General features: G+C 35.7%; 3 protein-coding genes and 1 pseudogene across 3 annotated transcripts; 1 reads left to right on the top strand and 3 right to left on the bottom strand.

The window, feature by feature from the left end:
* Positions 1–5,332: 5,332 nt before the first annotated feature.
* Positions 5,333–8,100, top strand: LOC131636573 (uncharacterized). Its single transcript, XM_058907181.1, has 3 exons — positions 5,333–6,521; positions 6,609–7,553; positions 7,636–8,100. The coding sequence occupies exons 1-3, from the start codon at positions 6,468–6,470 to the stop codon at positions 8,098–8,100; spliced, it is 1,464 nt and encodes a 487-aa protein (XP_058763164.1). The 5' UTR covers positions 5,333–6,467.
* Positions 8,101–8,567: 467 nt separating this feature from the next.
* On the bottom strand, positions 8,568–9,060 carry LOC131636572 (uncharacterized). The gene is made up of 2 exons (XM_058907180.1): positions 8,914–9,060; positions 8,568–8,816 (listed from the first exon to the last, which is right to left on the bottom strand). Exons 1-2 carry the CDS (start codon positions 9,058–9,060, stop codon positions 8,568–8,570), a joined length of 396 nt encoding a protein of 131 aa, XP_058763163.1.
* Positions 9,061–16,307: 7,247 nt separating this feature from the next.
* On the bottom strand, positions 16,308–18,002 carry LOC131636569 (uncharacterized). Its single transcript, XM_058907176.1, has 2 exons — positions 17,718–18,002; positions 16,308–16,786 (listed from the first exon to the last, which is right to left on the bottom strand). Exons 1-2 carry the CDS (start codon positions 17,901–17,903, stop codon positions 16,391–16,393), a joined length of 582 nt encoding a protein of 193 aa, XP_058763159.1. The 5' UTR covers positions 17,904–18,002; the 3' UTR covers positions 16,308–16,390.
* A 3,464-nt stretch (positions 18,003–21,466) lies between these two features.
* Positions 21,467–24,883, bottom strand: LOC131636579 (uncharacterized; annotated as a pseudogene).
* Positions 24,884–64,572: the final 39,689 nt, after the last annotated feature.

Raw genomic sequence — 64,572 nt, 5'->3', positions numbered from 1 at the left:
AAATTATATTATCTTGTAAATTAATGATTCTAGGTCAATTACAATCTTGCACTCCCTAAATTACTAACCACGCAGTACATAATAATATAAAGCAATAAAGGGGAAGGGGGAAAATGAAACCAGCGGAGGAGAGGGGATTTGTAACCAGCGGATATAAAATAATAGGTCTGAACAAGTAATAATTAAATAGGGTCGAGGTTTTAGGGTTACCGACTATTCGAGCTTTGGCAATCGGCGAACCCTGGAAAGAAAGAAACATGGCAAACAACAATAAAAAAGGGGTGAGTGCATTGTCAAGTTCGACGGCAAAGGGATTAACCCTAAAACCATAAAGGATAAATAAATATAAAAAATAATAGTTAAAAAGTGAGGGTACTTAGCTCTGATTTGATCTGATATGGTTAATAGGGCGCCTTTAAGGTTGATCCTGAAAAAGGCAAGGCAGAAGGGATGAAATGCAGGGCAAACCCTAGATTTAACGGAAACCAAATAGACTTTAAGAAAAAGAATAAATAAGGTACTTAGCTTCGAGTCTTGATCGGGCGCGTTGTCGGAGTGAACCATGTTGGTAACCCTGAAAAGACATAGAAAACAGAAGTATCTAGTGTATGGCATGACCTTCGTAAACCCTAATTAGGGTACGAAAAATGAGAAAATAATTTAATTAATTATTGGTCTGACGACCTAATTAATTAAATCGAGTTGAAAAAAAAGAATAAAATTGAATGTGAAATATATTTTTTAGGAATTTTGTGGAGCTTAAATAAAATAAATATGAATTTAAAAAGTATTTTAATAATTAAATTAAATTAAATAACTATTATTATAAATAATATATATATAAATATCTATTAAATGTTATCAAATATAAATATACTTATAAATTTTTTATATAATTTACATATATGTATGTATAGAATAAAACAAATTATTTATATATATTAAAAAGAAAATAAGAAAAGGGGCTATATAATTAAAAGTAAAAAAAATTATGAAAATCTTAACTTTTGATTCGGTGCTGCTCATCCATGATGGTTCATGATGCACCCTCGTTTTAGTACGCGTTGGATTGGAAAGGAGGACGATCGGACGGCTGCGATGATGAGGGCATACGACAATACGTGGATAGAGGCGCATAGGATTCATCATCTCCACTTACACGCGCGCGCGCCAAAACCTGTTTGAAACCGGCCAATGGAGTGCTGCCACGGTATCATCTTCTTCGCTGAAAAATCTGAAACACGTAGCTACGAATTTGCTACGACTCGGTTTCGTAGCGAATCAAATCTGCAAAACGAAAATCTTGTACACACAATATAAACTTGGCGCGACCTCATGGGCGTGATCGTCCAGGTCTCAGGAGTTCAGTAGTGCTAATTATTAGCCCTAATTTTACCTAATAGGGGAAACCCCAATTTCGAGCTTGAAGAACCCTACAATGGCGTTAGGCTCAGATCGACACATAAACACAATTCAGTTTCCAGAATTCATCAGAACATCATTCTAAACACAGATATGCAATTAAAAACTATGAATGATGCATATATTTGGTGAATCGAGTTAAAAGAAAACTGAACAAACCGAGGGCCTTGGGGGTTGATTCTGGAGGTGTTTCTTGCGTGCACCTTTTGGAAAAGCTTCAGTGAGCTTCAAGGAATGTATTGAGGACAATAGAAAACCTTGAATCGGCCTCCAACCCCGAATTGGTATTTGAAACTTTCTTGAGTTTTTGTGCTCGGATTTTGTTCTCTTGAGGCTGCAAAACGTGAACCCTTGTGCTATGGCCTTGTTCAGAATATATAGAGGAGGATTAGGTTAACAAAATATGATCAAATCCTTATTGAATCTTTGATTGAATGTGGAGAAAATTGGATTGGAAATATGCCATGAAATCTTTCTAATTTTGCCTTAATTGAATCAATCTCTTCCCAATTTTAATATGCACGAAATTATATTGGTTTTGGGATATTATTGACAATTGAATTGACCCAAATTGATTCTATAAACCAAATCTTTGATTTTCTATTGAATTACTTAATTTTAATCATTTTTTAAATGAATAAAAATTAATAATAAATCAAATAGATCACACAATTTCGTGGCCATAGGTTTATGGGCTCTCAATGTCATGAGGAACAAGTTTGGATCTTAACAATATAGGCCCATTAGCAAGAAATTCAAAATTCCTCCACACTTTTCCCTCCAAAATAGTCCAACTTCGACAAGATGTATCTCCCTCAATTTTTGAGGTATGGAGGTGTTCTAGGACTTTTTAGAAACCTCAGAGAGTCCTCTAACCAGTGTCTTTGGTCTCATATCAAAATCATTTTCCATGTTCATTTTATGTTCTTTTGAAAAAAGTGTCTTTTTGTTGACTTTTGAGAAGGACCTATAATGTATGAAGCCATATCTCTTAGATTATTGACCTATGAGCTTTGATTCTTGGACCATTGGATAGAGGAATGAATTCCCTTCACAATGAGCTTTGGTGGGAATTTTTCTGATGAAGTATGAATATTTGGTGAATTTTCAAAGTTTGGTTGACTTTTTCAGTTCATGCCCAAAATAGTAACTTTTGACTTTTGACTTTTCTGATCTTTCTTTGCATCATCATGATCAACCCCTGATCAAATGATGATTTTAGGGTTATGAGAATGTTGTTGACCAAATATCTTGAGTTTTGACTGTATAATGACTGTTTTGCCCTTGGGAGTCGACTGTTGACCTAATCAGGATTTGAGGGACTAAATTTGCTCTATTTGACTTGAAACTTTATATGGAGATACTTTGGGATGTTAGTGACCCTATGGAACCACCTTGAGCCATTGATTCAATGATTTTCCTCTGAATTATTCAAACCCTAGTTTAGAACTTCTGTGTGGGAGACTGTGTTTTGGAGCTTTGTCTTTTGATTTGGTTTTGTGTATGAAAAATAGCATGGGCAAATTTTGGGTATGACAAAAACCAATGTTGTGAACAGGGACGAACATGTAGAAGAAGAAGTTATTGAAGATGGCAAGGTACGAATTTTAGGGTTTGTCATTATTTTAGGGTTTAACAAATTTTAGGTTTTGTCATCATTTTAGGGTTTAACAAATTTTTCATTTCCTTAAAATTTTTCAAAATATGCATTTAATCAGTGTTGTTTTCAATCATGGAGGGGAATTTGTGAGCATGGGTGACGGGGATATGATATACAGGGGTGGGGTAACGACACATGTATCTGACATTCACATTGACAACTTTACCATGATTTGCGTTAACAAGTTGTTGAATGAGTGGGGTTACAGTGAAGGCACATTTAGGGTATGGACAAAGGTTGTTGAAATTGATCCCAACTTTTTCCAAATTAGGAAAGATGATGACTGCTATGATGTGTAACACCCTTCTAAACCCCCGCGGAAATATAATATAATCAGAGTAATAACACATCAAGGATGCTACAATTATTAAAATAAATAAAAATATCAAGTCGATTGTCATGCTTTATTAGGAATTAACCAATATCAAACATGTGTTTAGCACAGCGGAACTTAATTCAACAGTATTAGGAAACATCTCCACACAAATACTCAATACATAAATCCATAGCCAAAATGGCAACAATGTATAACAAAAAACGCTAAGACTAATCGATCCCAGTGTTACAATCAGAGCATGACTCGACACGAACTACGGGCTAGCCTACAAGCTATCTTCACCCAATCAAGACGCCGCTACATCCTTAATCTGAAATCATCAAAGTAAGGGTGAGTTTCATTCGAATTAATAACCATTATACAATTATAAGCAATAAAATCTCATAGCAATTATCATCCATCCAACATACATACAGTCGGAAATTGTTACAATAAGCAAGCATCAATTCAACAATATTTGGCCATCGGCCCACAACTCTTCATTCCATCAAATAATCAAGTTATATTAACAATAACTCCTTAATACATCAATCATGTAAACACACCAAGGCATAACACTGGATCTCATCCAATCATGTTATAACCAATGCATATGATTCAACTGACACTATGCATGTGGTACCAAAATTCGTGAATCACATTCACAGGACTTCTCTCTTTGATACTGCCCTCTAGTCGCTCACACCCCACATGGGCACACGACTACTGCCTCATCGCTCACACCCCACATGGGCACACGATGACTTCCCGCTAATCTCCGCACAATGGGAATTAGCCTTCCAATGCAAATGATTTATGAATAATGCACACATGACACATACTTACATCATCATACATCATCATCATCATTCCGGTGCTTAACATCGCTTATCACCTCGTACCAATAACGTCACAACAAGTATGTACATGTATAGGCATCATTCAATCATTCACATACGTTCATCAACAATTAAACCGAGTTTTAAAAATAAAGTCGGCTACTGCCCATTTTATCACTTTATCAAATAAAGCACCTAATTAGCTTCTCAACGCCCAAAACGGCACATAAATCGGATACTCGGATCAAAAGTTATGGTTTGGTAAAAATAAAACATTTTTAGAAAATATGCTGCAGAACCCGGGTTGTCCCTACGTGGGAACCGGTTCCTGGCAGCTTCCCAAACCTCGTTTCTGATTTTTACTATGGGGAACCGGGTTGTCCCTACATGGGAACCGGTTCCCAGCTACCCAGAATCCACACGCTCTGTTTTTTATAAGGGGGAACCGGTTCGTCCCACATGGGAACCGGTTCCTACGTACTTGCACAGCAAAATTCACCATTTTGACAGCATTTACCCTATCCCATTTCCCCAATTTCAGGTACATACGAACATACACACAATTATCATTGATTTTCACACAATTACACATTTCAAACAAGTTATTGACATGTATTAACATCATATATCACAAGTATCAACAGAATCATGTCAATTCATACTAGATTATCAAAACCTAACAAAATTCCCAACCCGACACGTACGATTGAATTACACGATAATCCTAATCAATCTTACCGCCTACAATCGCATAAGGATCACTAACCCGAAGAATCCCCCCTTACCTCAGAGTCGAATCTTCGAAGGTCTTCTTCTCCTTTGGCCCTTCTCTCTTTCACGTGTTCTTCCTTTCTCAGAGTCTGTCTCCTTTTCTTCTCCTCCTCTTTTCCCAATTCCTTTTATTTTATGAAAAATAAAATAAAATATTATAATGGGCTTGCTTAGTTAACACCCCCTCTTCTGCTAACCACCACTCAAGCCCAAACCAATATTTCACCATTTTCCACAAAATTCCCAAAATTATTAATTCTAATAATTTAATTAAAAATAATAATTAAACTAATAAACAAGAATTAACGGGGTGTTACATGATGTAGCTGCATTTTCTTATGTCAATGAAGTAGAGGGTGTCATGTATGTAGAGCACGATGTAGTAGATGTCTCATTTTCAGTTGTTAGTCCTAGATGTGTTAATGAAATAGATGTTCAGGATCATAGTGATGAAGAAGGAGTGGAAGGATTAGGAGATAGTGAGGATGAACGTGCAACTGGGTTGGATGATGGGTTTGAAGGTGTAGATGTGTCTGTACCTAGGAAGGAAGCTCCTTCCCTATCAGATGTTATGAGGGGTTCATAAAAGAAAGAAATGGAAGATGGAGATGAATATGTTACTGATGAGTTGGACAGCTCAGACCCTGATTTATCAGATGAGGACAAAGGTCACAAGTTTGAAAAGTTTAAAAAGGAGCATTTCAATAAGAATTTTAAATTTGAGTGGGGTATGGAATTTAATTCCCTTGATGAGTTTAGAGAAGCTATACGTGAGTGGTCAGTATTAAATGGTAGGGAAATAAAGTTTGTGAAAAACGAGAGCTACAGGGTTAGGGTGGAATGTAGGGCCAAGTGTGGGTTTTTAATACTTTGTTCAAAGGTGGGCCACAAACATACTTTTGCTATAAAAACAATAGTTGATAAGCACACATGTGCTAGGGTTCTAGACAATAGATCTGCAAGCTCAAGGTGGGTGGCCAAAGCTGTTGTAAAAAAGATGCAAACATCACAAAGTGTTAGGATTACTGACATTATTCAAGACTTGAGGCAGAATTTTTCTGTGGGCATCACTGTTGCAAGGGCATGGAAGGCAAAGCTCATAGCCAAGAGGATACTTGAGGGAGATGCAGATAGGCAATATGCTGATTTGAGGAGGTATGCATCTGTGCTACATAGAGTTAACCCTGGAAATACTGTGAGTATCACTGTCAACAGACCTAGTCCATCCATACAACCAAGATTTGGATCCTTTTACTTTTGTTTTGATGGTTGAAAAAAGGGGTTCACTAATGGCTGCAGACCCTTCATTGGGGTAGATGGGTGTCACTTGAAAACAAAATATGGTGGTCAGTTGCTAATTGCTGTGGGTAGGGACCCCAATGACCAGTATTTCCCTCTAGCATTTGGAGTTGTTGAAATAGAGAACAAGGAAACTTGGAAATGGTTTATTGATTTGCTGATGGGTGACATTGGGCAGGACAACAGATATGTGTTTATATCTGACCAACAAAAGGTTAGTGCTATAGTTATGTGTCTTTATGTTTTTTGTGTTTTTTGTTGATTGTGAAAAATAATATGTCTTTGAGTTTGTTGATTTTAGGGACTGGTTTCAGTTTTTGAAGACATGGGTGAAAGGGTGGAACACAGACTGTGTTTGAGACATCTATATGCTAACTTCAAAAAGAAATTTGGTGGAGGAGCATTGATAAGGGACTTGATGATGGGGGCAGCAAAAGCAACATACTACCAAGGATGGCTGACCAAGATGAATGAGTTAAAAGAACTTGATCCAAAGGCATGGAGTTGGCTTATGGGAGTTCAACCAAAAAGCTGGTGTAAGCATGCTTTTAATTTTTTCCCAAAATGTGATGTTCTAATGAACAACATTTCTGAATCTTTCAATGCAACAATATTAGATGCTAGGGATAAGCCAATTCTGACCATGTGTGAATGGATCAGAAAGTATTTAATGAATAGGTGCTCAACATCTGCTTTGAAGTTAGAAAAATGGCCACATAAGGTCATGCCCATACCTAGGAAAAGATTAGACAAGGAGGTTGCATTGAGTGCTCATTGGCTGCCTACTTGGGCAATGAATGAACAGTTTCAGGTCACACATTCTTTCAATACCCAAGAGTTTATAGTGGATATTTCAAAAAAGTCATGCAGTTGTAACTTTTGGGAGCTGGTGGGCATTCCCTGTAGGCATGATGTAGCAGCATTAGGATTTAGACAACAAAATCCTGAGGATTTTGTGGATGAGTGTTACTCTAGAGAGAGGTATAAGTTGTGTTATAATTATGCTATTAGTCCCACTAATGGCCAGGATATGTGGTCTGAAGTAGAATCGGATGAATTGTTGCCACCAATCTTTAAAAAGGGTCCAGGGAGGCCTAGAAAGCTCAGGATTAGAGAGACTGGTGAAGATGGGGCTAGAAGAAGGTTGCCAGGAGTCTCTTACAGATGTACAACATGTGATAAGTTTGGGCATAATGCACAGACTTGTAAAAGCTCAGTTCAGGATAAAAATGCTCTCAAGAGAAAGGTATGATGTAGAAACCAAATTTGTTGTTAATGTCTGAATATTGATACTAGTAATTCTAACTGATAACTTTGCTTTTTGATAGAAAAAAGTGAAGACAACTGAATCAACTGAAACAACTCAGCATGCAGATGGTGAAGGTTCTACTCAAAATGCTGTAAACCATGATGAAACGCAGGCAAGTGTAGTTTTCCCTACTGATGCAACACAGGCAAGTGAAGTTGTCCCTACTGATGCAACACAGGCAAGTGAAGTTATCCCAACTGATCCAGCTCAGACTGACTATTTTGATGTAATTTCTGATGATATCATAACAAGCCTACCAGACATCACCACTGCACAGAATTACAAAGAGGCCACCAAGAAAAAGAAAGCAGTGAAAGAGCTCAAGCCAATGAGAAAGAGGTCAAGTGAAAGAATCAAGATAAATTGGTTTAAAAAACCAAAACCATTTACAGGGCCAGGTTCCAATAGTGACCAACCAATGTCATTGACAGATGAAGAGGAGGGTAGTGGATCAAAGAAATCAAACAAGAAAGCAAAGAAATAGAATCTTGTCTCTTTATGTTTTGTCTCATGTTTTATGTTAACTGTAAGACAATGTTATGTTTTGTGTAAGTTTATGGTGTTTTGAACAAGTGAATCTTGACTGATCTTTGAGTGTTGTAAGTTTTGGGCATGTTTTGAACAAGTTAATGGTGTTTTATGTAAGTTAATGTACTGACAGTTTAAGACTTAATGTCTTGATTAATATGAAGAACATTTTGTGCTCATAACCTGTTTACAATTTATTTTCTGGTGCACATTTAATTCATTACACCTTATAAACAAAACAATGAGATAGTTTAATACATCTAAAGCCATCAATTGTAAACAATTTTCCATTAATTCATTTGAAGTTTACATAATTTTCCCATCACAAGACTACAACAAATTAAATAAAGCATACTATAACAACTTAACACAAGCATACTACAAGCATACTACAACAATCTTGTTATTATAGAACTCTAATGCCTAAATCTTGATCTTCAAAATCACTGCAAACATGATCAAGCAAAACATGAGGCCCATTTTCATCTGAAACATCTTCTTCTGCATTATGTTAACTTTCAACTTTGTTTTTTCAAGCTTTTTCATTGTTATTTCCAACTTCACCAACGCAACATTACATTTCTTGCATTCACGATTTTCACTCTTTGAACTTTCACCCATAGCCGTGGCAAATTCATCATCCCATAAAAACAAGTCACAAGAATTAAGACCCTGCAAACATCAACAAAAATTGGCCACATAAAACACATATGTAGATATGTTCAGTCAAATTAACCCAGCCAAATATATAAATCATACGACATATTACCCCGGCCAAACGACACTTCCAAAACTTCCGGTTTCTATTTTGCATTGTATTTGCTACCCACATCTTCATTGGCAAACGACAACCACACTGGGGAACACTCGTAATCTCATGCGAGTTGCTGCTTCCATTGCTGTAGCTTTGTTCCATGCCTATTAGTGATGATGACGACGAAGAAGATGATGAAGAACAACACTGCGCAGCCGTTGATGATGGACACGGTTTGCCAAACCCTAGTGCTCACAGTTTTTGATTTGGGGATTTTCTGATTCGTGAGGAAGAAAGAGTGAAAAAGATGATGATGTGCCAACGTGGCAATTGGTAAAAATAAAAAAAGCATTGGTAACAGACACGTAGGATGGAAACCTGATACTCTAGGTAAAAACATGGTAGAAGGTTTAAATGGTTGGAAATTCAATTTGGTGAGGTCTGCGCAACAAATTTTTTTTTTAAGGGGGCAAAACCAAATCTCGCTTGTTTGGTAGGGGGTAAAAGGTATTTAACCCTTTTGACTAATTAAATAATATTCCATTTGTGGCCCAAAATTCAACATAGAATACAAGATAAACAAGACTAGTAAAAAAAAATACAAGATAAACAAGACTAAGTTGAAGTTTTTTTTTTTTTGAATAAAAGACTAAGTTGAAGTTAATCTTCTTCAAAAGAGAGAGGTTATTAATTAGCCTTTCAGATAAATAATTTCTTTCTCATTTTATCAATAATAAAAGTATAAGAGTCTGTTAGATAGAAATGAACTCGATTTACATAAGCAAAAATATAGTTATCGTTGCATAAGCTCTGCTAGGGTTCTTTGGAATATGAGTGACTCGTTTCCGGTGACGCCTCCGGCGTTGCCTCCGGATCCATCTAAAGATGGTGATGGAGGATCAAATGATAATGGAGGTTTGGGTACACATACGCAACAGAAAACTACAAATATCTCTTACAGAAATATAGTAACCGGAGGAGATGCTGCTTCATTGGTGGATATGAATGAAGATGAGGAAGAGATCCATGTTGATGAAGAATGGGATGCTGATATAGAAGATATGCTGAATGGTATCAAAGTGAAGAAGGTCAAAATTGGAGGGTATGATTGTCCTCAAATAACTCTGTCTAAGTTTGAGGAGAACCGGATTCAAAGGCCATGGAGAAGGGGAGTTATTGTGAAGCTGCTAGGAAGAAGAATAGGTTATAAGGCATTGGAAAATCGTCTGAAGCAGATGTGGGTAAGGAAAGGCATCATCAATATCATCGATCTTGGTCATGAATACTATTTGGTTGCATTCACCCATGAAGATGATAAAAATGCAGCCTTATCGGATGGGCCGTGGTTCATTTATGATCACTACCTTACAGTCAAGGAGTGGACACCAGATTTTCATCCTGAAAGTGAAGCCATTGTTAATGTAGCAGTGTGGATACGAATTGCAAATCTACCAATCGAGTACTATGACCCAAAGCTACTGCACGTGATTGGTAATTTAGCAGGACGAACTATTAAAGTAGATAAGAATACGCATCAACGGGAGAGGGGGAAATATGCCAGAATCTGTGTGGAAGTGAATATCTCTAAACCATTACTGGCTATGTTCTCCATTCGAAATAGCAAATATAAGATTGAGTACGAGGGATTGCATATGTTATGTTTACGATGTGGGAAATTTGGACATTATAAAGAAGGATGTCCGATTCAAGATGATAAGAGAGGCAGTATGGCACCAGGAGATAAAGGGAAGGGACCTGCTATAGATATGAGTAACGAGAATAGCTATGTTGGAGTTACTGAAGAAGGTGTTAAAAATGATGGTCCTTGGCAGGTTGTCCAGAAGAAGAAGTTGGGGAGGAAACCACCGGAGTTGAAGAAAAAACAAACGCCGGTCAACAATTGGAGTGGCAAAACCGGTTCAAGGTTTGTTTCGTTGATAGGTGACGTGGCGGAATCCAGTGGAACTAAAAAGGATAGTGCTGATTCTCAGGCGGTACATTTGGAAACAAATGATGAGGCCTTGATTGGATGTAATTTAATAGGGGACAAAAGGAATGATGCGCCTTTATTAGGAGTGGGGGACAAAGGTAATAATGAGGATTTGATTTTGTCGCTGAATAGAATGGAAGTTAAGGATGATGCAATCAATGTGGTAAGTGAACATAAAGGTGGTAATACAGATGGAAAAAAAAAGACGTTTAATAAAAAGCTGGAAAAAATAGAAAAAAAGAAACAAATTGAAAATAGTGGAAGAGGTAAAAAAGATAATACATTAGCTACACGTGGCAACAAGGGTTTCACATGGAAGCACACGGAGGCAATGAAAAAGACAATTGAAGGGATATTTGGAAGAGACAAAAACTTGCAGTTTATTGAGAATAATAGTGTCACCATGCAACGTGAATACCCAACCCAGGAATATGACAAAGATGGCAACTCTGATGACAAGAGAGAGAAAGGACCAGATGATAAAACCCAAAGTTCACAAGGGGGTGGACGGAAGGATGAAGTAAATACCACTAAGATAATGCACTTAGTTCGACCACCAGACAAGCAATTTGTGTATGGAGAGTGCACACTTGAAGCTATACAAGATCCAGAGATGAGTGCTGGTATGGATACGTCTATGCACACTATGCACACCATGGAGGTCTTGGAAAAGGAAGAGAATAGCCAAGGAATAGAAGAAGAAATGGTGGCTGAAACACTAGAAGGGTGTTGAGACTTAGAAAGGGATGTCGTCCATACCATCATAACTTGTTAATAATGATTGACAACTTAAACATTATAGGTTGGAATTGCAGGGGAGCAGCGGGCAAGGACTTCTTTAGGTTTTGTAAATATTATACTGATATATACAAACCAGAGGTCATTGTTCTTATGGAAACGCGTAGTGAGCCGGTAAAGTTGCAAACTCCTTTAAAGAAATTGGGGTTTCAACAATTCATATCGGTTAATAACAATGGTTATGCAGGAGGGATTCTAGTAGCCAGTAAAGAAGACAACATGCAGCTGGTTCTGATAAATAAGAGTGATCAGTTTATTCATATGCAAGGCACTGACAAGCATGGGAATGACTGGCAATTTACTGTGGTTTATGCGAGCCCTAATCCTAGTATCAGAAAAGACTTGTGGGAGAATATGAGGAGTATAGCTGCTGATATGGATAGACCTTGGCTTGTCGCTGGTGATTTTAATGATATAGCCTTTGCGAATGAGAAAAAAGGTGGAGGTCAAGTGTCAGCTCGAAAGTGTCAGATTTTTAGAGACAATATGGAGGTTTGTAAACTGGTGGATCTTGGTGCCCACGGGCCGAAATTCACTTGGCGGGGTCCTATTTATCATGGTGGTCAAAGAATCTATGAAAGACTGGATCATGCCATATGCAATGAGGAATGGAGACTTTTATTTGAGGAAGCGCAGATTAGAGTTTTAACGAGGGTGGAGTTTTCGGATCACCATCCAATCATGATATCTCTTAGAAGCTGTAATCACGAGAGAGCTGCTAAGCCGTTTAGATTTGAGAGCGCATGGATGATTGAAAATAAATATATTGATAGACTCAAAGGACATTGGAACAATAAGGAGGATTTGGTGGCTAACCTTAAAAGAATTGAACAAGATGCAACTGATTGGAAGAAGCATTCTATTCAGCATGTGCAACGGGCCAAGAAAAGTTTGATGACACGTTTGAATGGTATTCAAAGGAACATACACCATAGGCAGAACAATAGAGGTCTGCTTAAGTTAGAAAAGAAGCTGCAAGAAGAACTCAAAATGATACTGCGACAAGAGGAACTCATGTGGTTTCAAAGGTCAAGAACTAAATGGTTGGTTGACGGTGATCGAAACACAAAATACTACCATCTGCAAACAGTAAAGAGAAGGAGGAAAAATAAAATCCTCATGTTGAAAGATGAGAGTGGCAATTGGATTGAAGATAATGCCCAGATCAAAGCCTTAGTCAATAACTTTTATGAGGAACTCTTTGCTTCAGGGTCAACATGGAACAGATGGAGACAGACGAGCATTACGTATCCGGGAATTGAAGACGAGGATCTTAGACAGCTGGATGCAAATATTAGCAATGATGAAATTAGAAGAGCTATGTTCGAGATGCAACCTTGGAAAGCCCCGGGTCCTGACGGTTTCCCTGCTGGCTTTTATCAAAAATCCTGGGGAATTGTTGGTGCGGCTGTTTGTGAATGTGTGACCAGAATGTGGGAGAAACCAAGTGAAATTATGCATGTGAATAAAACTGACATATGCTTAATCCCCAAAGTTGATAATCCTAGTCTGGTTTCACAATTTAGACCAATCTCACTTTGCAATACTATCTATAAGACTCTTAGCAAGATTGTGGTTGGGAGATTACGACAACACATGAACACTTGGATTTCTCCTTACCAAACAGGTTTTGTGCCAGGGAGAGTCATTCACGAAAACATAATTGTAGCTAGAGAAGTTATGCATACTATGGAGAAAATGAAAGGTAGGAAAGGTGCCTTTGCAGTTAAGGTAGATCTATCAAAAGCGTATGATCGAATAAGCTGGGAATTCATATGGAGAACATTACAAGAGATTAGAATCCCTGAAAAACTGATGGCGGTCATTATGCATTCGGTTACTAGCGTTGAGACGAATGTTAATTGGAATGGAGCCAGAAATAGGTACTTTCGCCCTCAAAGAGGCATTCGCCAAGGGGATCCTATTTCCCCATATCTGTTTGTGTTATGTATGGATAAATTATCCCACCTTATTGAAGAGGAGGTTCGGAGCCGAAAGTGGAAAGGTGTTAAACTTGGAAAGAATGGTGTGACAATTTCTCATCTAATGTTCGGCGATGATCTACTAATCTTCGGGGAAGCTACTGAAAGTCAGATGAATTGTGTCATGCAAACTTTGGAGGAATTTTGTTGCATGACTGGGCAAGAAATAAGTATGGAAAAAACCAGTATTATGTTTTCAAAGAATGTCAGTAGGCATATGCAAAAGAAGCTCCAACAGTTGTCTAAGTTGAAAGAAACTAAGAACTTCGGACGCTATCTTGGAGTCCCTCTTAGTGGGAAGAAACTAAGAAAACAAGACTTCCAATACATTGTGGACCAAGTAGCAGCAAAGTTGAATGGTTGGAAGAAAAATACCTTGGCTCTTGCTGGACGGATAACTCTTGCCAAGAGTGTTATAGAAGCTATACCATTGTATCCCATGATGACAAACAAACTCCCTAAGTCTGTTATTGATGCTATTCATGGCTTGCAAAGAAGTTTTGTGTGGGGTGATACGGAGGACAAGCGGCGTATTCATGCTATTGGCTGGGATAAGGTCACGATGCCAAAGCAACTGGGTGGTGTGGGTTTGCGTGACCTTAACACTCTTAATGAAGTTTGCCTAATGAAACTAGGTTGGAAGATGTATAACAATTCAGAGGAACTCTGGTGCTCTATCTTAAAAAACAAATACCGGATTTTGGATCGAGAAGATTGTGTGAAGATTAGGGCGAGTGATTCCAGTATGTGGAAGGATGTTGCGAGAACTGTTCCCACTCTGAAAACTACAGGAAAATGGATTATAGGAGATGGCAAAAGTATCAAGGCCTGGGAGGATAATTGGCTTGGCCACGAATTCGTCTTGAGCAATTACGACGTCACAATTCCAAATAACCTGAAAAGAGCTTATGTGTGTGATTTGATTACTGATGAGGGAGATTGGAATTTCCAAATCCTTGAAAGCTGACTGCCAGCGTTATGGATTGAAAAACTGAAATCTTGCTTGCCCCCGATTACGGGACAGGATGCTGACGTGTTTTGTTTTGCAGGTACGGGTGACAATGTATTTTCAGTTAAAGACATGTTTAACGAACTCGAAGGTTATAATTCTGAAGACATTGATGGAGACTGGAGCAGGATTTGGAAAGCTCAGGTTCCTGAGCGATGCAAGACCTTTTTGTGGTTACTCAAGCATAACAGATTGCTTACCAACCTCAACAAGAATACGAAGGGATTGGGTAGTGCAGGGTGTAACTTATGTGGCGCTGCGTGTGAATCTAGCTTGCATGCGCTTCGTGACTGCCATGCATGCGTGAATGTTTGGCAAAGCTTAGTCCCTAGTGAGCTAATGCTGGAATTCTTCTCGGTAGATTTGGCACAGTGGATACATTTGAATCTCAATCACATGAGCAATAGCAATAAGGAGTGGAGGAATACGTGGATTGTTGCATGCCATTCCTTATGGACCTGGAGAAATCAGGAAGAACATGATGAGAACTATGCAAGGCCTATTGATCCTATTAATCACATATTGAGAAGGAGGGATGAATATCTTCAGGCCATGAACCTGTACAAAAACATCAAAGCAGAGGGATGTGGCAATAATTATGTGGGGTGGAAGCCGCCAACAAAAGGAATGCTCAAACTTAATACTGATGGTGCAAGTAGGAATGACGGAACTGCAGGCTGTGGTGGTGCAATCAGAGATGAAATGGGGAAGTGGAGAGGAGGTTTTTCAAAATATGTAGGGAGAAGTAGCGCAGTCTTGGCAGAAATGTGGGGAGTGTATGAAGGAGTTAAACTTTTAAATAGGATGGGTTATAAGAAAGCGGAGATCAATATCGATTCCATGGAAGTAGTGGAAGCGCTTGAGCATGGTGTAGTGGGTCATGTGGAATGTGTTGCTATTCTTAGGCAAATTCTGCAGCAGCTAAAGTGTTTGGATACGGTTATTATATCGCACACCTGTAGGAGTGCTAATGCGGCCGCGGATTGCTTGGCAAAAAATGGATGCATTGACAAGAGATATAATCAGTTTGACAGGGCTCCTGATTTTCTTGTTAACTTGTTAGATCTTGATGCTAATGGGATTGTTATTCCCGCTGTAACTGAGTAGTTGTTGTTTTCTTTGGGCTTTTGCCCTCATTCATATCAAAAAAAAAAAAAGAAATGAACTCGATTTTACATTAACATTTAATAAAGGTTTATCAAATAGTCACATAAGCTCGTTTTAAACTCGTTCGGAAAATTAGAAATAATAGCAAAATGCTAAACTCTCATTGAACATCAATATAAAACTAGTTTATATTGAAAGTATATAATTCTTTTTCTTAACAGATATATTCAAAATAAATATAAGGTTGATTCAATGGATATCTAGCAGGGGAGTCAAGTCTTAATCCCATCCAAACTTCTTAATCAAACACCAGTTCTTACTGCAATTCATTAGTTTTAGAGAACAAATTAATAGCACTATATAATTTTGATGACAAAATTAATACTCCACTCTAAGCAAATTCCTAGAACCTTGAAAACAATCCCAAAATCCTTTCTTCTCTCAAACTTTAAACAATATATATCTCTATATCTCTATCCCACCTACCACAGTGTAAACAACTTAACATAAAATCACAGGAGCATAGTGCACATAACAGAAATAAAATTTGTAACAACACATACAAGATGTCAATTTCTAAACCAACATAAGTTTACAGGAATGAGCTCAAACCATAAGAATTCCGTTTTCTTTAACAGTATCAAGGATGATTCCTAGTCTACCTTCAATCCTTTCGTTCTTTCTCGGTTCGTACGCAACAGCATATATATCAGCTTCCTTTGATCGATCTGCAATAAGCTTTCCAATTATCCTACAAGCTTCAGGATCTATCAAGGATGGGAGAGAGTTTCGAAGATCCTTGGCGTTTGTGGTGGCGGCACATATCACTTTGCTTGTTCCCCGGTGAGTCACTTTTGCGTGAACGAATCTTTTTGAGAAGAAAATATCTAATAAAAACGGTCTCATGTACATATCAGTTCTCTGCTTCCATGATTTCCTGTTGGGTCTCTTTTCAGCTTCACCTCGAGATCTTCGGGTCCAAGCAGCTCGAATGAACGAACCCTACAGATGTTAAAGTGAATTACTTTTCTTCACTCAAGTAATCAATCATAAGAGAAATAAGCAATATTTAGAATTTGAAATGTTCTCTACACAGGTAGGTCGGATAAACTTTCCCATAGGTGCATATAGAAAAAGAAAGAATTGAAATAATCAAGAACATTCTAACTAAAAACTTCCCGCATAAGATAAAATCAACAACCTCTGCATCTCAGTCTTGCAAAAACTTGTCTTCTTCAGAAAACTATAAACTTATAAGGTTTTTGCACATATAAACTAAGACGGTTATAGGATTACGAATGTAGCAATTACATAAAATTAAACCAAGAAAAATTAGAGTATTTGTATCGGTTGTTATTATTAGAGACGTGTATCAGATGTATAAACCTATCTGTTCTAGGCCGCTCACAAGGTCTAAGGTAGAAGGCCCAGAGGCAAAGCGGAACATGTGTTCCTCCGTTCTCATCTAATGCAAGTAATTGAGGCATCACCCACCATCCAGATCAATCGAACGGCTGTCCGCACTACAAGCCGCACTCTTTTTCGCAAATGGTTTTAACAACTCTCACCATATAAGAGAGAAAGTACGCCATTGTAAGGTATTCAAATCCTCACTCATCCTTATATTACTCATTATTCTCTCACTGACTAGAATGTTGGAGTGCTAACTTTGAAGGTCGTCTCACGTTCAGAACACTACCATTCCATATATTAGTGTTACCACAAAAACAAATTACCCTACATAGAGTGTCGCAACACACTCTTTTTCAAACAGTTTTGCTTCTTCTATCTGTAGAAACTCAATTTAACCGTTTCTAAAGTTCTAAGATTAATTTAACAGTGAAAATTGACTGAATCTTGTAACAACTTGAAACTATCAGATACATAATCTCCGGTGGAAAACTGAATTGGAGAAGCGGAAGAAGGAACTTACGTTGAAATTGGTAGGGTTTACGGGAGAGAGAGTAGTGGTTGAGATTGGTAAAGAGGGAAATGAGCGTGAAAACGAAAGCGATGATGAAGACGAAGATGGTTTTAGTTGGATTTGGTGGAGCTTAGGTTGAAAATGAGAACACGGCGAAGATGACGGTGGTGCCCAACCAATACAACTCGTTATCATTTCCTTAGCCGCTTCTTCTCCGGTTACAAATTACTCGATTTTTCCTCTTTCTCTTTCTTTCGGAAGATAAACTTTTTAAAAGCTCTTGAGTTAGAGTTTTATAAGATGATTTTTTTTATCGGGGATTTAGCTTAATTTGGGGTCAGTTCTGAGATTAAGATGATTTTTTACATTTTATAAAATGTGAATTTCATAAGAGATAACTTTATTGATTTAAGGATTTTAAAATAGTGTAGGTTATTTAGTATGCACTATCACTGTAAAAAAAATTGGCAAATTCTTAGATACCCAGTTGTTTTGAATGACACAGGTACCCCGTTGAGAGAAATACTTGCATGATACGAACCTAAATTCATATTTTTAGGCACAATCAATAAAAAGTGAGAAAATTGACATTTGTTAAAAATTTAATTTGGTTTTTAATTGTTATCATGGAGGTGATTGGTTTAATATAGGAGAGAGACAATTTTATTTTAATTTTTTAATAAATAAAAAATTATGATTGGTTGTGTGTAAATTCATGTGTTATGGTTGTGTCCATATAAGAATTGTTCCCCAATTGAACTGAACGAATTAGAAATCGCCACTTGTCTTATTTAATTGATATTTTATTTAATAATTATTTTTTAAAAAATTAAATAATTTTTATATATATATATATATATATATATAGATATAATTTTGGCCGATAAACTAATTTTGCAAAGAGATATAATCACTTCTGAATTCAGCTTCAAGTGAAGCATATGGGGGCTTCGACTCCCACTCCTCTTTGACTTGTTTCGCTGCCGTAGTAAAGTATACGACGGCTCAACGAAGATGGATTCGTCGGAGTGCATAGGAACGCGTCTCGGATGTGCGGGGAGGAATGACTCGCGGTGACCGTGTGATGGGGTTTCCGTGTCGGATCTGGAAGTGACATATTTTCAGTCGGAGTGTGAAGTCTTCGTCTGTGGTGGTGCTTTCATCGGAGATTTGCCGGTTTCATATGAGTTATGAACGACGGGGCTGGATTGTGTTTCCTGTGGCAAGTAATTTTCTGATGATGTGTTCGTTTGATTTCGAATTGGCTCTTAATTCTGGAAATTTTCTCTCCCTCTTTTCTTTTATTTTTATTATCTAGTGATGATGTGAGTTCTGGTTTTGTGATGCATTTGTGAAGTTTATGTCAATGGCGAAATTATAGTGAGGCAATTTCATGGTTTATGGATGGTCATTTGGTTTTGGACTGATAGTATTTGTACATGAGTGAAGTTAGATTTATTGAATTTGTAAAAGTGGAGATGAAGAAGAAAGCCGATTACATGAAGAAGAAGTAAGAGATATTGGATTTCTGTAAAGAAAATAAACAAAAATGAAAAAGTAGAGTTGTTGGTAGGACTTGGATCCTCTCCTTTATTTTTCTCTCCTTCCCTCTCCATCCTCTCTATCTCTCTATTAATCTCACTCTCACTCATCATTAAAAAACAAAATATAATAAAGAGAGAGAATGAAATTAAGAGAGAGATAGAGAAGATAGAGAGGGAAGGAGAGAAAAATGATGGAGAGGACCTAAAGTGGTTGTTGGTATATCTTTTAATTTGTTTAATTGAATGGCCTGATAATTGTTAATATAATGATTTTTATAAATAAAATTAATATTAATAATTTAAATTAAAATTATATAAGTGGATCTATCAAAATTGGACATGTCAGAGAGGGTATTGGTACGCAATAAAATTGGATGGGTACAGAAGTGTTCACCAAAAAATTTTACATCAGCACATCATCACCATTCAAATTTAAATGAATTTCTTTAATAGAAATTAAAACAAAAGTTAAATAATTTTAACAAATTAACGGTTAAGATTCACTAATAGTGTAAAACTTTTTTATATCGTTACTGTATTCCAATTAAATTCATTTATTTTTAAAATTATTATAAAATATAAAATAATTTTATGATCTAGGAAGATATAAACATTTCAAAACATTAAAAAAAAATTATTATAATACAACCTGGTATATGTTAAAATTCAAATTAGTGAATACAAACTTAAATTCACGGAGAGTTTTCATTATTTTATAAATACTAACTTTTTTTGAGCAAATAAAAATAATTTTATTTTAAAAAATATTGTTCAGTACAAAAGCCAATAAAAACGATCCAGGCTCTCAAACGACATAGGAAACTACAAAAATCAAACAACCCAGTTAGCTAATTTTGCATTGCATCCAACTCTCCATCTAATGTTTTAAACAATTTACTGGATGGTTAACTCTTTGGTACTTTTCTTAGTAAAAGTCTTGTGATTTCTCACAGTCCACATTAAGTATATCATTTATGCTATGGCAATTTCAAGCATTTTGCTTTGACAGTTCTTCTTCTTTATTATTCGACAAATCCAGTCCAGCTCTAGTTGCCAACCTTGTGGTGTATGCCCAAGTTTTAGCCATTGTAGAACCTGTCCTCAAACTCTGCTCGTGGTTCTGCACTCAAAGAAGAGTAGTTGGCATCTTTCACTATCCTCACAGTAGTAGCAATTGCCATCAGTAAGCACACCAAACTTACTCAGTCTATCTTTTGTCATTAATCTGTTCCTGCAACCCAACCAGAAGATGAAGATAGACCGAGGCCTAGCTCCATTGCCAAAGAACATCTTTCTCCAATTAACATTCAGTTTGTTGTCTTGCAGACTCTTGTAAATTCTCTTCGTAGAGTATATGCGACTATTATTTGATTCTCCCCAAGCTTTTGTATTCCTTAACTCTTCCCCATGTTTGCACATAAATTTAACTATCCACAAGCTTCGATGAGGCAGCTTAGATGTGAGATTGTCCCTATCTTAATGTAGTACATATGAATCCAACGGATCCATTATTTAGCCTCCTTAGCACACAAATTCTAGAGCATTTTGCCAACTGTTGCTCTATTCCAAATGGCCAGATTAATCATGTTCCTTCCACCTGCAGATACATGATCACACAAACTCTCCCATGAAACTGGAGCTTTCTTGAAAACTTCTTCCATGCTTGTCTATATGAAAGTTCTGCATAGGGCCTCAATATGATGTATGATCCTTTTGGGGAGGGGGAAAATCTGCTTCCAGTAGTTAGCTATTGAAAATAAAACACTCCTTACCAATTGTATCCTACCTGCATAAGACAGCAACCTAGTGCACCAATGATTTAGTCGACCAAGCATTTTATCAATGAGAGTTTGGCACATATAGATAGTCAATTTCTTGCTTGCAAGTGGAACTCTTAAATACTTGAAGGGAAGGTTGTTAGAACAAGATTTGGTTCTGCATTCAATCTTTAAGTTTTGATGATAGCAATACATATATTTGTATAAAACAATTTTGTAACTCTAATAGTTTCTTAATTGTGCAGATTCACTATTTTGGTTGATTAGGATTGTTGTCTAGATAATCATCAGAATCAGCGTCATCACACATCAGAAGAACTATTCATCTCAATTCCGAAGAGACGTCAGCAGTTTTGAAGAATGTTGAACAACTCATCAGAAAAAGGATCTACAAATGTTCTGAAGCAAAGCGACTATTCAGAAATCAGAATTCACTTCAGAAAACGCTTATTGCTTCTGGTTCATAAATCAGAATGCGTCGTTCAGATAGCTTGTTGCTCTTGACTCTAAAGACTTCTTTCTGTATCTGAAGGATTCTCTCTCTTCGAACATCTACGTTACTTGATCTCTTCACTGCACTCTCTACTTCAGATAAGAAGTACATCACAACTGAATAACGATCAAAAACCTGCAAAAGAAACAATATGGTACAACAACACATCACCTTTTCCACTTTTGCAGGACGTATTGTACGATTCCATTTTTTTGTGCTCACTGTTCCCTAAGATGTTTTGGAGCCGTTGCATCAAGGAAAGCGTTGTCTTATCCTCTTTCAACAATCATCTTCTCATGTGACTATATATTTGAGACACTCTCGTTTGAAGAAGATGCTGATTTGAAAAACGTTACTCAAGCAATATCTTCAAACTCAGTAGATAAACTTCAAAGAGAAAAAAAAAAGAGAGAAAAAAAAGAAAGATCTTAGAGAAACTGCACTAAACACTCCCTTGTGAGAAATCTAGTTTCTAAGAATCTGTAAAAACACAAGAGTTGCTGCTCATAGATTGTGTTAACATTTGAGCTAAAGTGTTTATGTTTCAATCTGCTTTATAGAAACAATATATTGTAAACATATCATTTGTAAATCTTTTGAGATTTGTATTCCTCAAGTGACTAGATTGTTAGTATGTATATTTGAGGGGGTTAAGGTGTCTTTCTAGACTCTTAGAGGTTGTTTGTAATCTAAATTTTTTAAAAGTTGTTGAGTTAAAATTTTATAAGATGATTTATTTTACATTTTAAAGTATGTGAATTTCATAAGAGATAATTTTTATTGATTTAAAAATTTTAAAAGATTGTAGATTATTCATTTAAATTTTAAAATATATTATAAAATATAAAATAATTTTATGAATTAGTAAGATATATAAACATTTCAAAACATTTAAAAATAAATTATTATAACACAATCTAGTATATGTTAAAATTTAAATAATTTTATAAAAACTTAAATTCACGGGCAATTTCCATTATTTTATAAAAAAATTAATTGAAATACAGTGTAATCACAACTGTTGATAAATTAGTAATGTAACTTTTATTTTAATTTTTTTGTTTAACTTTTATTTTAATTTTTGTTTAAAATATTACAATCGAATGATCATTGATACAATGATGGTGTAAATTTTTTTACATTAAAACATCACATAACAATTAAACTCTTTTATAAGCAGAGTTTAGTTAATCATTTTTATTCAAAAAATTATTATATTTATATCTAATTTAATATTTCTGCATAACTATCAACTGAATTTATTTTTAAAAAATTAATATTATTAAGATATTAAAAAAATAAAATTTAAAATTAATATAATCCCAACAAAAAATCGCCACATAGTTATATATCCCACTTATACCAAAAAAAAAACTTAACTAATTAAAAATTGAAAAGTTATAATCTAAAAAAAAAGGAGAATGTTGAAAAAAAATGTAGAAAACATAAAAAAGAAATAACAAATATGGGAGATAATTAAAAACATAAAAATATATAAAAATGTAAAAAGAGAAGAAAAAATGTAAAAGAAATATAAGTCCATCAAAATTCAATTTAATAAACAATCACTTAAAATATTTTCGAAAATCATAATTAAATACGTAAAATTTATTTAGGTTAAATAAAAAAATTCATCAAAGATCACAAAACTGTTCTATCATAAAAAAAAAAAAAATCTTTTTAAATGCTTCAAAAATTCTAATTTGAATACACCCCTTTAGTCTATATGTATTTTTTTACCCTTTAGTCTTCAAGCATTGTTCCACATGCTCATAGCACTCATACAACCAAAAGGAACTCCCCTCATATCTTAGATCTAATTCAATGTGGCCACAATTTTTATTTTGTTGAAACCATAAAATTTTCCCAAATGCATAGGTATGTACCTATTAGAGAGCAAGAGTTCCTATAATGTAGATCATAGCCATAATTTAGAATATCAAGTTACAAAAAAAATAAAATTCAGCTGAATCTAAAACTAGAAAAATTCAACCAAAAAAAGAAAACAAGCGGTTACAAATTCAAACTTGTGTTTGCACATCACATAAGTTCTCTTGATTTATATGACATATAGACCTAGCTATCTCCGATATTACATAAACTGAATGCACTCTTCAAGCAAATATATTGTCCATAGAGAATCAATAATCAATAATAGAAGCTAAATCACAATATGTTCCACAATAAGTTTCTCGCGCTTGCCAACAGCAGATATACTCAATTTTTGAAGCAGTTCCAATGCAGAAGAACAAACCAGAGATTATTTATTTTCTTCACAAAAAGAAAATCATGTAGGCACACACAAGAAAGTAGAGTTAACAAATTCAAATCAAATAGCCAAGTAAAACTTACACATGACACCAGCCAACCGTTTGAATGTTCTTGGAATACGAACATAGTTCTTAACCTCTATAAGAACACTAATAAAAATGTATTAATTTTGTTTCTGTAGCTAACTAGAATTAAAGATTGCTCTAGAGCCTTTTGAGTGAGATGACAACAAATAGAACACAGAATTGATAAAAATGGATCAATAAATTAGTTGCAAGACACAAATAGAGTTATAATTAAACTGACAGTTTTATCGGTGCGAGTCTAACTCAACCCTACAAAAACTAGTTTGTAAAATAGGAGATGCCTCCCAGACTCCCAATTATAAAGCACTTTTTCAAGCTATATCATATCACATCGAATGTTGCACTCTCAACACACTCTCTTCACACCCATGACTAGATATTTGGCTCATGACTCAAGCATCCCGATAGCAGGTAGTTCAATAGATCTTAGATACAATCTTAAAATTTGTATTTGACCTGACTCAACCATACAGAGTTAAACCATTTTGTGAGCAACAATTTCAAAACCAACCAAGCAAAGCAGCATAAACATCAAAACTCAATAACAAAAAGTAGCGATAATACCATTGATAAAAACATTTTTAAACCAACCTGATGGCAAATGTCAGGCCTGTAATCACCAGGATTCTTGTTATTTTTCCGGGGGAAATTAGCATGATCATCTGAGTTGATAAGTCTGTAGACACAACTCAAAATCATTATCACTCAAATTCCAAACAGTCCTCATTCCAAAAATCAAAATCCAAATTTTCAGTACCTTTCCAACTTTAGCGACTTCCAAATAAGCTTTTTCGAGAACGAACATAACACCTGGTTCCTCACTATTTTTTTAGAAGGAGCAATTGGAATACCTGCAAGTTCACTATTTCTCTCTGTTTGTGCAACTACTGACGTTGGTTCTTCTTTCTGAATCACTGGTTTCTTTGGGTTGGATTTGGTCGTAATTGGTTGACACTTCCTTGTTCTTCCGCTTCTTCCCCTTCATAGTATAAGCCCGCGTCATTTTTGAATCCGTAACTCAACACAGGGACATTGTAGTCAAAATTCGAATAGAATTGTTTGAATCTGGAGAAGTTTTTCTGAGGTAACTATGAAGATAAAAACCCTAAGGCTATGTTTGGATTGATATACTAGAACGGAGCGGAGCGGGACATGATGGAATGGAGTGGAGCGGAGTGGAATGGTATTGAGATTCCATTCCACTGTTTGTGCATATTTTATAGTTTGACAGTGGGAAATAGAATATTTTAGTTCGTTCCATTGCATACACCCCAAATGGGGTGTGTAGCGGTGAAATTGGTGAGACTAAAGCCATGTGAAAGACTTAGCTCATTTTGTTTCAAACAGAGTCGCCACCGCGCTTTATTGTTTTCAAAAAGGAATGGGAGAAAGAGCGAATAAAACCCACAGAAGTTTTTAAAATCAAAACTAATAAACTTATCAGAGATTTGGGTAAGGGGGTTTGTTATACAAGGGGGAGGTTTTAAGCACCCCTCATATCCATGGTATTCCATGGGAACCTCTTTGAAAATGTTATTATTTTTGTATACATCTTTTGAAAAAAACATATGTGTATTTGTTAAAAAAGAGTGTGGAGATGGGAAAAGAAGTTTTTAAAAGTGAGCTCGATAAGACATCGCATCTTAGGCCTACATACCCCTTTAACAATATGGAAGTCAGAGCTTTTGTAGTTCCTCTTAAAAGGAAAATAAAAGGGCCAAAGCGGCCAAAATCTTTTTTGGTGTTGAGTTTTAACAATACTAAGTACAAAGATAAAAGAGATTGGAAAAGAGATTGAGTACCTTGACAATTTTAGTCAATACCATTCTCATTCCTTTGGATTTTTCAACAACAACTTAAGTAATCAATACCTTGAAAATCATTTCATGTATGAATGAAGATGATGAATGATGGATGGATAAATATCTCATGCAATATGGTTAGTACACAATGTATATGTACAATGGATAAAGTACAAATGTACAAGGATAAAAAACAACAAGTATATGTATATAAACAAAGACAATGATCAAAGAGACAAGTTATATTGACATGGAAATGCTAAAGATCAAAGATTCAAATTAGGGTTTTAAAGACAAAAGTTTCACATTCTAATCATACTTTAGTCATTTGAAAAAGAATAAAGTCTAATTAATTCATGGTATGAACAACAAAAGACAAAGATATTCCAATGGTATGACACTGATATCTACATTTTATCAAAAGATTATATTAACAAGTATTAAAAATTTATACCAATTAATTTAAAGAAAACATATTTTTTAATGATTTTTTGAAGATATTAAATATAAATGTATAAAAATTAATCATTTACTAAACATAAAACAATTTGAATCAAACATCTTCATGGTATTAACCTTCACTTAAACATGATATAAACCCCAAGGAAACTAAAGTCATACTCAAGTAAGCAAGTTAATTATTTGTAGAAGCTTTGTATGGAGTGGAAAAGCTGAGATTACCAGGAAGGCACCTGTTTCCTGGAAGAAGATATGTGAGCCAAAGAATGCAGGGGGCCTAAATATCACATCACTGAATGAATGGAACATAGCTACTTTGGGGAAGCTCCTTTGGAACATTCAGTCCAAAGCTGACAAGATGTGGGTGAAATGGGTGAATATGTACTATCTCAAGGACCAGAATTTCTTGGTATGGCAACCAAAAAATGACTGTTCTGTATTGATGAAGAACTTAGTAGCTTGCAGGGATCAGATTACCTAGACTACATACTGGCAAACTATATTACAAACTGGGTACTACAAAGCCTCGAGGATGTACCATAGTCTGAGAGGGGACAGAGAATAGGTGCCATGGAGGAAGATTGAATTCAAGAACCTGGCCAGACCCAGGACACAATTCTTGATGTGGCTGGCACTAATGGATAGAATAAACACCAAATCCAGGATCAAAAAGTTTGGTATTCAAACTAATCTTAGGTGTGTTTTCTGCTCTGAACAGGAAACAATCAATCACTTATTTTTTGACTGCAGGTGGACTAGAAATATACGGGCTCAAATGCTAAACTGGATAGGCTACCATCATCACCCTGGTAACTGGCAGTATGAGAAGCAATGGCTCACCATGGAAGCTAACAAGAAAGGATGGAGAAGGCAAATCCTTAAAGCTGCAGCAACAGAGCTTGTGTACGCATTATGGCAGAACAGGAACTCCATAGTGTTTGCTCAAGGAACTCGTGATGACCATGTTTTAGATAGAGTTAAATTCATTGTCTATACTAGGTGTTCTAGGCATAAAATTATTATCACTCATTTTGATGAAAATACTCTTTGGATATAGTAAGATGTTTAATGTAACCTGGCTCATTGGAGCGATATGTACTTCGTGGTTTTTTGGAAATAAAATTTATTTGATTCAAAAAAAAAGTTTATTGTATCATGGCATCAAGAGTTTATCAAAAAATTAGACCACACAAACTTTTAACAAGACCTAAATGATTTAAACAACAAACATATTTTTTGGTTTTTTATTTAATACATAAGATAAAATAAAGTTAAGACTTGATTAAATAAATAAAATATTTTTGAATTTTTTTATTGTATTTAAACTAAATGAAATCATAAATGATAAATAAATAAAGTAAACCAAAAGAAAAATGAAAAGACAAAAAAAAAGAAAAAAAAGAGCTCAAGTGAGCAGAAGACAAATGACGTAAAGATAAAATGCAATGGAATGTAAAATGCATAAAATAAAGAGCATGATATAAAGTGCGAAAATATAAATTGCGGAAACATAAATTGCGTTAAAAGTAAAAGTTAGTACAAAATAAGGTAAGTGTAAACATGAGTGGATCAAGACCTAAGTCAAGGAAGATTATGAGATCATTACATCAATCAAACATTTCTTAAGGCCTTAGGACAAACTTATCACCATCCCAAAGTACTCAAAGTAATCTCATGATCACCTTAAAGTAGATTTGAAATGATGAAAGTTCATCAAGCCTTAATTCATACCTAATTGAACAAGATGAATCATCAAAATCCAATTGATCCAAAAAATAAATAAAAAGAAGAAGATGGAGATGGAGGTTCAAGAACACTTTTCAACTCTTGATTTAAAAATAATTGATTTTTTCATAAAAACGGTGATGATTAAGGTACTAAATAAATAAAACAAGAGTAAAAATGCAATAGAATTAAATAAATAATAAGCATAAGAGTCTATCTATTTAATAACTTGAAATAAAATAACCAAGAGGAAAAATAAAGAGTTTTGGCTTAGTTTGCATAGAAAATGCTTGGAACTCAAAAATCACAAGTTTATAAAAAAAGTGGAATTTTGGAGCTTTCAAGTAAGGGAGTGAGTTGGGAGATTTTTTTGTGTGTCCTTGAAACAAGAGGCAAGGACCTCTATTTATAGGGAAATTTTGTGATTTGTGGAGGGAAAATATAATAAAAAAATGTACCAAATTCAAATGGTGTTAGGTTGCTTTTTGTGAAGAAAAGTGGAAGTTATGGTTCCCATGAACTTTGACAAGCTTTATTCATGAACAATAGGGTGGCTCCTATACTATTAGAAGCAACAAAGAATGGGCTCAATGCATAAAGTTTTGTGATTAAAGTGACTTTTTCAAAATGACAATGGTACCTTTAGTGTAAAAATGAAATGATTTAATGGAGAAACACTTAATCACTTGGATAATGCTTCAATTAATGGTGTAAAGATTAAATTATGGAGATATTTAGAAGTAATATAGGCTACAAAAAAGATTTGTAGAGAAATGGTTTGAGTTTAGCAACTTGGTTGATCATAGAAAAAACAACTTCGTGGTGCCATCTTCATAAATTCATATCTCCTAGCTCACAAATGCTATGGAGGAGTTCTTGTACTTTTTGGAAAGCCCTAAACATCCTCTACAACTTTGATGTTTAGTGTTTTCTCAAATTCTCAAAGGAGTTTGATAGCAAATGGCCTCAAATTTGGGCATAAAACATGCATTTCTTCTATAATAACAAATACAACTAATAATAAAAAAAGTTAGTATAAATGGTGAAAATAATACAAACTAAAAGAATAAAATAAAATCAAGAAGAAAATATTTTAATTTATTTTTTTTTAAATAAAAACGGGATCGGAAATATCGAAAAATGATTAAAAAAATGGACTCCTAATTAATCGAAAAAGAGAAAATGAATATATTAAAAGAAACTACATGCAACAAAGATTAATAAAAAAGACTGCAAATGATCAAAATCGAATATTAAAATACCCGTTTAAATAGACACTGACGATAAAAGCGACTATGAACTGCACCGAAAAAATAAAGTGAGCACACAAACATGATCTGCGTGAAATGTAGATTCACAAAGCAGACAATTAAAGGTCAAAACTCGAAATATTTTTCTTTCTAATTTTCGTACAGTGTTGAATCATTTTTTACCGGTTTACCTGTAGAACCAATTTTTCTGAAGACAGTAAAATAATTCAAAAAGATGCTTAAGGCGCTAAAAATGCATGAAATGCAATGAAAATGCGATTTTTGGTTATTTTTTACTTTAAAAAGATGCAAAGGCAAATTTGTAAATGTGGTGGGATCTTAGGGTCAAAAATTGGGGTATGAAAGGGTGAAATGAAAATTGAAGGATATGATGGAATAGGATGGAATAGATTCCATCATATTCCATTCCACTCTATCCATTATTTATAAATCCAAACAATAGAGTCTTATTAAATACCACTCGACTCCATTCCATTCCATCACATTCCATCAATCCAAACATACCTTAAAATAATTGGGGTTTATGGGGTGAAGAAGAGTAGAAAGAGATATCTAGGTTTAGAGAACGAAATGTCACATTTACCCTAAGTCAATAATAAATTGGTTCACTTAGGGTGTGTTTGGTTCGAGGTAGAGCGAGGGGAGGGGAGGGAATATTTATAATGAAATGTGTTTAGTTTAATTTTTAAGAGGGGTGGGGAGTAAAATCCCTCCAAATGACACTTTTTGCATCCCCCGAATCTATATATATAATTAAAAAAAATCCCTCCCCTCCCATCCCCTTCCATTCCCTCCACTCCCCATCATTTGAACCAAACAGACCCTTATATTATTATTGAGATCGATTTGATATAATAATATATTTATATTACTTTAAGAATATTGAAAATAATAGGATTAAATTTAGAGAATCTCTTACTACACCCCTTGGATATCTTAGGTGCCATGTGTGTTTCCAATAATACCCCATAAGCACTTTTTTTACATTTGCCTGAAAACCTTCCGTAGATGCATATACGGAACAATTTTGTATGCATACCTACAGAACAATTCCGTATTCATTAGAAAGAGAAATTTAAAAGAGAAAACCAGGAAAACAACATTTCAAGGGGGATAAAAACAACATTCATACATTAAAATTGGCATTACATCGATAATTTCAACAGCAAATTAAATATTACATCTCAATAGCCCGGTGGATGCTTGCATATCTCTAAGATTTGCTCGACCGTTCTTTGCACTGTCGCTACAAACTCGAGCAGTATTTTCTCTTTGAAACTAAAATACGTTCGCCACATCGCCAAAATATCCTCTCAATTCTTAAGCTCAATGTTGCTGTAAGCGATGTTCCCTCCGCTGTTAAAAGAAGGTAAACGATACTCGAGCTTCACAACCTTCCGTTTGTCATTGTAAGGTAGGTTGTAGTGAATTTAGTCAATGATAACATCGAGCGAGGTATACTCGTTAAGTTTGAACGTCCGCACGGGTGTTTTACCGTCGGAGTAGGAGACACTTGTGATATACCAACGGACGTTATACTCAAATTGAGACATTTTTGTGTTTGTGTGAAATACAACATTAGAAACCCCAAATTTATAGAAGACCTAAGTGAATATGGACCACCCATTTTGTGTTACAGCACATTCCGTAGGTATATCCACAGAAGGATGTTAGATATTTTGCTTCCGTAGATGTATCTACGCAAAAAACCCATAAATTTCCAATTAAGAGCCTTTCGTAGATACATCTATGGAAATTTCCCTTTAACAGAACAGAATTAAATAGCAGTAGCTGTAGGAAAGATAATACAAAATAAAGAGTGTAATGTTATAATTGACAAAAATTAATTATATCGCAATGTTAAAGAGTGCATATATTACACTTTAAAACTAGAAAATACATCAAAAGATCTATCTCCAGCTAAATCTATTGGTGGTTCCAATTTTTAATTTTCCTTATTCGATTCCTTTTCGATGGTGTTCAATCTTTCGAATTCGTGCATCCTATCAACAAAAAGATTTGACCACGTCTCGGCATCTTTGGTATGATGAAGCGCCTATTCCGGTGACGTAGGTGGTATGGAGCATTCCAATTTCAAGTAAACTTGCACAAAGTGACTCGCTTTTGAAAGCCATCCAATACACATGATTTGATCATTTGGATTTGTAGGCGACGCGGTGCGGAGCGGGAAAAAGGTTTCCGAAAAACCATAACGCGTCAAGTCAATGCACACCCTATCATACGCGCATGCAATAAGATGTCTAATTTCCGAGAATCTCATCAATCTCGACACTGGGGCGTAAGCGCTCAACCAAGGAACAAGAGCTTCGTTAACCGCTTCAAATTTAAATTCCTCTCCATATAATCGCGTGTACGATTCTTTATGCGTCTTCAACTCTTGGATAAGTTGATGACGGACAAGTGTATGACTATCCTCTCCATTACTAAGCAACGCCAAGACAGCCGATAACCGCAATTATTGTCCCCCGCAACATTGACAATCCGCTCAATGTAAGGGTGCGTAAAAACTGGCATCTCGTCGATGAATGGAATTTTTGGCGTAATAGGCATACGTGAGCTAGAAGATATGAATTTATGAAGAAGGCTCCATGGAAGTTGTTCTTACGACCATTTCATGTTCAAAGTTATGTCAAAAACCAAACCATACCACAAAGATCTCACTTTCTAGGTCCTATAACTTACAAATCCTTCCTTAATCAGAATTTTACACAAGGATTTGATGCATTGCCCAAGATTTTTGATCATTAACCAAAGAATCATTCCATTTTTACACTAAAGGCGCCACTTCCATTTTGGAAAAGTGACTTTAATCACCAACAACTATTTCATTGAGCCTCTAACTTGTTTGGTTTGCACCAAAAGCAATCCAAATCCAATAAGCAACCACCTAAAACTCAAAAGAGCCACCCTATGTTCATGAATGAAGCTTGCAAAAAGTCTTAGAACCATAACTTTCACACTTTCTTCATCAAGAAGCAAGCAAAGCTAATTGGAACTTGGGACATCTTTTTGATTTGATTTTTCCCTCCACAAACCATAATCCTTGCCTGTAAATAGAGGCCTTTGCTTCTGAAATCAAACACAAAAAATTTCCCAAAGTCACTACCTCACTTGAAATCTCCATTGTGTCACTTTGCATAAATTTGCAAATTTTGAGTTCCTCTCAAAATCTTTGCGAACCAACCATTCAAATAGTTTCTAAACATCATTTAGAAGTTGTTCATCACCCATACTCATCACTGACGCAAAAATTCACAAATTCACTCCCTCACTCAAAAACTCCATATTTTTACTTTGCACAAACTTGCAAATTCTGAGTTTCTCTCAAGTTATTTACAAACTAACCATCCAAACACTTCATATACATTATATTGAAGCTATCCAAACCCTTACATTACACCTGTAACATCTCCATTACCACCCTCCATCTTCATCCCTTGTATTTACGTATTGAGTTATGCCGAGAGACTAGGGACGATTCAAAGCAAAGTAAGCACATCAATAGCACCAGGGAGGTTCAAGGAAGCTCATAGGATCATTCATTTGTTGCTTGAATGTCATTAAAAGGGGCTGCCATCTCCTTCCGTTCGGTAAAAATCTTGAACTTGAAAATCATAGTTTAAGCCATCATTTGTGTTCATTCTTGATCTATTACTGTTCATATGATTTATGTGATATGAAGCCCTATGAAAATAGGCATTGTTTGTTGTTGTGTGACATTTAATTTCATTTTAAAGTTTTAGGTTTTTTCTAGTTTCAGTCAAAATTCATGAGATACAGTTAAAATAAATTAATTTGAAGCACATGGTTGAGTTCCTTGTGAAATTCTAAGCAACTTTGATCATTACACTGTTGCATTTGATTGAGAAATGAGAGAGTTACCATTTTTAAGGATTTGAAGTTCGAGAAAGATGTGATTCTGCAGCAGAAACTGGTTTTTTCGAAGGGGAAACTGATTTCTAGAAAATGGGTATTCGATTTCCACCACTGATTTTGTCTTCTGGTTATGATTTTTTAAAGGGGAAATTGATCACCCCATTCTGGGAAATCGATTTCCTGAAGCCAACTTTTAAAAATATTAATAATTTTTCTCTCATTTTCTATCAATTGTTTCCATAAGCAAACTAACTCCTTTTGAGCTGATTTTTGGCACACCCCTTATTCATGTGATATATTTTGTGAATATATATATATATATATATATATATATATATATATATTAAAAATTTAACCAATTTTAATTAAATCGAAAAATAGTGTTTTTTGCCTTTTAAAGGCCTTTTAATCAAATACTTTCAAAAAGATTTCTTCACCAAATGCCTTGATTAAATTTGTGTGATTCCTTTTAGGATTGAATTTAGCTTCCTTTGAAGTTTATGACATGATCCCTTAGTTGTTCAATTAGGGTTTACACAACTTTGAAATGATTAGGTTTAGGTGTACATAACTAAAATCTTAAAACCCTAATCCATGATCGCTTGATCTTTTGATCCCAAAGCAATGTCATGTTAACATGACTTGTTGCTATGATCATTCCTTGTTTATACCCTTGTGCATATACTTGTTGATTTACATCCTTGTACATTTATACTTTGGTTATGTTATTATCTTTATATATATATATATATATATATATATATATATATATATATATATATATATGGAATGTATCAAGTAGGAGGAATGTTTAAATAAGAGATAAGAGGATTCAATGCTAACTATTGGATTAATCAAGAAAGAGAAATAATAATTATATTATTATTTTAATAAATAATTTAATTCTCTCTCTTGATTAATCCAATGATTACCATTGAATCCTCTTATCTCTTATTTAAACATTCCTCCTAATTGATACATCCCCTATATATATATATATATATATATATATATATATATATATATATATATATATATATATATATATATATATATATATATATATATATATATATATATATATATATATATATATATATATATATATATATATATATATATATATATATATATATTGTTGAACTAACCCCACATGCATGAGACATCTATACATCATCCATCATACTCTTACATATATGATATGATCTCAAGGTATGCCATCCTTTTATTCATCAAACTTTTATCCTTGAGCTTATGCTTTGATATATTTGAAGCTCACCCTTGATTATATCCATGATGCACATAATATACCACACACATCACTTGAGATATTCACCATAATTGATTGTTTAAGATGTTGCCTAAAACTCCAAAGGAATGGGAATGATATTGACTAAAATTGTCAAGGTACTCACTCTCTTTTTCAACTCTTTTACTTTGAGCTTAGTATTGTTAAAGCTTTGCACCCCACTTATTTTAAAATGTTTTTGTATTGTTAAAGCTCAACCTTTTTAAATAATCTCTTGGTTTTGTATTTTTAAAGCTCAACCAACCTCTTTTATTAAACCCTTGCCTTGTATTGTTAAAGTTTGACAACTTTTAAAACTTGTTAAGTATTGTTAAAGCTTACCATTTTAAAAACCCGTTGAATATTGTTAAAGCTCAACACCCAAAAATATTTTGCCACTTGGCTCTTTTATTTTCCTTTTAAGAGGAACTACAAAAGCTCTGACTTCCCTATTGCACTTAAGGGGTCTGTAGGCCTAAGATGCGATGTCTTATCGAGTTCACTTTTAAAATCTTCTTTTCTCATCCTCCCACTCTATTTAAACAAAACACAAAAAAACAGTTTTACAACAATAACAACAACAATAATATATATTTCAAAGAGGTTCCTACGGAGTACCGTAGATGTGAAGGATGCTAATGTCTTCCCCTTGCATAACCAACTCCTGAACCTAGATCTCTGATAAGTTTATTAGTTTTGATTTTAAAAAATTTTGTGGGTTTTATTTCGCTCTTTCTCCCATTTCCTTTGGAAAAAATAAACCACGGTGGCAACTCTGTTAAAATATTTGAGCTAAGTCAATCAATTACTCTAGTCTCACAAATGTCACCGCTACAACATGAAATAAATAGAAAGATGACACAATCATTTATCCAGGTTCCCCTTAGAAAAGGTTAGTCATGTCCACCCGTCAAGGTGATTTTGCCTTAGAAAAGGACTTAATCCACTAATCATAGAAACGATTACAATTGCACGGGCACACTGCCGGTGACCAACAACAAAACATTTATCAACCGTGTTAGTGATCCCTTAAGAATTCTGACCCAACTAGTCTCCTGTCATACCCCAAAATTTGCCCATACTATTTCTCTTGTTCAAAATCAAATCAATACACAAAGCTCCAAGATACACTCTCCTAAGCAAGGCTCAGAAACTAGGGTTTGGTTTGTTCAAAGGAAAATCAATGAATCAATGGCTCCAAGGCATCCTATATGGATCAATATATCTCACATTATCTCTATGACAAGTATCAAGTCTCAGCTCAAAGGATTGATCACTCAAATGTTCAGAAAGTCAATAGTCGACTGGGTTGACCTAAAAGTCAACTGTGGGCAAAATAAAGTCAAAACTCCTGATTTTTTGTCAAGATCCTAATATTGAAGTATCATTCACCATTTGATCAATAATTGATCATGGTTCATCAAGGAAAGATAAAAAATAACAAATCAAAAGTTTCTAAATTAGGGTTTTCATAGGAGAAAGTCAACCCAACTTTGACCAGCCATAACTTTCACATGGAACATCAAAAAATTCCCAACCAATGCTCATTTTGAAGGAAATTGAGTTCTCTACAACTTTGTCTCTCACATGCCAAGTCCAAAAATGCTTCATTTGGAAGATATAAGCCAAAACATTACAGGTCCTTCTAGAAGATCGCAAAAAAGTCATCTTTTCACAAAGAAGTGTACATTGTCATACCCCAAATTTGTCCTACCCCTAACTTATTTTAACTGGCTTAGACTTATTTTAACATGACATCGCATTCATTCATTAAATAAACATCTAAAAGCATGGGATCATAAATCCTCTAGTGAATCGGGTTCTTACTGGTTTAAGGTTCCTACTACAGACAAGTTAGGGCTATTTCAAGGGAGAGAGGTGATTGCTTTTGAGAGGTTAAAAGTGCAAGCATGGATTAATTCTCAATCGGGTGCACTCATTCAATGAAGGTTGTATTTATCCTCTACTTACGGTACAATTCACCCGGACGGAAGTTTGAATCTAAATGTTGGAACACCTTAGTTTCAATTACAAAGGGGAAACAAGGAAAATCAAAGCTACATGGGAATCGATATTCATATGGGGAAATCGACACTTGCATTCAAAAGTCAAACTACATAAATACCATCATCAAATTTCATTAAATTTTCAAGACCTGATTCGATTGCATCACGTAGTGAAAGCCATCAAATGCCGTTTCAATTCTAATCACAAAGCCAACTGCATTGTACTTCCATAAATGTGACATTACAATCCAAATACAAACTTCCCTCATTATCCAAATCATGTTCATTACAAAAGACCAATTGTTCATACATTTCAGTCCATACATTGCATTATAAACTCATTACAAAAGTCAAAACAAAGAAAAAAGGGGATCGATCCCATTCATTTGCAAGCATGATCAGCATGTTCACTATGTCTTAATTTTGCTTTATTCCATGCTTGTCATACTGGTCCAATAGCCTGCATCATGACTTAAGAGTCAACCTTGCAACATCCATACCAATGCAAGTCAGCCCCGTACAACCGTTATGATCCCACGAAAGAACTCTGTCAAAAAAACAAAACATGTTCAGACCGGCGTCGTACGGAACATAAACCATATCAATCCAAACAACATAAAAGGGCTTTATTCCAAAGGCATTCAAACAGTGGATATTTGAGACAAGATACATGACAACAAATTCAAGCATATCTACAAACCAAATTCAAAACAGAGAAATCAGCAACAGAAGGAAATATGTCAGCATAACAGTAATAACAAAAATCAGAAAAGTTTGAAGAGGAAATGGAAGGGAGAAAATCGCATAGCAAGTTTAGAATGGAATTGAAGAAAAAGAGTAGTAGAGAAATCCCTTATCAGAAAGAAGAATTCAACTAACAGCTACTAACAGAGTTTCAAAACCAATGCTAACCTATTGTTTCTAGAAGAATTAACCTTGCCTCCACATTCTATTGAACTTTATCAAAACAGTTACAACAAAAATCCAGCTCAGCTAACTACCTGTAACCACCTTCTAACTGATCTAACTAACTACCAAAAATAGAAATAACTAACCCTAACCACAGATAACAAACTAACTGAGTTACTAACAGAAAACAGTTACACTAACAGCTATCAAAACAGAATGGGAAGTTGAAAACTAACCTTCAGAAAACCGATCTTCTTCATCTCTATATAACAGGCTCTCCTTCACTCTTCAAGGCTCTGGATCTTCACTCTTCACATCTCACTTCCATCTCCAATCTTCACATTCAGAATCTTCACCACTTTCTCCATCATTCTTCACTCCACCATTTTCTGTTTCCACACCAATTCACCTTCAATTCTCTCTAAGAACTCCTTCACAATCTTCAACCTAAATCTTCTTCATCTCTTTATCTCCATCATCATCACAACCTGCTTCGACTCTCTACCACCTTTAATCTTCATCACCTTCATAACCACCATAACTTTAATCTCCTTCACAACTTCAACAAAAATCAAAGAAACCAGAAAATCAATCTATGAAATCCTCCGTTCAATTCACCTCTAGAGAAGAGAAGAAACTGAAAAATTCACATAACAGAAAGTAAAAGAGTTGGAACTCACCAAATCTTCAACAATTTGTAACTCAACAGAAAAATCACTGTCATCTCCTCCATCGATCTCTCTTCAACTTCAACCTTCAACAATCTATTCCAATCATCATCAATCTTCACCATCTCTGCTTCAAACATCATCACGAAATCTTCAACGCTACTCACTCTCGACTGTAACGAACGACAATCTTCCAATACCAAACGCAAAAATCCTTCATCAGACCTTCAACGTGTGTCAGTACCATTCTTCATCATCAATTCAAGAGCGTATAGAGAATTAGAGTAGAAGAAGAAGAGACCGAGATAGTTTGAGTCGATAGAGACCAAGGAAGACAAATCGCAACAAGAATTGATTGAATCGGGGAGAGGAAGCTCGAGAGGAAGCGTACGAAGGCGGAAAGAGGCGGAGTATGTTCACCTGAGAAAACGAATCGAAGACGGAATAGATGCGAGGTAACGGTGGAAGAGCAAGCTTGTATCGATTGATTCACAATGGCAGAGGAGGAGTTTTCGCCGGTGAAAGGAAGGTCCGGCCGCCGTTTCGTTTGCTCATGAAGAGATGAAGAGGAACGTGAGAAGCTCAGGGGTCACAAGTAATAAAACCCTAATCCCCTTTTCATTCCTATTATTTTTAGTTTTATTTAATTCATTTTTTTAATTCAAAATAAAATTCTGAAATAAAAAATCATGGAAAAAATCTCAGATGAATCAAATGCTTTGGGCCACCGAAATGCTGAATGCACACCCCTAGGCCCATACGTTTTTTTTGCAGAAAAATCTGATTTACAAAACAAAAAACATCAGTCTGGGCTTTATCCTTTGGGCCATACGCATAACTGCTGACTGCACCACCATTTTCAATTTGAGCCTCCCTGACTCATTTTAAAATTAGTAGATTTTAGGTTTTTACTTAATTTTTTCTATTTTTCTTTAGGTGATAAAAATACAAAATCATAATAGACTTGTTAGGTTTTAGGATTTAATCATGAATACTATTTCGTTAATTGTATAGTTTGTTTTGGTAGCTTTTGTTGATAAATAAAATGACATAAAACCTCATAAAGAATACTAGTTTAGGCTTATTAGAATTTAGACTCTTTTTTTAGTACAATTTAGGCTTGAATTAGAATTCCTTTAACACTTAAAAATCTCATAAAAATAGTAGTATTTTTTAGACTAATTTTGTACTAATGCTTGAATTTGTTTCTCATTTCTCTTGTATCATTTTCATGCTATTTTTGTATAATTGTTGTGTGATTTTGTTACTTGTTTTTCACCATATTTTTGGCCTACCTTGTTAATACCATTAGTATGTTAATATTAGAGTTAGATTAGAATAACTCTAGGTTTAGAAATTAGGTTAGTCTCCCCCTTTCTCATTTCTTTTTCTTTTCAACACTAAAACATCTAAAAATACTCAAAATAAAATCCCTTTAAAAAATACAAAGAAAACACTTAAAAAACATTAATAAAAAAGTGAAGATCATTAAATAGGGAATGGAAGCTTGAATCTCCCTTGCTTAAGGGAATCATTCGAGTTCTTGGATCTCCCTTGCTTAAGGGAACCATTCGAGGGTAAGTTCCCAATTTCTAAAAAACACCAACCAAAGAGTAACTCGAGTTTCCCTTGCTTAAGGGATCCCCTCGAAACACTCAAACTCTCTCTCTCTCTCTCTCTCTCTCTCTCTCTCTCTCTCTCTCTTCTCTCTTTCTTAAGGGTAATGTTATTTCCGCTCGAATGCATCGTAGGTTGTCCCCTTATGCAAGAGCGCGAACGTTAACTCCGCCCAACTAAAAAACACAAAAACAAACAAAAACATGTGAGCCGAACTACGGCGCTCTGATTCCTGAAAAGGATACGTAGGCATTGGGTCGCGGGGCCTAAGCGAGCACACTTGTAAATATTCCTTCTTTTCCCCGTATTTCTTTTGCATTTATTTCGCATATAGACATAGACATAGTACACACCCTTTAGATAGAAACAAACATAGGTGGATACCATCGAGTACGATGGGCGTGAGGGGTGCTAGTACCTTCCCCTTGCGTAACCGACTCCCGTACCTTATCTCCGGTCGAAAGACCTTTTCTTATCCTTTCTTTATTCCAGGTTTTCTGATATTCCTTTCCCTTATTGGATAAATATATTGGTGGCGACTCTGTTCTTTTTTCGCGAGCGTGCGACATACATGAACATGGAAACTTCAATGAAGATGAAACCAAAAGGAGTGTTTAAAGGACTCTTTGAGCTTTCTAAAAAGTATGAGAACACCTTCATATGATTAAAAATGAGGGAGATACGCGTTGCACAAGTTGGGCGATTTTGAGGAAATGCACAAAAGGCAAAAGGGAGAATTTTGAGTTTTTAATTAAATGGGCCTATAATTTTAGATCACCCACGTGATTCCAAACTCAAGAGAGGCCCATTGATCATATTAATTTTATTTCATGATTTTATCTTATTTATATTTGATTTTACTCATTTAAATTCAAATTAAATCAAATAAATGAAAATATATGAAGAGAGATTGGAGAGAAATTGGCCAAGAATAGAAAGATTTAATACATATATGTGAATCAAATCTTCTTTCTCCCAAAATACATGAAGTTCAAGTCCAAGATTAGACCTAAATCCCTCTCTATATATAATACAAAGCATGGAGCATAAGGGTTCGTGAATGCTGGCCTCCAAAAAACAGATTTCAAGATTCCAAAGTTTCACAAAAACTAGGGCATAACGAAATCCCCTCTACAGCCACTATCCACGAGTTCTTGTCGTTTCATTAAGTTCCAGAGGACTCCAGGAGTCGAGCCAGCCTAAGATACAAGCACAAAATACGTGGAAAGGCGACGAACCAATCATTCACGGTACAGTCACTTGCCATTGTTAGGGCTTTAGAGAGAGGAGCCTTCGTTCTCATAGTTCCGGATTGTTTCAGACCTTAAAAATTGCACTATTGAATCCGCAAGCCTCAAATTAGGAGGTCTGGGCGGTTTTATAGTTCTTTTTGACGATCTTTCGCAGGTACCAAAAGGGCAGCCATGGCAAACAAGTACCTGCGGAAAAATCCGCAGAAAAATCCTCATCAAAAGCCATGGATATTTTCGCAGGTAAGGTAGAGAAGACGATGAACAGTTGACAGCCATGCGTAGAATGATCCTATTGGTTGGTCAATTCGCACACCCTCTCTCCGCGTGCGTGGCACAGTCTGCTTCGCTGGTCAAAGATTCCACAATTTTCTTCTCCCATGTTATTGGCTCACGCATAAGGATATGGGCCCACTCTGATTTTCATTTGAATTAACTTTAATGCGCCCATATTATATTTATTAAATGATGATTGCTTTATTAACAAATCACTAACTTGGCTCAGGTGGCAAAGGAGGTTGGAGCTACGTTCAAAGCCTGGGTTCGAAACCCAGAAGAGACGTTTTAATGTTTTCTCTTTGATTAACTGCAGATCCAGCGTTATTCACCATCGCATGCCCACGATACATCCTCACGATCCAGCCACAAGATCCCCTCTAGGCGCAGATCAGAGAGTCCAGAAGATGAGACTCCATGGTACACCATCAATGGCCTCACGCACCAGACCACACTGTTAGAACAAGATTTGTTCTGATCAATATTCTTAGTTTTGATGATAACAAGGATATGAATTTTGTGTGAGATAATGGGGTACTCTAATACATTGCAATTTCCATTTCAGGAAATATATAAAGAGTATGCACAAATCAGCGCTCAGAAGCTTTGTCTCAGAAGGTTCAGCATGCAACATCAGAACATGGTCTGGCAAGACATCAGAAGCTGGTCAAGGCAGAATCAGAACATGGGTCTATGGAAGCATCAGAAGAACTTGAGATCAGAAGCAGAAGCACTGAAGTTCTCATGGTATCACGCTCAGAAGCACTTCAAGGTCAGAAGACAAGAAGATGCTATGCACCAAGCTGTTTGACTCTGATGATATTCAAATATTTTATTCACAAACATCAGATCAGAAGAAAGTACAGGTGGCAGGCTACGCTGACTGACAAAAGGAACGTTGGAAGCTATTAAAGGCAACGTCAGTAGACACAGCGTGAACAAGGCTCGAGGTAGTTGACAAAAGCGTGAAACATTAAATGCAATGCTGTACGGAATACGCAAAGCATTAAATGCGCCCAACGGTCATCTTCTCAAACGCCTATAAATATGAAGTTCTGATGAGAAGCAAGGTTAACAACTCTGAACCAAATTCTGTGAATATTAACTTGCTGAAACGCTGTTCAATTCAAAGCTCAGAAACTTCATCTACATCAAAGCTCACTACATTGCTGTTGTAATATATTAGTGAGATTAAGCTTAAACGTTAAGAGAAATATCACTGTTGTGATTATAGCTTTTAAGAAGCATTGTAAAACTCTTATTTGATTACATTAATTTGTAAGTAACTAGAGTGATCAAGTGTTGATCAGGATACTCTAGGAAGTCTTAGCTTGTGTCTAAGCAGTTGTAATTAGAGTGATCACGTGGTGGTCAGGATACTCTAAGAAAGTCTTAGCTTGTGTCTAAGCAGTTGTAATTAGAGTGATCACGTGGTGGTCAGGATACTCTAAGAAAGTCTTAGCTTGTGTCTAAGCATTTGTTCCTGGAGTGATCAGGTTGTGATCAGGATACTCTAGAAGACTTAGTCGCGGACTAAGTGGAAAACCATTGTAATCTGTTGCGATTAGTGGATTAAATCCTCAGGTGAGGTAAATCACTCTGTGGGGGTGGACTGGAGTAGTTTAGTTAACAACGAACCAGGATAAAAATAACTGTGCATATTGTTTTTATCGTTCAAGTTTTTAGACTACACTTATTCAAACCCCCCTTTCTAAGTGTTTTTCTATCCTTCAATTGGTATCAGAGCACCGGTTCTAAGGTGCAAGCATTTAACCGTGTTTAGAAAAGATTCAGGAAGAGAGAAACGCTTCAGTAAAAGATGGCTGGTGAAGTTCCAACAAATCCAGGTGCATCTACATCTGGCTCTGCTGAGCAATACAATGGTAACAATGGTTATACTAGACCACCAGTATTTGATGGTGAAAACTTTGAATACTGGAAAGATAAACTGGAAAGTTACTTTCTTGGTCTAGATGCTGATCTATGGGATCTTCTGCTGGATGGTTACAAACATCCTGTTAAAGCTACTGGTGTAAGGCTCACGAGAAGCAAAATGACTGATGATCAAAAGAAAGATTTCAAGAATCATCATAAATGCAGGACTGTTTTGCTGAATGCTATCTCTCATGCTGAGTATGAGAAGATATCTAACAGGGAAACTGCCCATGATATATTTGAGTCATTGAAAATGACCCAGGAGGGAAATGCTCAAGTCAAGGAGACTAAAGCTCTTGCTCTAATCCAGAAATATGAAGCCTTCAAGATGGAGGATGATGAAGACATTGAGAAGATGTTTTCAAGATTTCAAACTATGACTGCTGGATTAAGAGTTCTGGACAAAGGCTACACTAAGGCTGATCATGTAAAGAAGATTATCAGAAGCTTACCCAGAAGATGGGGTCCAATGTTAACAGCATTCAAGATTGCCAAGAATCTGAATGAAGTTTCTTTGGAAGAGCTTATCAGTGCTTTGAGAAGCCATGAAATAGAGCTGGACGCAAACGAGCCTCAGAAGAAAGGTAAGTCTATTGCATTAAAATCTAATATTAAAAAATGCACTAACGCTTTTCAGGCTAGAGAAGAAGATCCTGAAGAATCAGAATCTGAAGAAGAAGGTGAACTGTCCATGATCTCCAGAAGGGTAAACCAACTCTGGAAGAGCAAGCAAAGGAAGTTCAGAGGCTTCAGAAGTTCAAAGAAATTTGAACGAGGAGAATCTTCTGGTGACAGAAGATCTGACAAGAAGAAGGCTGTCTGCTATGAGTGCAATGAGCCTGGACATTACAAGAATGAGTGTCCGAAACTTCAGAAGGAGAATCCCAAGAAGAAGTTTCATAAGAAGAAAGGTCTTATGGCAATATGGGATGATTCTGAATCAGAATCAGGATCAGACTCTGAAGGAGAGCAGGCAAACTTTGCGCTGATGGCAACAGAAGATGATGGATCAGAATCTACATCAGAATCAGATTCTGAAGAGGTATTTTCTGAACTATCTAGAGAAGAGTTAGTTTCCAGTCTAACAGAGCTTCTTGAATTAAAAGCTCATCTTAGTATCAAATACAAAAAGCTGAAAAAGCAATTTGAATTTGAAACTAAGAAGCTTGAGTTGGAAAATTCTGAATTAAAAGAAAAAGTTTTAAGATTATCCAATAATGTTGGATCTCCTTCTGATTCAGAAAAATCCACTCCCAGTCTGAATCATATTTTGAAAGAATATGATTTAAGTTTCAGGAAGTTCTTATCTAGAAGTATTGGCAGAAGTCAGCTAGCTTCTATGATATATGCTGTGTCTGGGAACAAGAGAGTTGGCATTGGTTATGAGGGTGAAATCCCATACAAGCTTGAATCTGTGGATGATATGAAAATATCATACAAGCCTCTGTATAACCAATTTAAATTTGGCCACTCCCATGATATTAAGCACACATCACATGCACAAAGTTTTCACATAACACACACCAAGAAGCATGTGACACAACCTAAGAAATATCATGGAACTCAGAATAAGAAGTATCATACTGTTCCTCCTGTTAAATATTTTGTTAAACCCAAGTTCAATCAGAACTTGAGGAGAACTAACAAGAAAGGACCCAAGAAATTGTGGGTACCTAAGGAGAAGATAATTTCTGTTGCAGATATCCTTGGCGGCAAAGAAGACAGAAAGCAAAATGTCATGGTACCTGGACTCTGGGTGCTCGCGACACATGACGGGAAGAAGGTCTACATTCCAAGACCCGGTGCTTAAACCAGGTGGAGAAGTCAAGTTTGGAGGAGATCAAAAGGGCAAAATCATTGGCTCTGGAACCATAAGTCTTGGTAACTTTCCTTCCATAACTAATGTACTTCTTGTTGAAGGATTAACGCATAACTTATTGTCCATAAGTCAATTAAGTGACAATGGTTATGATATAATATTCAATCAAAAGTCTTGCAAGGCTGTAAGTCAGAAGGATGGCTCAATCCTATTTACAGGCAAGAGGAAGAACAACATTTATAAGATTGATCTTTCTGATCTTGAGAAGCAGAAGGTGACTTGTCTTATGTCTGTTTCTGAAGAGCAATTGGTCTGGCACAGAAGATTAGGACATGCTAGTTTGAGAAAGATTTCTCAGATTAACAAACTAAATCTGGTCAGAGGACTCCCAAATCTGAAATTCAAATCAGATGCTCTTTGTGAAGCATGTCAGAAGGGCAAGTTCTCCAGACCTGCATTCAAGTCTAAGAATGTTGTTTCTACCTCAAGGCCGTTAGAACTCTTGCACATTGATCTGTTTGGCCCAGTCAAAACAGCATCTGTCAGAGGGAAGAAATATGGATTAGTCATCGTTGATGATTATAGCCGCTCGACGTGGGTAAAGTTCTTGAAACACAAGGATGAGTCTCATTCAGTGTTCTTTGAATTCTGCACTCAGATCCAATCTGAGAAGGAGTGCAAAATCATAAAGGTCAGAAGTGATCATGGTGGTGAATTTGAGAACAAATTCTTTGAGGAGTTCTTCAAAGAAAATGGAATTGCCCATGATTTCTCTTGCCCCAGAACTCCACAGCAAAATGGAGTTGTAGAGCGAAAGAATAGGACTCTACAAGAAATGGCCAGAACCATGATCAATGAAACCAATATGGCTAAGCATTTCTGGGCAGAAGCAATTAACACTGCATGCTATATTCAGAATAGAATCTCTATCAGACCTATTCTAAATAAGACTCCTTATGAATTGTGGAAGAACAGAAAGCCCAACATTTCATATTTCCATCCTTTTGGATTTGTATGTTTTATTCTGAATACTAAAGATCATCTTGGTAAGTTTGATTCCAAAGCACAAAAATGTTTCCTTCTTGGATATTCTGAACACTCTAAAGGCTACAGAGTATACAATACTGAAACATTGATTGTAGAAGAATCAATCAATATCAGGTTTGATGATAAACTTGGTCTTGAAAAACCAAAGCAGTTTGAGAATTTTGCAGATTTTGATATTGATATATCAGAAGTTGAAGTATCAAGAAGCAAAGCTGTAGAAGCTGGCAGTCTCAGAAGCAATGGATCAGAAGATCAAGTTGCTGCATCTTTAGAGAATCTTAGGATTTCTGAAGAACCAACTATCAGAAGATCACCTAGACTTGCCTCAGCTCATTCAGAAGATGTGATCCTTGGAAAGAAAGATGATCCCATCAGAACAAGGGCATTCCTTAAGAACAATGCAGAATGTCAATTAGGTCTTGTTTCTTTGATCGAGCCAACTTCTGTTGATCAAGCTCTAGAAGATCCAGACTGGATAATTGCCATGCAAGAAGAACTAAATCAGTTTACAAGGAATGATGTATGGGACTTGGTTCCTAGACCAAAAGGATTTAACATCATCAGTACTAAGTGGGTTTTCAGAAACAAGCTAAGTGAGAAAGGTGAAGTGGTAAGAAACAAAGCCAGACTGGTTGCTCAGGGTTATAGTCAGCAAGAAGGGATTGATTATACAGAAACCTTTGCACCAGTGGCCAGGTTAGAATCTATTCGTCTATTAATTTCTTTTGCCACTCAACACAACATCACTCTTTATCAGATGGATGTCAAGAGTGCCTTCTTAAATGGTTATATAGATGAAGAAGTTTATGTTCACCAACCTCCTAGTTTTGAAGACTCCATGTCTCCAAATCATGTTTTCAAATTAAAGAAATCATTATACGGATTGAAACAAGCTCCCAGAGCTTGGTATGAACGTTTGAGTTCTTTCCTTCTGGAAAATGATTTCACTAGAGGAAAAGTGGACACTACTCTCTTTAGTAAAACATTTAAAAAGGATATTTTAATTTGTCAAATATATGTTGATGATATTATCTTTGGAACATCTAATGCTACACTTGGAAAGGAGTTTGCTGAGTCTATGCAGGCTGAATTTGAAATGAGCATGATGGGAGAACTCAAGTATTTCCTTGGGATTCAAATCAACCAAACTTCCGATGGAACCTATGTTCATCAAATGAAGTATGTGAAAGAACTTCTGAAGAAGTTTAATCTTTCTGAAAGCAAAGAAGCCAAAACTCCTATGCATCCAACATGTGTACTGGGTAAGGATGAGGTAAGTAAGAAGGTAGATCAGAAGTTGTACAGAGGTATGATTGGATCTCTTCTATATCTAACTGCTTCTAGACCTGACATTCTCTTTAGTGTTTGTTTGTGTGCTCGATTCCAATCAGATCCAAGAGAATCTAATTTAACAGCGGTTAAGAGAATTCTAAGGTATCTAAAAGGTACTACTAATGTTGGTTTAGTTTACAGAAGATCTAAAGATTACAACTTAGTAGGATTCTGTGATGCTGACTATGCTGGAGATAGAATAGAAAGAAAGAGCACTTCTGGAAGTTATCAATTTCTTGGAAGTCATCTGATCTCATGGTACAGCAAGAAGCAAGCTACTATTGCCCTCTCAACAACAGAAGCAGAATATGTTGCTGCTGCTGGTTGTAGCATACAAATGCTCTGGATGAGAAGTTAGCTGGAAGATTATCAGATATATGAGAGTAACATTCCTATTTTCTGTGATAATACTTCTGCTATATGTTTATCTAAGAATCCTATTTTACATTCAAAAGCTAAACATATTGAGATTAAACATCATTTCATAAGGGACTATGTTCAGAAGGGTGTTATATCTTTAAACTTTGTGGATACAGACCATCAATGGGCTGATATCTTTACAAAACCCCTTGCTGAAGATAGGTTTAAGTTCATTCTGAAGAATATCAGTATGGATTTATGCCCAGAATGAGAAGATGAGAAGATCTTATGTATGAGTATCTTCTGAAATGAAATTGGATATTTTTTATAAGAAGTTCTGATTGAAATCAATTAGAAATTGTGATTCAGTTATTACTAACGTTTCATTGTCTAAGTTGATTCAGAGTCTCTTTAAAAGCAAAACAGCTGTAACTGGCTATCCAGATGGTAAACACGTGTTCACTATTTCTGGACAAGCGTGCGTGCAGTTGAGGGGACGTCTACTTAGGTAACTGTGCAAATCTCGTCTTTTGTCATTATTATCTCTCCTCACGTCATGTTACATTAAATGCCATTCATCATTTCTTTTATTGTCCTTCTTTTCTTTTTTATATTCCTCGAACGTTTCCCTTCCCTAGAACGTTTTCCTTTCCCACATTCCCTTTATTTATTCCTTCATTTCGTTGCATTTTTTCAATAAGTCTTGGCTCTCTTTCTCTTTCTTTTTCTCTCTTGTCCAACAAAGTTTTTCTTTGGCATAAACCCTAGTTCATTCATCTTCAACCTAGCGTTCATCATGAATCCTTTCAACTCGATGAGAACGGATGGAAGGGTTAATCTGTTACAGGATGTGAAGCATATCTTGGGATGGCTCTCCAAGTCTCTTTCAAGACAGATCTCTTCTTCAATGCTGTTATCAACATTTATCCAAAGGAAGAAGACCTTCTTGAGTCACTGGAGCCCGTTTGCAACATTAGCTCCCTGTCTATGAACTGTCCCTCACTTCCTCTTTGGTCTCTTGGATCTCTCCTACAGTGGAGGTTCTAGTCTGGACAGGCATGAAGAGTTTTCAAGTTTTCATGGCTGAACAAACTGAAGACCAGAGGGTTCTTGAGTTGTTTGCGCAGTCTTTGCGTAAGATAGAGTCTTAGGCTTTAAGTCTTTGTAATTTTCTTTCCTTGTTGCATCTGTTTTCCTGCATTCCTCTTTTGTAATCCTTCTTGTGGAAATCAATGAAAAGTTATTTATGTTTCTTTCCTTTTGCCTCTTGCTTTACATCTGAATCTTTTATGCTTTTTGATGTTATGACAAAAAGGGGGAGAAATATATGATAAATGATCTGATTAATATTATCAGTTACCGAGTAAAAAGCCTCCACATTTACTAACAGAACTTGCAAAGTTCTATGTTTTTAAGTTGTGTTGTTGCAGGAATCAAAGATTCAAGATCAACATAAGAAGCAACAAGATGAATCAAGCTCTTGGATTCTTGAAGCAAGCTGAGTGCTAGGAAGCTTCAGAATCAGAAGCAAGAAGGAAGAATGATCAGAAATTCTGATAATAGAATATGATCCAAATCATTGTCTATTTACTCTGATACATTGTCTATTGGATCTGATATATTCTATATGGCTTATATGGCTCTGATACATATTTTGTGTTCTGATACACATTGTATGTTCTAACTCATTCATGCTGACTTTTGTCGTTTAGTTTTGTTCTGTAACATTTCAGGATGTAGAGATGCTCTGATGATGCTCTGGTACATTCAACAATGTTCTGATACAATCTAGCATGAAGTGATGTAAGAAGAAATTCAAAGCTCTGAAGCTATCCGAGGGAAGCAGAAATCAGAAGCTGTGAATATTCTAAAGATCCAGAAAACTCAAGTTCTGAAGCTGTCCTAAATGGAAGCATGAATCAGAAGCTGTGAATGTTCTGAAGATCAAAGAAATTCAAGTTCTGAAGCTGTCCTAAATGGAAGCAGGAATCAGAAGCTGTGAATGTTCTGAAGATCAAAGAAATTCAAGTTCTGAAGCTGTCCTAAATGGAAGCAGGAATCAGAAGCTATGAATGTTCTGAAGATCAAAAAGTTCAAGTTCTGAAGCTGTCCTAAATGGAAGCAGGAATCAGAAGCTGTGAGTGTTCTAGGGATCTAAAGAAATTCAAGTTCTGAAGCTGTTCAATGGAAGCAGAAGTCAGAAGCTATGAATTATCAGAAGCAAGAAGCTTATGTGATCGTCTCTACCGAAATAATCAGGGAAGTCTTTTATTATTAAAGTTCTTCGAGTATTTATTTCAGGGGGAGATTATTCATCTCAGGGGGAGATTGTTAATCTCAGGGGGAGACATATTCACATGCTTATGCTATAGCTGTGTAATTTGTCTTTAGCCGTCTGCTCTTTCTGATCGCAAATTCATATCATTTATATATGTTTTTGTCATCATGAAAAAGGGGGAGATTGTTAGAACAAGATTTGTTCTGATCAATATTCTTAGTTTTGATGATAACAAGGATATGAATTTTGTGTGAGATAATGTGGTACTCTAATACATTGCAATTTCCATTTCAGGAAATATATAAAGAGTATGCACAAATCAGCGCTCAGAAGCTTTGTCTCAGAAGGTTCAGCATGCAACATCAGAACATGGTCTAGCAAGACATCAGAAGATGGTCAAGGCAGAATCAGAACATGGGTCAATGGAAGCATCAGAAGAACTTGAGATCAGAAGCAGAAGCACTGAAGTTCTCATGGTATCACGCTCAGAAGCACTTCAAGGTCAGAAGACAAGAAGATGCTATGCACCAAGCTGTTTGACTTTGATGATATTCAAATATTTTATTCACAAACATCAGATCAGAAGAAAGTACAGGTGGCAGGCTACGCTGACTGACAAAAGGAACGTTGGAAGCTATTAAAGGCAACGTCAGTAGACACAGCGTGAACAAGGCTCGAGGTAGTTGACAAAAGCGTGAAACATTAAATGCAATGCTGTACGGAATACGCAAAGCATTAAATGCGCCCAACGGTCATCTTCTCAAACGCCTATAAATATGAAGTTCTGATGAGAAGCAAGGTTAACAACTCTGAACCAAATTCTGTGAATATTAACTTGCTGAAACGCTGTTCAATTCAAAGCTCAGAAACTTCATCTACATCAAAGCTCACTACATTGCTGTTGTAATATATTAGTGAGATTAAGCTTAAACGTTAAGAGAAATATCACTGTTGTGATTATAGATTTTAAGAAGCATTGTAAAACTCTTATTTGATTACATTAATTTGTAAGTAACTAGAGTGATCAAGTGTTTATCAGGATACTCTAGGAAGTCTTAGCTTGTGTCTAAGCAGTTGTAATTAGAGTGATCACGTGGTGGTTAGGATACTCTAAGAAAGTCTTAGCTTGTGTCTAAGCAGTTGTAATTAGAGTGATCACGTGGTGGTCAGGATACTCTAAGAAAGTCTTAGCTTGTGTCTAAGCATTTGTTCCTGGAGTGATCAGGTTGTGATCAGGATACTCTAGAAGACTTAGTCGCGGACTAAGTGGAAAACCATTGTAATCTGTTGCGATTAGTGGATTAAATCCTCAGGTGAGGTAAATCACTCCGTGGGGGTGGACTGGAGTAGTTTAGTTAACAACGAACCAGGATAAAAATAACTGTGCATATTGTTTTTATCGTTCAAGTTTTTAGACTACACTTATTCAAACCCCCCCTTTCTAAGTGTTTTTCTATCCTTCAATTGGTATCAGAGCACCGGTTCTAAGGTGCAAGCATTTAACCGTGTTTAGAAAAGATTCAGGAAGAGAAAAACGCTTCAGTAAAAGATGGCTGGTGAAGTTCCAACAAATCTAGCTACATCTACATCTGGCTCTGCTGAGCAATACAATGGTAACAATGGTTATACTAGACCACCAGTATTTGATGGTGAAAACTTTGAATACTGGAAAGATAAACTGGAAAGTTACTTTCTTGGTCTAGATGCTGATCTATGGGATCTTCTGCTGGATGGTTACAAACATCCTGTTAAAGCTACTGGTGTAAGGCTCACGAGAAGCAAAATGACTGATGATCAAAAGAAAGATTTCAAGAATCATCATAAATGCAGGACTGTTTTGCTGAATGCTATCTCTCATGCTGAGTATGAGAAGATATCTAACAGGGAAACTGCCCATGATATATATGAGTCATTGAAAATGACCCATGAGGGAAATGCTCAAGTCAAGGAGACTAAAGCTCTTGCTCTAATCCAGAAATATGAAGCCTTCAAGATGGAGGATGATGAAGACATTGAGAAGATGTTTTCAAGATTTCAAACTCTGACTGCTGGATTAAGAGTTCTGGACAAAGGCTACACCAAGGCTGATCATGTAAAGAAGATTATCAGAAGCTTACCCAGAAGATGGGGTCCAATGTTAACAGCATTCAAGATTGCCAAGAATCTGAATGAAGTTTCTTTGGAAGAGCTTATCAGTGCCTTGAGAAGCCATGAAATAGAGCTGGACGCAAACGAGCCTCAGAATAAAGGTAAGTCTATTGCATTAAAATCTAATATTAAAAAATGCACTAACGCTTTTCAGGCTAGAGAAGAAGATCCTGAAGAATCAGAATCTGAAGAAGAAGATGAACTGTCCATGATCTCCAGAAGGGTGAACCAACTTTGGAAGAGCAAGTAAAGGAAGTTCAGAGGCTTCAGAAGTTCAAAGAAATTTGAACGAGGAGAATCTTCTGGTGACAGAAGATCAGACAAGAAGAAGGCTGTCTGCTATGAGTGCAATGAGCCTGGACATTACAAGAATGAGTGTCCGAAACTTCAGAAGGAGAATCCCAAGAAGAAGTTTCATAAGAAGAAAGGTCTTATGGCAACATGGGATGATTCTGAATCAGAATCAGGATCAGACTCTGAAGGAGAGCAGGCAAACTTTGCGCTGATGGCAACAGAAGATGATGGATCAGAATCTACATCAGAATCAGATTCTGAAGAGGTATTTTCTGAACTATCTAGAGAAGAGTTAGTTTCCAGTCTAACAGAGCTTCTTGAATTAAAAGCTCATCTTAGTATCAAATACAAAAAGCTGAAAAAGGAATTTGAATTTGAAACTAAGAAGCTTGAGTTGGAAAATTCTGAATTAAAAGAAAAGGTTTTAAGATTATCCAATAATGTTGGATCTCCTTCTGATTCAGAAAAATCCACTCCCAGTCTGAATCATATTTTGAAAGAATATGATTTAAGTTTCAGGAAGTTCTTATCTAGAAGTATTGGCAGAAGTCAGCTAGCTTCTATGATATATGCTGTGTCTGGGAACAAGAGAGTTGGCATTGGTTATGAGGGTGAAATCCCATACAAGCTTGAATCTGTGGATGATATGAAAATATCATACAAGCCTCTATATAACCAATTTAAATTTGGCCACTCCCATGATATTAAGCACACATCACATGCACAAAGTTTTCACATAACACACACCAAGAAGCATGTGACACAACCTAAGAAATATCATGGAACTCAGAATAAGAAGTATCATATTGTTCCTCCTGTTAAATATTTTGTTAAACCCAAGTTCAATCAGAACTTGAGGAGAACTAACAAGAAAGGACCCAAGAAATTGTGGGTACCTAAGGAGAAGATAATTTCTGTTGCAGATATCCTTGGCGGCAAAGAAGACAGAAAGCAAAATGTCATGGTACCTGGACTCTGGGTGCTCGCGACACATGACGGGAAGAAGGTCTACATTCCAAGACCTGGTGCTTAAACCAGGTGGAGAAGTCAAGTTTGGAGGAGATCAGAAGGGCAAAATCATTGGCTCTGGAACCATAAGTCTTGGTAACTTTCCTTCCATAACTAATGTACTTCTTGTTGAAGGATTAACGCATAACTTATTGTCCATAAGTCAATTAAGTGACAATGGTTATGATATAATATTCAATCAAAAGTCTTGCAAGGCTGTAAGTCAGAAGGATGGCTCAATCCTATTTACAGGCAAGAGGAAGAACAACATTTATAAGATTGATCTTTCTGATCTTGAGAAGCAGAAGGTGACTTGTCTTATGTCTGTTTCTGAAGAGCAATTGGTCTGGCACAGAAGATTAGGACATGCTAGTTTGAGAAAGATTTCTCAGATTAACAAACTAAATCTGGTCAGAGGACTCCCAAATCTGAAATTCAAATCAGATGCTCTTTGTGAAGCATGTCAGAAGGGCAAGTTCTCCATACCTGCATTCAAGTCTAAGAATGTTGTTTCTACCTCAAGGCCGTTAGAACTCTTGCACATTGATCTGTTTGGCCCAGTCAAAACAGCATCTGTCAGAGGGAAGAAATATGGATTAGTCATCGTTGATGATTATAGCCGCTGGACGTGGGTAAAGTTCTTGAAACACAAGGATGAGTCTCATTCAGTGTTCTTTGAATTCTGCACTCAGATCCAATCTGAGAAGGAGTGCAAAATCATAAAGGTCAGAAGTGATCATGGTGGTGAATTTGAGAACAAATTCTTTGAGGATTTCTTCAAAGAAAATGGAATTGCCCATGATTTCTCTTGCCCCAGAACTCCACAGCAAAATGGAGTTGTAGAGCGAAAGAATAGGACTCTACAAGAAATGGCCAGAACCATGATCAATGAAACCAATATGGCTAAGCATTTCTGGGCAGAAGCAATTAACACTGCATGCTATATTCAGAATAGAATCTCTATCAGACCTATTCTAAATAAGACTCCTTATGAATTGTGGAAGAACAGAAAGCCCAACATTTCATATTTCCATCCTTTTGGATGTGTATGTTTTATTCTGAATACTAAAGATCATCTTGGTAAGTTTGATTCCAAAGCACAAAAATGTTTCCTTCTTGGATATTCCGAACGCTCTAAAGGCTACAGAGTATACAATACTGAAACATTGATTGTAGAAGAATCAATCAATATCAGGTTTGATGATAAGCTTGGTCTTGAAAAACCAAAGCAGTTTGAGAATTTTGCAGATTTTGATATTGATATATCAGAAGTTGAAGTATCAAGAAGCAAAGCTGTAGAAGCTGGCAGTCTCAGAAGCAATGGATCAGAAGATCAAGTTTCTGCATCTTTAGAGAATCTTAGGATTTCTGAAGAACCAACTATCAGAAGATCACCTAGACTTGCCTCAGCTCATTCAGAAGATGTGATCCTTGGAAAGAAAGATGATCCCATCAGAACAAGGGCATTCCTTAAGAACAATGCAGAATGTCAATTAGGTCTTGTTTCTTTGATCGAGCCAACTTCTGTTGATCAAGCTCTAGAAGATCCAGACTGGATAATTGCCATGCAAGAAGAACTAAATCAGTTTACAAGGAATGATGTATGGGACTTGGTTCCTAGACCAAAAGGATTTAACATCATCGGTACTAAGTGGGTTTTCAGAAACAAGCTAAGTGAGAAAGGTGAAGTGGTAAGAAACAAAGCCAGACTGGTTGCTCAGGGTTATAGTCAGCAAGAAGGGATTGATTATACAGAAACCTTTGCACCAGTGGCCAGGTTAGAATCTATTCGTCTATTAATTTCTTTTGCCACTCAACACAACATCACTCTTTATCAGATGGATGTCAAGAGTGCCTTCTTAAATGGTTATATAGATGAAGAAGTTTATGTTCACCAACCTCCTGGTTTTGAAGACTCCATGTCTCCAAATCATGTTTTCAAATTAAAGAAATCATTATACGGATTGAAACAAGCTCCCAGAGCTTGGTATGAACGTTTGAGTTCTTTCCTTCTGGAAAATGATTTCACTAGAGGAAAAGTGGACACTACTCTCTTTTGTAAAACATTTAAAAAGGATATTTTAATTTGTCAAATATATGTTGATGATATTATCTTTGGAACATCTAATGCTACACTTGGAAAGGAGTTTACTGAGTCTATGCAGGCTGAATTTGAAATGAACATGATGGGAGAACTCAAGTATTTCCTTGGGATTCAAATCAACCAAACTTCCGATGGAACCTATGTTCATCAAATGAAGTATGTGAAAGAACTTCTGAAGAAGTTTAATCTTTCTGAAAGCAAAGAAGCCAAAACTCCTATGCATCCAACATGTGTACTGGGTAAGGATGAGGTAAGTAAGAAGGTAGATCAGAAGTTGTACAGAGGTATGATTGGATCTCTTCTATATCTAACTGCTTCTAGACCTGACATTCTCTTTAGTGTTTGTTTGTGTGCTCGATTCCAATCAGATCCAAGAGAATCTCATTTAACAGCGGTTAAGAGAATTCTAAGGTATCTGAAAGGTACTACTAATGTTGGTTTAGTTTACAGAAGATCTAAAGATTACAACTTAGTAGGATTCTGTGATGCTGACTATGCTGGAGATAGAATAGAAAGAAAGAGCACTTCTGGAAGTTATCAATTTCTTGGAAGTCATCTGATCTCATGGTACAGCAAGAAGCAAGCTACTATTGCCCTCTCAACAACAGAAGCAGAATATGTTGCTGCTGCTGGTTGTAGCACACAAATGCTCTGGATGAGAAGTCAGCTGGAAGATTATCAGGTATATGAGAGTAACATTCCTATTTTCTGTGATAATACTTCTGCTATATGTTTATTTAAGAATCCTATTTTACATTCAAAAGCTAAACATATTGAGATTAAACATCATTTCATAAGGGACTATGTTCAGAAGGGTGTTATATCTTTAAACTTTGTGGATACAGACCATCAATGGGCTGATATCTTTACAAAACCCCTTGCTGAAGATAGGTTTAAGTTCATTCTGAAGAATATCAGTATGGATTTATGCCCAGAATGAGAAGATGAGAAGATCTTATGTATGAGTATCTTCTGAAATGAAATTGGATATTTTTTATAAGAAGTTCTGATTGAAATCAATTAGAAATTGTGATTCAGTTATTACTAACGTTTCATTGTCTAAGTTGATTCAGAGTCTCTTTAAAAGCAAAACAGCTGTAACTGGCTATCCAGACGGTAAACACGTGTTCACTATTTCTGGACAAGCGTGCGTGCAGTTGAGGGGACGTCTACTTAGGTAACTGTGCAAATCTCGTCTTTTGTCATTATTATCTCTCCTCACGTCATGTTACATTAAATGCCATTCATCATTTCTTTTATTGTCCTTCTTTTCTTTTTTATATTCCTCGAACGTTTCCCTTCCCTAGAACGTTTTCCTTTCCCACATTCCCTCTATTTATTCCTTCATTTCGTTGCATTTTTTCAATAAGTCTTGGCTCTCTTTCTCTTTCTTTTTCTCTCTTGTCCAACAAAGTTTTTCTTTGGCATAAACCCTAGTTCATTCATCTTCAACCTAGCGTTCATCATGAATCCTTTCAACTCAATGAGAACGGATGGAAGGGTTAATCTGTTACAGAATGTGAAGCATATCTTGGGATGGCTCTCCAAGTCTCTTTCAAGACAGATCTCTTCTTCAATGCTGTTATCAACATTTATCCAAAGGAAGAAGACCTTCTTGAGTCACTGGAGCCCGTTTGCAACATTAGCTCCCTGTCTATGAACTGTCCCTCACTTCCTCTTTGGTCTCTTGGATCTCTCCTACAGTGGAGGTTCTAGTCTGGACAGGCATGGAGAGTTTTCAAGTTTTCATGGCTGAACAAACTGAAGACCAGAGGGTTCTTGAGTTGTTTGCGCAGTCTTTGCGTAAGATAGAGTCTTAGGCTTTAAGTCTTTGTAATTTTCTTTCCTTGTTGCATCTGTTTTCCTGCATTCCTCTTTTGTAATCCTTCTTGTTGAAATCAATGAAAAGTTATTTATGTTTCTTTCCTTTTGCCTCTTGCTTTACATCTGAATCTTTTATGCTTTTTGATGTTATGACAAAAAGGGGGAGAAATATATGATAAATGATCTGATTAATATTATCAGTTACCGAGTAAAAAGCCTCCACATTTACTAACAGAACTTGCAAAGTTCTATGTTTTTAAGTTGTGTTGTTGCAGGAATCAAAGATTCAAGATCAACATAAGAAGCAACAAGATGAATCAAGCTCTTGGATTCTTGAAGCAAGCTGAGTGCTAGGAAGCTTCAGAATCAGAAGCAAGAAGGAAGAATGATCAGAAATTCTGATAATAGAATATGATCCAAATCATTGTCTATTTACTCTGATACATTGTCTATTGGATCTGATATATTCTATATGGCTTATATGGCTCTGATACATATTTTGTGTTCTGATACACATTGTATGTTCTAACTCATTCATGCTGACTTTTGTCGTTTAGTTTTGTTCTGTAACATTTCAGGATGTAGAGATGCTCTGATGATGCTCTGGTACATTCAACAATGTTCTGATACAATCTAGCATGAAGTGATGTAAGAAGAAATTCAAAGCTCTGAAGCTATCCGAGGGAAGCAGAAATCAGAAGCTGTGAATATTCTAAAGATCCAGAAAACTCAAGTTCTGAAGCTGTCCTAAATGGAAGCATGAATCAGAAGCTGTGAATGTTCTGAAGATCAAAGAAATTCAAGTTCTGAAGCTGTCCTAAATGGAAGCAGGAATCAGAAGCTGTGAATGTTCTGAAGATCAAAGAAATTCAAGTTCTGAAGCTGTCCTAAATGGAAGCAGGAATCAGAAGCTGTGAATGTTCTGAAGATCAAAGAAATTCAAGTTCTGAAGCTGTCCTAAATGGAAGCAGGAATCAGAAGCTGTGAGTGTTCTGAAGATCAAAAAATTCAAGTTCTGAAGCTGTCCTAAATGGAAGCAGGATTCAGAAGCAATGAGTGTTCTAGGGATCTAAAGAAATTCAAGTTCTGAAGCTGTCCAATGGAAGCAAAAGTCAGAAGCTATGAATTATCAGAAGCAAGAAGCTTATGTGATCGTCTCTACCGAAATAATCAGGGAAGTCTTTTATTATTAAAGTTCTTCGAGTATTTATTTCAGGGGGAGATTATTCATCTCAGGGGGAGATTGTTAATCTCAGGGGGAGACATATTCACATGCTTATGCTATAGCTGTGTAATTTGTCTTTAGCCGTCTGCTCTTTCTGATCGCAAATTCATATCATTTATATATGTTTTTGTCATCATCAAAAAGGGGGAGATTGTTAGAACAAGATTTGTTCTGATCAATATTCTTAGTTTTGATGATAACAAGGATATGAATTTTGTGTGAGATAATGTGGTACTCTAATACATTGCAATTTCCATTTCAGGAAATATATAAAGAGTATGCACAAATCAGCGCTCAGAAGCTTTGTCTCAGAAGGTTCAGCATGCAACATCAGAACATGGTCTGGCAAGACATCAGAAGATGGTCAAGGCAGAATCAGAACATGGGTCTATGGAAGCATCAGAAGAACTTGAGATCAGAAGCAGAAGCACTGAAGTTCTCATGGTATCACGCTCAGAAGCACTTCAAGGTCAGAAGACAAGAAGATGGTATGCACCAAGCTGTTTGACTCTGATGATATTCAAATATTTTATTCACAAACATCAGATCAGAAGAAAGTACAGGTGGCAGGCTACGCTGACTGACAAAAGGAACGTTGGAAGTTATTAAAGGCAACGTCAGTAGACACAGCGTGAACAAGGCTCGAGGTAGTTGACAAAAGCGTGAAACATTAAATGCAATGCTATACGGAATACGCAAAGCATTAAATGCGCCCAACGGTCATCTTCTCAAACGCCTATAAATATGAAGTTCTGATGAGAAGCAAGGTTAACAACTCTGAACCAAATTCTGTGAATATTAACTTGCTGAAACGCTGTTCAATTCAAAGCTCAGAAACTTCATCTACATCAAAGCTCACTACATTGCTGTTGTAATATATTAGTGAAATTAAGCTTAAACGTTAAGAGAAATATCACTGTTGTGATTATAGCTTTTAAGAAGCATTGTAAAACTCTTATTTGATTACATTAATTTGTAAGTAACTAGAGTGATCAAGTGTTGATCAGGATACTCTAGGAAGTCTTAGCTTGTGTCTAAGCAGTTGTAATTAGAGTGATCACGTGGTGGTCAGGATACTCTAAGAAAGTCTTAGCTTGTGTCTAAGCAGTTGTAATTAGAGTGATCACGTGGTGGTCAGGATACTCTAAGAAAGTCTTAGCTTGTGTCTAAGCATTTGTTCCTGGAGTGATCAGGTTGTGATCAGGATACTCTAGAAGACTTAGTCGCGGACTAAGTGGAAAACCATTGTAATCTGTTGCGATTAGTGGATTAAATCCTCAGGTGAGGTAAATCACTCCGTGGGGGTGGACTGGAGTAGTTTAGTTAACAACGAACCAGGATAAAAATAACTGTGCATATTGTTTTTATCGTTCAAGTTTTTAGACTACACTTATTCATACCCCCCCTTTCTAAGTATTTTTCTATCCTTCACACACCCATCAGGTTTTTTTTATTTATTTATTTTCTTTTTTCCTCTTTTGTTTTTAATTAATCTTTTTTTTTTAGTTTTAGAATTAGGATAATTAGAATATATTAATTTAGTCTTTTTGGACCAATGATTTAATTTAGTTTTTAATAATTTAATTTAGATCAATTATTTAATTTCAAGGGTTAAATATACGATGCCCCCCTGCCACTAGGGCGAGTTTTGATTTTGCCCACCACTGGCATGTTAATGAGCAACTCCTCAACCAACTCAACTATGCATTTTCGTTGTAACGACATGTTTTTTATTTGGTTTTCTTATTAATTGTTTAACTGAATAAAAACTGAACATATTAATGTATTTTATATTAGCATAAAAAGTTAGTATATTAATATAAAATGTTTTATATAATATTTTAAATTTATAAATTCTTAAATTAATTGTGTTATAATATAAAACGTTATATATAAAAATTAATTGTGTTAAATTTTTAATATATATACTTTTAAATTAATTGTGTTATAAATCATTTATAAATATTTTTATAATGATTCTAATATATATTAATTGTGTACAGTTTTTCTATATGTACATTTTGTTAGTATATGTACAGTTTTTTTAATATGTATAGTTTATTTATTTTGTTAGTATATATTATATTATGTACAGTGTTATAATATATAGTTTTTTTATATGTACAGTTTTTTATAATGATTCTAATATATATTATATGAATCATTTTATATGTACAGTTTTAATATAAATATATTTTATATAAAAGTATATATATTAAAACATTTAACATATAAAAGTTAGTATATTAAAACGTTATATATAAAAGTTAGTATATTAATATAAAACGTTATATATAAAAATTAATTGTGTTATAAATCATTTATATATATATTTTTATAATGATTCTAATATATATTATATAAAACAAACAAAATTATAAATTAATATGTATAGTTTTTTTATATGTACAGTTTTTTATAATGATTCTAATATATATTATATAAATCATTTTATATGTACAGTTTTAATATTTTAAAAAAAAAATCATTTTATATGTACAGTTTTAATATAAATATATTTTATATAAAAGTATATATATTAATAGTTTATTATGTTTTATATAAAATCATTTTATATAATTAGTTTTTTATGTAACATATATACTAAATTTTTTTATTTTATATGTTAATTAAATTTAAACATTCAGTATATATATAAAAACGTTAATTAAAAACAATATTAAAGTTATAAAAATTTAATTTATAAAAGAATTATCAATTTATAAAAACCAAAAACTTTAAAAGTTCAATTAGAAAGTACATTAATATATAAAGTACATTAATATATTAATGTTTTATAATATATTAATATTTTTTATAATATATAAAGTACATTTTAAATATACATTAACGTTTTTTTATAATATATTAATGTTTTTAATATGTATAATTATTGTTTAGTTTTTTTAATTATTAATATTAACGTTAATCTATATATTTTTTATAAAAATAGTTAAAACGTAAATAATATATATTAAATTGAGTTTGAAACGAAAAAAAATCAATAAGATGTACCAGTTCAGTTGGTGGGAGATGCATCATGGCATCATGCAAGGACCAGGTTCGATTCCTGGCTGTGGAACTGCCCAGTCAGCAAAATCTTCCACGTCCAGTCAGCCAAACAAGGGATAGGGGCGTCAGCAAAATCTTCCACGTCCAGTCAGCCAAACAAGGGATAGGGGCGTCAGCAAAATCTTCCACGTCCAGTCAGCCAAACAAGGGATAGGGGCGTCAGCAAAATCTTCCACGTCCAGTCAGCCAAACAAGGGATAGGGGCTTCTGAAAACAGAATCTTTGTTTTATAGGGGGCGGTTTACAAAAAAAAAACTTCAGGGGGGCAAAATCAAAACTCGCCCTAGTGGCAGGGGGCATCATATATTTAACCCTAATTTCAATTAGTAATTAGAATTAGTTTTTTAACTTTAATTTAGGAATTAGGTTTTAATTAATAATGTCATTTAATTTTAGGTTTACTATTTTTAATTAATTTTAGGCTAATAATTATTAATTTTAACCCTAAAAAAATCATCTTGGTAGGTATTGCCCATTAACACAATTTTCAAATCTTACAAACCTTTTTAGGTCACAGTAAGTTTTCTTAAATAAACCTTGTAGGTTTATGGTTAGGGTTGTACTGTAATAATTAATTTAATATCATTAGGTTTTTAAAAGGTTTAGGTTTGTTAACCCTAATTTTTTCTAACTTAATTCATTTGCGAATTTCTTCTCTCATCCCATACTCTATGATTGTCGCGTGCCTTTATTTTAAATTTTGCCTTTTATTTCCGCCTTTTTATATCTGCCTTTTTATTATGCTTATCATCTACTTAATTATTTCTTGTGGTTTCCACACAAGTTTTTGCCATATTATGTAACTGCTCACAGGATGTAATAGTTTAAGTAGGTTTATTTTCCTGCCTTTATTTTCCCGCATTCACAGGTGTTTATTGTAATAATGTAGGACCATTAAACTGTTTTAAATTTTTGTATACTATTAAACTGCGTGGTTAGTAATTTAGGGAGTGGCAAGATTAATTGAACATAGCTCACTAATTCGAGATAAATATAATCGAATACAACCACATGATTGTTGCACACACTCCCCTTTAGGGTACCTCTCTAGTTGCCTGTTGCCTTCGATTTCAATCAAATAGTAGAGTCCCTTCGAGCGTAGGGATACCTTAGCCTGCTGCCTACGATTCCAAATCACCATGTCCCTCCGATGAAAGATCATAGTCCCTTCGAGTTGCCTACGATAAATATGATCCTGTTCCTCGATTAAATGGTGATAGTCCCTTCGATTGCTAAGGTATCCTTACTGTTGCCTTAATGACTATTATATCCTTCCCCGAGACTACCTGCCCTCTTTATGGTAGGGACAGTCTTGTGGCGAACGATTATTCTCGATGACTCTCGATGACCCGCACATCCAATTGAAAGACTTCCTGCCCTCTCATGGTATGGATAGACCCTTTCGCCCGAAAAACAAAAAGAACACGAAAGACAAACTTAGGGTAGGTAGTTCTCAATTGCTTGCTCAATTCAAACAAATTCAAAATACTTTTCACACCTCCTTTCAAAACTATTCAAAACAAGGCTACGCTTATTTACAAGCTAAAGTCCTTAACGAAATCTTTTGGCTATTCACACACGACACTTTTCAAACAATTCAAACAAACAAGTGAGCTAAGCAATTAAGAGCCCATGGATAACCATGAATGCAAAGGGTGCCTTACACCTTCCCTTTGTATAACCTACCCCCGAACTCAAAATCTTTCAAAGGTCTTTCCTGTTCTTTTTGCCTTTCCAATTGGATAAAATAAAAGTCGGTGGCGACTCTTGCTATCCGCACATTTTCTTTAAAGTCAGTTCACCGTATTACAGAACTAGCGACTCTGCTGGGGACGTTTTCGAATAAAAGAGGGGTTACCTTAAAGTTTAGGATCACTTAAATGTTTGCTTTGCTTGCTTTATTTTAAAGGTTGCTTGGGAATTAACTGAAGGACGAATCCGACACCCGGATTCAAGTACACTTAAGATTAGGAGTGGCATAGTCATGGCGACCTCTTTCACATGTGGGAGATGAGTAAATATGAAGTTCACACTTGAGTTAGGACTCCATAGCATATGCACACCTTTCTCAAATGGGGGGGGGGGGTCTATGTATGTGTCTGTGGGTGCGCCGGAGCTCAAGGACCTTTAGTTACCCTTAACCCATCCTGGCCTTTAGGAACGTAGTGGGGGGGACTACTCTTGACAAATGTTGAGAACTAGTCGCTACCCGATGCTACAATTCAGATAGGTCCTTTCTCAAAGTATCATTGCATGATGCGAATGTATCATGTCCGAGGGTGCTTTAGAAGGGCTGACAATTCTGGATAACTTGTAGAACCCGTTGGTGAAATCTCCTTATCCATAGAAATACCCTTGGGAAGGACACTTGATCAAACCACATGCAAGCCATAAGCCAAAAATTGTGTGACTTGTGTGACTTGCGTGACTTGCCTGTGTTTGCTACTAACCTTTGTTTCCTTGTAGGTTTTGTTAAAATGACTTGTTTGTCCTTACTATCTCACACTACGCCTAATGCACTGCATTCACATGACATCATGACATCATAAGCATAACATGATTTAACTAACCCTTTCAAGGATCTTAGGAATTTAGGGCGCACAATTTCAGGTGCTCTTATCAAGGACTGAATTCCTATGTAGGGGCAAGAGGATTTATTTTCCTCTGGCCACGTACCTTCCAATTCAAAGACACCGCACCTATCAAGGGGCAAAAGGATTTATTTTCCTTTGGCCTTATGCCTTCAAATTCAAAGGCTCAGTACCTATCAAGGGGCAAGAGGATTTATTTTCCTCTAGCCATGTACCTTCAAATTCAGAGATATCCTGAATCAGAGGCGATGACCCACTCGATATGGTGAGCTTGATACTCAAAGAAGGACATTCAAAAACAAAGACTAAGATTCTTTAGACGAAGCAGTGACCAGTCATTTCCTGATGTCGCAAACTAAATTTCCTAACGATCCTTGAAAACATTTCATCTACATTCATAAACATTGCATAACAGGTTTCCGCAATAGGCTTCCCATTCCTGTGGTTGTCGTTTTTTTTACCTCCCCGTTTCACTTGGGAGGACGGC

The sequence above is a fragment of the Vicia villosa genome, unplaced genomic scaffold (genome assembly GCF_029867415.1).
Source record: "Vicia villosa cultivar HV-30 ecotype Madison, WI unplaced genomic scaffold, Vvil1.0 ctg.001790F_1_1, whole genome shotgun sequence".
NCBI classification, from domain to species: domain Eukaryota; kingdom Viridiplantae; phylum Streptophyta; class Magnoliopsida; order Fabales; family Fabaceae; genus Vicia; species Vicia villosa.
This window is presented reverse-complemented; position numbering and strand designations above follow the sequence as displayed.

What these genes read in the sequence shown, in the direction of transcription:
- LOC131636573 (XM_058907181.1), top strand. Translation starts at nt 6,468, where the DNA reads ATGGGTGACATTGGGCAGGACAACAGATATGTGTTTATATCTGACCAA. An exon ending in TTATATCTGACCAACAAAAG is followed by an intron (nt 6,522 to 6,608) that starts GTTAGTGCTATA and finishes TGTTGATTTTAG; the next exon opens with GGACTGGTTTCAGTTTTTGA. An exon ending in AAAATGCTCTCAAGAGAAAG is followed by an intron (nt 7,554 to 7,635) that starts GTATGATGTAGA and finishes GCTTTTTGATAG; the next exon opens with AAAAAAGTGAAGACAACTGA.
- LOC131636572 (XM_058907180.1), bottom strand. Translation starts at nt 9,060, where the DNA reads ATGGAACAAAGCTACAGCAATGGAAGCAGCAACTCGCATGAGATTACG. An exon ending in GGAAGTGTCGTTTGGCCGGG is followed by an intron (nt 8,817 to 8,913) that starts GTAATATGTCGT and finishes TGATGTTTGCAG; the next exon opens with GGTCTTAATTCTTGTGACTT.
- LOC131636569 (XM_058907176.1), bottom strand. Translation starts at nt 17,903, where the DNA reads ATGATAACGAGTTGTATTGGTTGGGCACCACCGTCATCTTCGCCGTGT. An exon ending in TAAACCCTACCAATTTCAAC is followed by an intron (nt 16,787 to 17,717) that starts GTAAGTTCCTTC and finishes TAACATCTGTAG; the next exon opens with GGTTCGTTCATTCGAGCTGC.